This window comes from Bos indicus, chromosome 3 (assembly GCF_029378745.1).
Source record: "Bos indicus isolate NIAB-ARS_2022 breed Sahiwal x Tharparkar chromosome 3, NIAB-ARS_B.indTharparkar_mat_pri_1.0, whole genome shotgun sequence".
Taxonomy (NCBI): domain Eukaryota; kingdom Metazoa; phylum Chordata; class Mammalia; order Artiodactyla; family Bovidae; genus Bos; species Bos indicus.
This window is the reverse complement of record NC_091762.1, coordinates 22624779-22696867: the sequence shown is the minus strand read 5'-3', so window position 1 is coordinate 22696867 and position 72089 is coordinate 22624779. Positions and strand designations below refer to the sequence as shown.

Sequence of the window (72089 nt, the reverse complement as noted above, 5' to 3'; positions counted from 1 at the left end):
TTAACGCATATATATGGAATTTAGAAAGATGGTAACAACGACCCTATATGCAAGACAGCAAAAGAGACACAGATGTAAAGAACAGACTTGTGGACTCTGTGGGAGAAGGTGAGAGTGGGATGATTTGAGAGAATAACATTGAAACATGAATATTACCATATGTGAATTAGATGACCAGTCCAACTTCAGTGCATGAAGCAGGGCACTCAAAGCCGGTACACTGGGACAACCCAGAGGGATGGGATGAGGAGGCAGATGGGAGGGGGGTTCAGGGTGGGGGACACATGTACACCCGTGGCTGATTCATGTCAATGGCAAAAACCACCACAATATTGTATTAGCCTCCAATTAAAATAAATTTTAAAAAATTTCCTCCAAAAGAGACTATGATTTAAAATATCACCTAGGAATAAAGGAGGAGGGCAAAATACAGCTCAAATATTTTCTCTCTTATGAAGCTTTTGCCAGCCCTTCCTCTCTCAAGTCCCCAGGACAACATAAATTGCCCTGTCTGTGTTTTCACTGTACTTTGTTCTTACGTGGGTACAGTGTGACTCTGTTTTATTGTAGTGCTTTGTTGTGTAGCCTAATTGCTATTGCTAAGTCGCTTTAGTCGTGTCCAACTCTGTGCGACCCCATAGACGGCAGCCCACCAGGCTCCCCTGTCCCTGGGATTCTCCAGGCAAGAACACTGGAGTGGGTTGCCATTTCCTTCCCCAATGCAGGAAAGTGAAAAGTGAAAGTGAAGTTGCTCAGTCGTGTCCGACTCTCAGCGACCCCATGGACTACAGCCCACCAGGCTCCTCCATCCATGGGATTTTCCAGGCAAGAGTACCGGAGTGGGGTGCCATTGCCTTCTCTGGTGTAGCCTAAACTTGTCCTCAAAATTTGACCAAGAGAGCACTTCTTTCTCAGCTGCTGTAGAAGTAAGGTTAAGGGTGATGAAGGAAAGGGAAAACTCAAAACCCCAAGAACTGTGACTGATAAGTCCCCTATAAGGAAGCTACTGTCTCATGGTGAACTAAATCAAAAGAGAATGAACTGCCTTGGTAATTTGGATGTGCTGTAAAGGCTAAATGCTTTCTTTATTGGACAGCATTCCCCAAATTCATGGAGATTCCATGTAGGCTTGTGCTTTGTGACAGAAATGCCTCTGTAAGAACTGACTTAAGTCTAATTGGAAACCTTTTGTTTTCCCCTAGCTGTATATATCTCCCATTAGTACAGATTCTATATTATATTCATTCTTTTTCATTATCTAAAGAGGACCATAACAAATGTTTGTTAAATAGGCTTAAACTATCACTCCATCTTTTTTTTTTTTTTCATTAAGAATTATTTTTATTCTCTTTCCACAAGGAAGTTATAAAAATACCTGTAAAAACATTGAAAAGGCTCTTTAAAATCCTGGAATGAAAAATTCTGAAGTATAAATTATGATACATTGTCTATGATTTGCAAATAAAGAATAAAATAAATTCTACAAGTTGGAATTTCTGAATGATTTTGGCAGGAATTTACCAGAAGGAGCCAGAACATCAAACCTTAACAATTTTCTGTTTTCATCCCAATTGAGTTTTTGAAAAGCTGTATAATCTGTTGACAGGTACAGTCCACATACAAACTTGCTTCTGCCGTTAATGATGAAGTCAATCTGAAGACAGAGATTTGTACGCTGGATGCACCAGGCTCTTCCATGCAACTGACTGGTTTTCTCTTATTTTTTTCCATCATGTTTTAAATAAAAGTAAATATATATATATGGTAAAAAAATTTAAATGGTACAAGAAGATTTAAAATAATCAGTAAATATCCTTTTTGCCTATAACCTAGAAAATCTGATGTCTTCCAAATCATCAGTCACATGAATAATTTGCAAAGTGAAGTCAACCTTAGAGTCTCTTCATCTGAAAATTATTCTCAGGATTTCTGGAATGTGTTGATTCTCTCATATATTGCCTCTGTTACAGAGGAAAGCCATGCAGTCTTCTTCTAAAAAACAACTAACTACAAAAGCAACTCGCACGCTCTGCTTTGAGAGAGCAAGTCCAGGCAACACCTTGTACTCCGTGGATCTGGTCCTGGCTACAGGCAGAAGCTCTGGTATCAACCAGAGATTTGGGCGGGTGGCCAGAGCTCAGCCAAGCCCTTCCTGAATGCCTCGGATCCTCTGGGCCAGCTGCACATCCTTCGGGAAGAGCGTGACGCGGCCGGCGTGTAAGGAGAGGAGATAGGCATCCTCAAAGAGATGAACTAGAAATGCTTCTGCCGCCTCTTGTAGGGCCAACAGGGCCTGGGCTTGCCAATTGAAGTCCACACCACGAGTGAATTGAACACATATTTCTCTTGCCTGTGAAAGAGCGGGGATGGGGAGCAAGGGGAAGAGTAGAGAGGAAAAGGAGACTCAAAGAAGACAGACTCTGTCTGTGAGCCTCCATGAATCTTCACTTCTGTTCTTCCTTCCTGGTGCTTAACCTTGGGACCTAACTAGTAGCTAACACCTAACTAGGTGTCAACTCCAAGGAGGTCAGAGATGGGCACATCTATCCTGGTCATGGTGTGGGGAGAGGAGGAGAGAATCTGTTAGGGCAGGAGAAGGGATGAGAGGGTGGTTGGATGAGAGAGTTCCTTTTACAAAATCAAAGAGCACAGTTTCAAAGGTGGTGGGGGTTAGAAACGAACTCTATAAAGAATGAGAAGTTGCCCTCGGCAGGCTCAAGTTTTCAGGAGCTGAAGTGTCCCTGATCAGATTATAGAAGAGGTCCCTTGCCGTTTGGGCAAGAGATGACAGGGCCCCAACACCCGGGAAATTTAAACAAAGGAGGCTGCACAGGGGTTGGCGGGAGGCTCCCTGGAGCTCACCAGGCGGCATAAGGGGTTCTTTCTTAACAGCAGGTGTGTGGTCTTCTGAAGAGTTCGGATCTCCTTCAGGACTCCATGTCTCCGGCGAGCAAGTGGACGGGAGGACGTGCCTAAGGACGGGGCCGGCCGGCGGGCAGCGGGAGCCGGGCTCACGGGGCGCCTCCTTGGTGTTTGAGGCTTGCGTTTCTGGCGGCGGGGCCACTTGGCGGGCGTGCAGGTCTGGAGCCCTGCGGATCCTTCTATATCACTCCATCTTTTAACTCTGTAAGTCTGAAGGGATAAACAGTGTCAGATATTCATTTTCTTTCTTTAAAGTTCACATTTTTAATGCATTCAAAGTAATGCAAGAAACAAGGCATGATGTCTTTTGATATTAGGCTTTCAAATTTCAGCTCTACCTCTATTTTTTCACAGAACCTATGACTTCCCTCAAGAAGCTGGCAGGACAAGAGATGGCTATTTCTAGACTCCCTTTTGCTTTCCCTTTGTCCTTCTGGATCTGTTTCTTTCTGGTTAGTTGAATTTACAGCTGCCCTTGAGATTTCAGGCCCCAGAACCAAGGGTTCCCAGCATTTCCTTGCAAAAGTTCCATGATTCAGCTATCTCTGCCAGTATGGGCTTCTGAGGAAATGAACCAAAGCTAGCAGTGGTTGCTATGGTGATCAAGTCTCTATGAAGAAAAGTCAGTGAGCATCCATTTGAAGTGGGGGGCATATTATAGTAGAATGGCCATCTGCTAAGAATGAAGTTGTGGAGAAGGAGTCGGGTCAAAGGTGGAAGGTTTAGGGAGTATGGAAAAATATAGAATCGATACTAAGAGGGATGTGTCAGGGAGTTAACAGTGATGTGTAAAGTGATTACATGAAGAGCAATGAGACTCCTGCCCAGGAGAGCATGCATATATCAGAGTGAACCCTGGGAGTGTGGCTTCATGAAAGTGATAGTCGCTCAATCGTGTCCGGCTCTTTGTGACCCCATAGACTGTACTGGAATTCTCCAGGCCAGAATACAGAGTGGGTAGCCTTTCCCTTCTCCAGGCAATCTTCCCAACCCAGGGATCAAACTCAGGTCTCCCACATTATGGGTGGATTCTTTACCAGTTGAGCCACAAGGGAAGCCCAAGAATACTAGAGTGGGTAGCCTATCCCTTCTCCAGCAGATCTTCCCAACCCAGGAATTGAACCAGGGTCTCCTGCACAGCAGGTGGATTCTTTACCAACTGAGCTATTTGTTACTCACAGAAATTCTTTGTGCTGCCTAGGGGTGGCAGCAGACAGAACAGACATGAAGAATTACATGAGGAATAACCCAAGGCTGGGTACTGGCAAAGAAGATCCAAGATTGAAGGAACCTGTGAAACACAAACACACCTCAGATTACTAAGAACTACACTCTCAGAAGTTTTTCAGTTTGCCGCAGAATGAACAGAAGTATGTTTGTGTGAAACTTCAGTGTGATGGAAAACAAAATCTTTTGTTAATAATAATCCTTGAATCACAGGGTTATTATAATAAATTTTGTAACTTATTAATTTATGCAGAATGCCTATTGCATAGTTCATAATCATTAAATTCTTGTCTAGGTATTTCAAAAAATTATCTGAGATTCCAACTAATGTTCAAGTCTTAAGCCATACAACTAGTTAACATTTATTCAAAGAGCTCATAGCCCTTAAAAAGATGTAATGTAGAAACAAAACATATGGATGCCAAGTGGGGTAAGGAAGGTGGGATGAATTGGGAGATTGGGGTTCGTGTACATACACTATTGATACTGTGTATAAAATAGAGAACTAATGAAAACCTACTGTATAGCACAGGGCTGCTGCTACTGCTAAGTCGCTTCAGTTGTGTCCAACTCTGTGCAACCCCATAGACAGAAGCCCACCAGGTTCCCCCGTCCCTGGGATTCTCCAGGCAAGAACACTGGAGTGGGTTGCCATTTCCTTCTCCAGTGCATGAAAGTGAAAAGTGAAAGGGAAGTCGCTCAGTCGTGTCCGACTCTTAGCGACCCCATGGACTATAGCCTACCAGGCTCCTCCATCCATGGGATTTTCCAGGCAAGAGTACTGGAGTGGGGTGCCATTGCCTTCTCCGATAGCACAGGGAACCCTACTCAATGCTCTGTGGTGACCTAAGTGGGAAGGAAATCCAAAAAAAGGAGATATATGTATACGTACGGCTGATTCACTTTGCTGCACAGCAGAAACACAACATTGTATAGCAATTATACTCCAATAAAAATTAATTTTAAAAAGGTGTGATGAACACACCAAAGGTAACTTAGAAACAGGAATCATTAACTTTATGATATAAAACAGCAATGTTGACCTCTGGGAGAATAAAGTCCAAGACTCTCTTGGGCTCTCTCACCTAATACTCCTGTCTCCTGCCCTCTCACAGGGTGACTTGGGATACAGTGGGAGACTCTCCCCTAGAGGAGGAGTCCAAGTTTGGATTGGCCAGTTACCAGCGGGTAAAGCTCTTAAAGAAAACAGTCTCAGTGTGTTTTGTTTCTCTTCTCTTCTCTCCTTTTGTTTCCTTCCAGGGGCAGCCTTGGCAATCTTTCCTCCTTGTCTCCCACGTGATGGCAGGATCTGAGTGAGAAGATCCATGGCAGGTAGCAGAGGTCAAGTCCACATGCAAACTGCAACTGGTACTTGTCTTTTCCTTGTTGCCTGTTATAGTTGTAGGATCAGGGAGGAGGGTTTGGTTTTGTGGAAGGTATTTACAAAGAGTGGGCCCAACAGCCTGCTTTGTTTCCGTGCAATTCAATCCAACCCACTTAGAGAAACAATTTCTCCAAACAGTACAGCCTAGACCACCGGAACATAGAGACTAGTCTACAGACATTGCACAATATTACTTTACTTTCTCTGGTTTACTTCACCTTTTGTCTATAACCATCAGAATCATTTAAACGGAAGGGTTATACAGAATCCCAAAAACCCCTGAATAAAATATCACTTTAATATAGTATTAACGTCACCCTATAATAGAATCTCCATTCTATTATGTACAACACCTGATCCAATATCCACTCTATCCCTCAATCTCAATTCTTTTCATCAATAAATGAAGCTACGAAGATGTTGACTTTAACCTCAGCTGTAAAAGGGGGTTGAACTACACATTTTATTAATTTGATTTTTAATTGGAGGAAAATTGTTTTACAGTGTTGTATTGGTTTCTGCCATACAACAATGCAAATCAGCCATAATTATATATAGATCCCCTCCCTCTTATGCCTTCCTCCCCTCCCCCTATCCCACTCATCTAGGTCATCACAGAGCACCAGGCTGGGCTCCCTGTGTTATAAAGTAACTTCCCAGGAGTTATCTATTTCACACATGATAGTATATATATATATACGTGTGTGTCGGTCCTACTTTCTCAGTTTGCCTAGCCCTTTCTTTCTCCCACTGTGTCCACAAGTCCATTCTCTTCATCTCCATTCCTTTCCTGCAAATAGGAACTATGCATTTTTATATTTACTTTTTAACCTGTCTTTTTATCCATTAGGTGGTAAGTAATTTGAATGCAAGAATCATGCCTTATTTTCTGTGCTTCAAAGCACTGATTTAGTGTCTTTTATATGGTAGCTTTCTAAAACCTATCTGTGGTACCAGAATAATAAGTTCTCAGAATTGGAAGGGATCTGAGAAGTCATAGGACCCAATCCCACATCCTGGAATGAATCTCCTCCCAAACTTCCCGGGTAAGTGATTCATCTTCATGGATGCTCCAGGGAGGGGAGCCTGCTGCCTCACACAGGGCTCCATATTGTAGTTGTACAGCCCTTGTTGTTGGAAAGTGCTTCCTTACCTTGTGCTGAAATTTGTCTCCCTATGAGGGCCATCCATCATACCTCTTACTGTTCTCAGAACCACACATTGTCTTCCTGAGTGCATCTCATAGCTCTTCAAGGATTCAAAGTAGCTTTCATGTTGAGGGGGTTTTAAATAACCTCCATTCCTTTATATGTTCTTCAGAGGAAATGTCTTTGAGGACCCTGTATCTCTCCTTTGGAGATTGGTTGGTCAAAATTTCTCATAAACTATGGAGTCTAGAATCAACCACACAGAACAATGAGCAGAGAAAAGAGTGAACAAAACTTCTGTCCGTGTATTGATGCTTAGGAAAACAGCTTTGCTGGCAGTGGTTCTATTGCCTATTTATTAGTAGCTTTACAGACACAGTGAAAACACACATGTCATTTCATGCAAAAATTCTGTGGAGTCCAATCTTACCCATCCCAAACTCGTGCAGCCAGGTTTGGAGGCCAGGTAAACGGCTTTATATTCAGTTCAGTTCAGTCGCTCAGTTGTGTCCGACTCTTTGCGGCCCCATGAATCGCAGCACGCCAGGCCTCCCTGTCCATGCGGCTGTGACTGGCTTTATATTAATCCCTATTAATTGACTGTCCTCACTGATCAAGCCTATTGAGATGTTCTTAAAACCCTGGCTCGATTAGGAATAATGATCCCTTTCTCAAGTGTTACTGTGAAGATTAGATGAAATAATACATACAAAGCACATAGAATTCCCCACACATAGAAGTTACTTAACAAACAGTTCATATTATTACAGCCAACCTAATGATGGATTGACTCTAAATCTCTACCACTTCTGGCATTCTGGGATTTTATTATTTTCAGGATAAACAGATAATTTGGAACTCCTGGTTCTCAGTTTCATACTTACCCTAACATTTTTGTTTGTTGCATGTTATTATACCTGCTCCTGACCCAAATAGTAAAGAACCTGCCTGCCAATGCAGGAGACATAAGAGGCACAGGTTTGATCCCTGGGTCAGGAAGATCCTCTGAAGGAGGGCATGGCAACCCACTCCAGTATTCTTGCCTGGAGAATCCCATGAACAGGGGATCCTGGGGGGCTGTGGTCCATGGGGTCGCAAAGAGTCAGACATGACTGAAGTGACTTAGCACACACACGTGCATGCAGGCCTGACCTAAAAAGTACAGAAGTAACAGGTTAAAAAGCAAAACATTGTTTCCTACCTCTACAACTAAGTTAGCCAAGGGATACAAGCAAAGATCACCAGACTGTCACCGGTAGTAAATTATTTACTAAAGAAAAAGAGTTTGCTCAGAGGACAGAGTCAGAAACATTAGTGAAGTAAGCCAGAAAGAAAAACACCAATACAGTATACTAACTCATATATATGGAATTTAGAAAAATGGTAATGACAACCCTGTATGTGGGACAGCAGAGGAGACACAGATGTGTAGAGCAGTCTTTTGGACTCTGTGGGAGAGGGACGGGGGGGATGATTTGGGAGAATGTCATTGGGACATGTATAATATCGTATGGGAGGTGAATCGCCAGTCCAGGTTCGATGTGGAATGCAGGAGGCTTGGGGCTGGTGCACTGGGATGACCCGGAAGGATGGTATGGGGAGGGAGGTGGTGGTGGGGGGGTTCAGAATGAGAGCACGTGTACATCTGTGGCGGATGCATGTTGATGTATGGCAGAACCAATACAATATTGTAAAGTAAAAAAAAAAGAAATAAATAAAATTAAAAAAAGAAAAAGAAAAAATGCCTGCCCCTTGGGAAGAAAGTTATGACAAGCCTAGACAGTGTAATAAAAAGCAGAGACAAAAAAAAAAAAAAAAGAATTATTAAGCAGGAGCAATTTCAATGTTGGGTGTGAAATCAGAAAACAAATAAACATGATGCAAAAAAAGACATTTTTGTATTTAATACAAATTTGAGTCACAAATGAAATAATCTGATGTATGTAGATATATAAAATGAGTTAAATATAGCTTTAAGGAGTGATTTTTAGCTGGTTGCATGATTAAGATCCTGAAAGTTGCCATCAAACTGGCATTGCCAAATTTCTCAGTGTGATTCAAGGATTTCATGCACTGGACTCACCTGAGGTACTTGTTTAAAATGAAGATTCCTACCCACTACTATATATAAAACAGCCAACAAAGACCTACTGTGTAGTAGAGGGAACTCAACTCAACAATTTGTAATAACCTATGTGGGAAAAGAAACTGAGAAAGAATGGAAATATGAGTATGGATATGGATATATTCATATGTATAACTAAATCACTTTGTTGTACACCTGAAACTAACATAACACTATAAATCAACTATCCTCCAATATAAAATTTAAAAAAAAAATTTTAATGAAGATTCCTAGATACTGAATCAAACCAGTGAATTGGAATTGTTAAGATTGGACCCAGGAATTTGAATTTTAACCATGGCATGTGTAGATTCTGGTGTCCACAAAAAAATGAGACCCTCTGCAGTGTAATGAGCACCTGGAGGGCAAAGAGCAGCCGCTGCATGGAGGAAAGAGAGGGAACTTCTCCACCTGTACCTTTACACAATATACTGTAGGCCTCAAGTCACCTCCTTGGGAGCTGTGTAGTTTGGAAGTCTCATTCATTTTGGGCCACAGGAGACACCATGCGGAGCAACTGGGGTCTTCACAGTCATCAGACCTCCAATACGCCTCAGTAAGAACTTACCCAGGAGTTTGCTAATCCCTGAAAGGCCAGAGGGACCCCTCCACCACTGACAACCCCATATAGCCAGAAAAGCATTTGAAAGTTATTTTGAGGGTATTAGAGTCAACTTCCTGAATCACAATTTGGAGCCCTGCTCCTGAGTTCAGGGCTAACTGTCACATTTGTCCCATGTGGAAAAGGAACGGACATGTACCCAGGTTGTGACAATCAAATCACTGAAGGAATTTTGGAACTGGGTCTGAAGTTGGTTATGGTTTGCTAGCGCATTTTATTAGAAACAGAATGTGTAAATTTGAGATCTGCATCCACTCTGTGGACAAAAAAGCAGATAAAATTAATTAGCTATATATAAGAAAATAGGCAGAGAGAAGCAAAGACGTAATAGTTCTTGTTTCTAGCTTCTTCTTCAGGGTTCATTCTTCCTGCATTCTCTCCCTCGGATCCATGAAAGATCTCTGTATCTTTATGCCAAATGCCCCTTCACTTGTTTTTTATATCATACCAATTCAAGGGACTTTCTATTACTTTTAACTAAAAGAATCCTAATTAGCTAAGTCCGTTTTGCCATGTAACCATTTATTTTTTTTTCACCTCCTAGTATGCAATCTCTTCTGGTTATCTACCCCTCCACTCACATCTCTGTGTTCTGTGCTTTAAAAAAAAAAATCTTTTGGCCATGGCATGTGGGATCTTAGCTTCCCAAACACGGATCAAACCTGCAACCCTGAAGTCGAAGCACAGTGTCTTAATCACTGGACCACAGGGGAAGTCCCTGTGTTCTGTGCTTTTGATTCAATTTCCTGCTGTTGTCCTCCCACCCAAAGTTTCCACGGAATGTTTCCTATAACTGACAAGCTTTTCTCCATCTTTAACTCTCTTCTGGCTTCAACTGGAGTCCAGTTCTGCCCAGAGGCTAACCGTTTCCTGTGTCCCTCTCAAGGGGAGGCTTCTCTTTTCATGTGTCTTCTTCCCTGTGATTAAGGAATGTCCACTGGGGTTTGTTTAGAAAGAAGCGGCAGATTGGCTACTTGGTAGGCATCTTATGTTTGAGATGCCTTCTGTTACCCTGTTGTCTCCCCACCTCATGTGGGGAGACATGCACTCACGCACTTCATTCTCTAGCAAAACTGAGATTCTTTTCACCCTTGGTCTTCTCCATGTGCTGTTCCCACTGCCTGATAATCTTTTTAACCTTCTTCACCTGACTAACTTCTACTCCCCCTTTTGAGCTCTGTTGCTAAATCACGTCTAACTCTTTGCGACCCCGTGGACTGTAGCCCTCCAGGATCCTCTGTCCATGGAATTCTCCAGGCAAGAATACTGGAGTGGGTTGCCATGTCCTTCTCCAGGGGATCTTCCCAACCCGGGATCAAACCCACATCTCCTGCATTTGGAAGTTCTTTACCCCTGAGCCATCAGGGGTGCCCACTCACCCTTTAGGTCTCACTAACATGTCCCTCACTCTGGGAAGTTTTCCCTGACACCTCTTCTGGGAGTCAGGCTCCCTTGCTCCATTCTCCCATTATAGTGTGCTTCCCCTATCTTCACATTTAACTACCTTCCAACACTACTGGGCCAATCATCAGTCTTTCCTATAGATTTTAAGTCCCACAAAACCAAGGGCTTTGTAGTTCTTGTTTTTACTTTCCCAACACACATGAGAGAAAGAGGTGATTTGGCCTAACTTTGTACTCCCAGTTGCTGGAACAGTGTTAGGTCTTTCTTGGCAGGAATTCCATAAAACATTTCTTAAGGAAATGAACAGTCTTCCTCTGAGCTAAGAATATATCGACCTGCAGATTTCCATAATACGATGACACATTTGGGATCCTGAGAGATAAAGCAGCCTTAGCTAGGGGCCAAAAGATATATGAGGGAGTTTTGCAACTACAAGAGAGCAAGACGTTGTTTTGCAATGAGTTGATTATAGTACTTGGCACATTCCCTGGGTGAGAATCTGCTTCTGGGCCTGGATGTATGGGACAGACCCAGCAAATGACAGTATGACAGGAGCTAACACGGCTCTGCTTATACTGAACCACCCATGGATGAGCCCCCTCCTTCTTACCCCCTCTCTTTCCTCCTGTGTGGATCTTCATTTCTGATACAAGGGAATGCAGAAAGCATGGTGGTGGTCTTTTGAATTTGTCTCCTAACCTTGAAAATCCTTCCTGCTCTCCTTGTTTCTCACCACTTATCCCAGGACAAACACCGGTGGCTTTTTTCTGTGTATATTAGATAAGAAACTGAATTTAGTCAAGGTACAAGCACTTGTCCCTTATTTGCCCCTTATTATAGTATTCCATATTTCATAACATTCCCAGGTAGAAATCTAGTCTAAACCTTCCAGCCTTGACTGAAAAATTCAGTTTATCTAATGTACACAGAAGAAAAGCCACTAGTGTTTGTCCTGGGATAAGTACAAGTAAGATGAGCAAGAGTCATGGGTTCGATCCCCAGGTTGGGAAGATCCCCTGGAGAAGGAAACAGCAACCTGCTCCAGTATTCTTGCTGGGAAATCCCATAGACAGAGGAGCCTAGTGGGCTACAGTCCATGGGGTTGCAAAGAGCAGACGTGACTGAGCACACACACACACGCTCAAGATGATTATAAAAGACAAATATCTGAAAGTATCTAGAGAGTGTTATTAATCAAGATTGGCCCTTTTCATAGAGAAAGCAATTTCTTTCTGAAATTTCCCTTCATGTCCATGAATGACTTAATCATTATCTATCTCATGGTCCAAATAGACAGGTAACCCTGAGCACAGGTAACAGAAAGATAGTGCTTGGTAAGATTTCTGTTATATTATTCTTCATTTTTTTGAAAGCACATTTTCTTACTTAAATAGCCAACGTTAAACACAACCATTTAAAATATTATAAGTATATGAAAAATATAATATCCAAATAAACAATTAGAAAAGAATGTCTATATGTGAATAACTGAGTCACTTTGCTATACAGCAGAGATTGGCACAACATTATAATCAATTATATGTCAACAAAAATTAAAATAGAATTAAAAAATAAGCAGGTAAAATCAGACGTCTTTCTCAGGCTTCCCTGATGGTCCAGTGGTTGAGAATCTACCTTACAATGCATGGGACACAGGTTCAGTGTCTGGTCTGGTGAGATACCAACCACATGCTGTAGGGGTAACTAAGTCCGTGCACCACAACTCCTGCGCCCATGCTTTAGAGCCTGAAAGCCGCAAGAGAAGCCACTGCAGTGCGAAGCCCACACACCACAACTGGAGAAGAGCCCCTGCTCACTACAACTAAAGAAAGCCTAGGCGCAACAACAAAAACCCAGCACAGCCAAAAATAATTAAAAATAAATACATTAAAAAAATCTTTCTCACATTATATATCACTGCTCAGTCTAATCCTGATTCATATTCTCAGGCTTTGGTAAAGGTTTCCTTCTAATTCATCTGAGTTCTTATATTACTTTCATTCTTGCTGCTGCTGCTGCTGTTGCTAAGTCACGTCACTCGTGTCCGACTCTGTGCGACCCCATAGACAGCAGCCCATCAGGCTCCGCCATCCCTGGGATTCTCCAGGCAAGAACACTGGAGTGGTTTGCCATTTCCTTCTCCAGTGCATGAAAGTGAAAAGTGAAAGTGAAGTTGCTCAGTTGTGTCTGACTCCTCACGACCCCATGGACTGTAGCCCACCAGGCTCCTCCATCCATGGGATTTCCCAGGCAAGAGTACTGGAGTGGGGTGCCATTGCCTTCTCCTACTTTCCTTCCTAGAACATCTTACTAGGATAAATCGTGGATTTCAGGTGATATTGGTACCACAACTTCCCTCAGTCAGAACCACAGGTGATTTCTTTACCCAGTTTGCCTATTAGGACTAAATATAGAACTCCACTGCCTTCCCCCCGGCTCATCTTCTGTTTCTTTTACAACTTCTCTTATAAGCAGCGTAAGTGGAAAGAGAACAATTAGTCATGTTAGTTGGTTGTATAAGTAGCAGGAACCTCTGTGACTATCTTTTTCATGATAAGGGAATAATACTTTATTGTCCTCAGAACAATAATAGGAGCTATTCCTCTTTGAAGCAATTTTTCCTCACTAGGAAGTCCTTAAGTTTGCATAAAATGATTTCTCACAGCAGTTGCTCTAGAAAGTTGTTGCACACAGAAAGTGCTTCCAGTTAAAGGAAGCAGGTGCCTTTTCATAAAAGACAAGTTTTAAGAAAAAACACACACAGAAAATTTCACAACACTTTACAACAAATACTCTCAGGAATTCTATCTTACCACAATCCTCCATGAAGTTCAGAAGAACACATGTGCTATGGTCATACAGAGACATTTCTTTTGGTTCCTAAGATTATTTGTCTTCCTCACTGTAAAAGTGCAGAAATACCAAAGGCTGCCAGCAAAATGTCCATTGGAGTCACTGAGTCAATGAATCCTGGGTCTACTGCTGGGAAACCATGATTTATCCTCCTCGGCAACCAGGATCATTAACAGGAGCAGAGTGGCCATGTGAGGAGCCTCCTTCTCCCACTTTCCTCCATTCAATGTTCTCCCCTTGGAGTCCTCACCTTCTGTGTGCACCATGGGATGAGTCAGGTGACCCAAGTCACCTGAACCTGCCTTGAGGGTTACCACACTGAGCCAGATGATGCCAGAGGAAGTGCATCCCAGAAAGGAAACCTTTTCATCAAACTGAGTTCCAAATTTTCAGACAACAAGTCAGAAGTTACTGATAGAGACTCATTCTTTTTCTAGTGATTAATATTTATCCGTTGAGATTCTAAGCTAGAAACTCAGTCTCTCTCATCTTTCATTTATGTAGGAGGGATACTTAAGTAAGGAGAGAAAGTAATATTAACAACCATAGCATGACTTCATTTAATCCCCTAGTAACCCTGTGGATGGCAACCCACTCCGGTGTTCTTGCCTGGAGAATCCCAGGGACGGGGGCGCCTGGTGGGCTTCCATCAATGGGGTCGCACAGAGTCGGACACGACTGAAATGACTTAGCAGCAGCGGCGGCAACCCTGTGGATTAAATACTCTTATTATCTCTAATATACAGATGAGGAAGCTGAGGTTTAAATAGTGAGTAACCTGCCCAAAGTTATTAGAACTGAGATATAGACCTGGGATAAGACCCTTACTCTATCCTTGCTCAGCTCTTTTATAGTTCTTGGCTGGCATACCCCAAGGGGATATGAACAGAGGTAGGGTGGGGCTCTGGTTCTGCTCCAGGCTCTACTGAAAAGGGAAGAGGCTTCTTGGGCCACTAGGTGAAGCTAAGAGTTCTGTCCTTTTATCTAAGGGTCAGTAAGCAAATGAAAGAAACCTGGAAGATAAAAGGAGCTTCTTACAAACTTAGCCAAAGTGGCAGTTTCAGTCAAACCTCTCTACTTCACTCACTCCTGGGTGAGGAATGGATGTTTAAAGATTGTTAATTTTGTGACTTGGGGGTGGGTTGTCTGATTTTTTTTGACTTGCTCAAATTCCCCTTTTCAACTGAGAGTTTCAAAGGCATTTGATATACTTTACATTTATAAACTATATTAGTGATGGGAAGCATATGAAAATGACCCAATCCTAAATTTCTATAGGAACAGTCTTCTCTCTCATTTTGTAGGTCGGGTTAGCTAGTGTAACATGGAAGCTAAGAGAGAAGAGTGTGTTTCAACCACATACTGCCACAGAAAAGCAAATGGCCTGCCAGTGATGCTGATTCATTGCCAAGTTGCACAATTCTGAAAGAATCAATTGAGTTATCCTGAGTGCAATCTTTAACCAGGCCCCTCCCTGTTCATATATACATATTCATCACTTTTATCAAAAGATAATCCATTCTGGAAAGGCAGCTGCTTTCTAAATAAATTGCTGCTTCCTTAGCAGCTGAATCCAACAGGCTGTTTTTCTCACTTGACTGAATTTGTTCTGACAACAGTGCATGCCCGTCATTTGCTCTTTTCCTTTCATAATTTGGTTTTATTATTAATCTATTCATTATGTTTATTGGCTCTGTCCATTATTTGGGAGCCTTAGTGCATATTTACAAGTACAATAAAAAGAGACAGCTTCAGCTATTACAGCTTAGAGTCTAACAGGCAAAGACATAAAATGAACCCTCTATCTTCTACCTCTGACTGAAACCATGGGGGGCTACTGGGTTGACTTATCAAACTGACTAGCTAAAACAATATGATCCAGATAATGCAAACAAGTAAATGGTTTGCTTGACTTTTTCCCCAACTGATTCAAATTCAAATTTAAATAATCCTTTTAAAAAGAATTATTAATACACAAGGGGTTCCCAGGTGGCACTAGTGTTAAGAACCCACCTGCCAATGCAGGAGACGTAGATTTGACCCCTGAGTCAGGAAGATCCTCTCAAAGAGGGCATGGCAACCCACCTCAGTTTTCTTTTCTGGAGAATCCCACAGACAGAGGAGCCTGGTGGGCTGTAGTACATAGGGTTGCAAAGAATAAGAGACAACTGAAGTACCTTAGCACACCATGCACACATTAACATAAAACTCACATACCATAAAACTCACCCCTTTAAAGTATACAATTCAATGGTTTTTTGTTTTTGTTTTTTTTACTATATTCACAAAATTGTATAGCCATTACCACCTTCTAACTCCAGGACATTTTCATCCCCACCCCGCAAAAGGATCTCTTACCCAACAGCAGTCATTTCTCCTCCCCCAGCACTCTTGGCAACCACAAGTTTGCTTTCTTTGTCTATGGATTTGCTTATTCTGGGCACATTATATAATGGAATAACATGTGACCTTTTGTGTATGGCTTCTTTCAATAAACATAAAGTTTTCAAGTTCATCTGTGTTGTAGCATACATTCATACTTCAATCCTTTATTATTCTTAAAGACTTTTTTTTTTTTTAGAGCAGTTTTAGGTTCACAGCAAAATTGAGAGGAAGCATAGGGATTGCTTATACACTCCCTGCCCCCACACATGCATAGCCTCCTCCATTATCAACACCCGCCCCCCACCAGAATGGTACATCTGTTAAAGTGCAAAACCCTACATTGACACCTCATAATGACCCAAAGTTCATAGTTTGTATTGTAATTCACTCTTGGTATTGTACATTCTATTGGTTTGGACAAATGTATAATGACATATATACATCAATATCATATCATCAAATGATATTTCATGGGTAGATGTACCACTGTTTATCCACTCACCTACTGAAGGACATTTTGGTTACTTCTAACTTTTGTCAATTATGAATAATCCTGCTATAAATAATCCCTATGCAGATTTTTGTGTGAACATAAGCTTTCAATTCCTTTGAATAATTACCAAGAAGCATGAATGCTAGGTAACATGTGTATCTATTCTTCGGTGAAGTGTCTGTTGAAGTCTTTGGCCAATTTTAAAACTGGATCATCTTCTTATTGTTGAGTTTTAAGAGTTCTTTGTATATTTTGGATTAATCCTCTGTCAGATGTGTCTTTTGCAAATATTTTTTCTCAGTTTGTGGTTTCCTCATTCTCTTGACATTATCTTTTACAGAGCAGAAGTTATTAATTTTAATGAAGTTCAATATCAATTCTTTCAAGGTCTGTGCTTTGGTGTTGTATTTAAAGTCATTGCTCTATCCAAGGTAATCTAGTTTTTCTTCTATGTTATTCTTTATAATTTTACATTTAGGTCTTTGATTCATTTTCAGTTAATTTTTGTGACGGGTGTAAAAGGCTTGTATCTATATTCACTCCTTTGCATTTAGATGTCCAGTGGTTCCATCACGGATTGTTTGTTTATTATTTTTGTTTATTTATTTTTTGTGTGTTGGGTCTTCACTGCTGCTTGCAGACTGTCTCCAGCTGCAGTGAGCAGGGGCTACTCGCTAGTTGTGGGCTGCAGGCTTCTTACTGCAGTGGCTCCTCTTGCTGTGGAGCACAGCCTCTAGGGTATGTGGGCTTCAGTAGTTGTCGTGGGGCACAGGCTTCATTGCCTTGTGGAATATGGGATCCTCCTGGACCAGGGTATGAACCAGTATTCCATGCATTGCAAGGTGGATTCTTAACCACTGGACCACCAATGAAGCCCCTATTTATTTTTAGTAGAATTATAGTTGATTTACAGTATAATATTACTTTTAGGTATATAGCATAGTGATTCAATATTTTTATAGCTCATACTCCATTAAAAGTTTTAACAAGATAATGGCTATAATTCCCTGTGCTGTGCAATATATCCCATTGCTTATCCATTTTATACATGATAGTTTGTATCTATTAATCTCAGAACCCTAATTTGCCCCTTTCTCTTCCCTCTTTTCTTTGGTAGCTGCTAATTTGTTCTCTATATCTGTGAGTCTCTTTCTGTTTTGCATATACATTTGTTTGCATTATTTTTTTAGATTCCATTGTCTTAATTTGAAGATGATATCTAATATATAGAAAATCATAAAGATTCAACCAAAAAAACTGTTGTAGCTAATCAAATTTAGTAAAGTTGAAGGATATAAAATCAATATACAGAAATTAATTATATTTCTATACATTAAGAACAGGATATTTGGGGGGAAATATCTCATTCACAATAGCATCAAAAACAATGAAATAATCTGGAATAAATTTAACCAAGAAGGTAAAAGATATGTATACTTAAAACTACAAGACTGATGAAAGAATTAAAGAAGACACAAACAAATGGAAAAATATCCTGTGTTCATGGATTAGAAGAACTAATGTTGTTCATACTACCCAAAGCCGTTTATATATTCAATGCAATATCTATCAAAATTCCAATGCCTTTTTTTTTTTACAGCAATACAGCAAACAATCCTAAAATTCACATGAAATCACAAAGGACCCTGAATAAGTAATCCTGAGAAAGAAGAACAAAACTGGAGGCATCACACTTGCTGATTTCAAACTATACTGCAAAGTATAGTATTCCAAACAGTATGATACTGGCATAATAACAGATATATACATCAGTGGAACAGAATAGAGAGCTCAGAGATAAACCCATATATATTTGACCAAGAATACTCAATGGGGAAAGGATAGTCTCTTCAATGAATGGTGCTAGGATAACTGGATAACCACATGCAGAAAATAAAATTGGACACCTAGATTACACCACTGACAAAAATGAACTCAAAGTGGATTAAATGCTGAATGTAAGACCTGAAACTGTAAAACTCATAGAAGAAAACACAGGGGGAAAATCTCCTTGACAATGTCTTGGCAATGATTTTTTTGGTAATGACACCTTAAGCACAAATGACAAAGCAAAAATAAGTCAGCGGGACTATATCGAACTAAGAAAGTTCCTAGGCAGCAAAAGAAATAATCAACAAAATGAAAAGAAAATGTTCAGAATGGGATAAAATATTTGCAAACCATGTATCTGATAAGGGGGTAATATCCAAAATATAGAAAGAACTCACAGGACTCAGGGGGAAAATAACAAACAATCTAAAAAATGAGCAGACGATCTGAACAGACTTTTTTTTCCAAAGAAGACAAATAAAAGACCAACAGGGACACAAAAGGGTGCCCAACATCACTAATGATCAGGGGAATGCAAACCAAAACAATGAGATATCACCTCACACTTGTCAGAATAGCAAACACAGCAGAAGATAAAAGACAAAAAAAAATTAGAGATAATGAGTGTTGGAAAGGATGTGGGGCAGGGGGAAACTTTGGGCACTATGGGTACCCAAAGGGCAGCCACTATGGAAAACAGTGTGAAAGTGAAAGTGAAAGTGAAGTCGCTCAGTCAGGTCTGACTCTTTGCGACCCCATGGATGGTAGCCTACCAGGCTCCACCGTCCATGGGATTTTCCAGGCAAGAGTACTGGAGTGGGCTGCCATTTCCTTCTCCAGCAGGCCTTCCCAACCCAGGGATCGAACCCTGGTCTCCTGCATTGCAGACAGACGCTTTACCGTCTGAGCCACCAATTTGGGACACAAACAGTATGAAGGTGCCTCAAAAAACTAAATACAGAACTACCATATAGTTCAGCGATGGTAATTATCCAAAGGAAATAGAAATGTAACTCAAGGGCTTCCCTGGTGGCTCAGTGGTAAAGAATCCGCCTGCCAATATAGGAGACATGGGTTCAATCTCTGGTCCATGGATCCCACATGCTGCAGAGCAATTAAGACCGTGCACCACAACTACTGAGCCTGTGCTCTAGAACCCTGTCTGTCTGTGCTTAATCACTCGGTCATGTCCAACTCTTTGCAACCCCATGGACTGTAGCCTGCCAGGCTCCTCTGTCCATGGGGATTCTCCAGGCAAGAATACTGGAGTGGGTTGCCGTGCCCTTCTCCAGGGCATCTTCCCAACCCAGGGATCAAACCCAGGTCTCCCACATTGCATCTTTACCATCTAAGCCACCAGGGAAGCCCAAGAATACTGGAGTGGGTAGCCTATCCCTTCTCCAGTGGAACTTCCCAACCCAGGAATTGAACCAGGGTCTCCTGCATTGCAGGCAGATTCTTCGGCAGCTGAGCCATCAGGGAAGCAGCCCAGAAGCCGCTGAGCCCACATGCCGCAGCTACTGAAGCCCACATGCTCAAGAGCCTGTGCTCCTCAACAAGAGAAGCCACCACAACATGAAGCCTGCACACCACAAGCAGAAAGGAGCCCTTCCTTGCTGAAATTAGAGAAAATCCTGTGCAGCAACCAAAAACAATAAATACATAAATTTTAAAAACTAGTAACTCCAAAAGATGCATGCAGCCTCATGTTCACTGCAGCATTATTTATAATAGCCAAGACACAGAAACAACGAAGTGTCCACTAATAGATGATGGATAAAGAATGTGTGCAGTCTCTCTCTATAGATAATATTATTTGGCTATAAAAGAGAAGGAAGTTTTCCAGTTTGTGACAGCATGGACAGGCCTTGAGGCCATCATACTAAGTGAAATAAATCAGATAAAGAAAGACAAATACCACATGATCTCACTTATATATGAAATCTAAAAACGTCAAACTGGTAAAAACAGAGTAGAGTGGTGATTATCAAGATCTGGGGAGTGTGGGAACTTGGAGAGATTGGTCAGTGGGTACAAATTTTCCACTAGAAGATGAATAAGTTGTGGGAATCTAGTGCAAAGCATTGTGACTATAGTTAACAGTATTGCACTGTATACTTGAAAATTGCCAAGAAAGTAGATCTTCAATGTTTGTACCACAAAAAGATATGGTAATTATGCCATAGTGATAATCATATTGTAGTATATAGTGTATCAAATCACATTGTACACTTTAAACTTACACAAAGTTAAATGTAAGTTATATCTCAATAAAGCTAACAAAATAAAGTGAAGCTGACTATTCAGCCCCTATAACAAAACAGAACAGAACATTCCTTTAAAAAAAGATGATCAAGATACACAAACGTTCAAGAAAGGGGCAATAAATATTTTTTCTCATATAAGCCTTTGATTAATCTTGAAAAACTATATCATACCATCCACATTATTAAGTAATATAAAAGATTTTCAACATAACTTTTAAAAGATGCAAAGCATATAATTTTCAGGGTATCAAGCATATTGGCATATTTAATTAAGATAGGTACAGCACTCCTGTGGAGTCTGAATAACAATTTGATTGCTACCATGATCCATTTTTGAAAATACATAAACATGCTCTTTTTTAAGAGTTGGAAATATACATTATTTAATTTCCTTATTGAACTTCCATTTTATTAGAATTTTATCTAAATGTATTATAGTTTATGCTCTTAAGTACATAGATTGAAAGTAAGTTTTAAAATTTCTCATGACTTTAAAGCTCTAAGTATTAAAGTATACTTCTGAATTGAATTATAATAATAATAATGTCTACACATGGGCATCACCAAATGGTCAATACTGAAATCAGATTGATTATATTCTTTATAGCCAAAGATGGAGAAGCTCTATACAGTCAGCAAAAACAAAACCTGGAGCTGACTGTGGCTCAAATCATGAGCTCCTTACTGCAAAATTCAGGCTAAAATTGAAGAAAGTAGGAAAAAACATTATGTCATTCAGGTAAGACCTAACAACTCAAATCCCTTATTTGATATATACATACATTTGATATATAAATACAGTAGAGGTGATGAATAGATTCAAGGGATTAGGTCTGGTAGACAGAGTGCCTGAAGAATTGTGGACAGAGGTTTGTAACACTGTATAGAAGACAATGACCAAAATCATCCCAAAGAAAAAGAAATGCAAGAAGGCAAAGTGGTTGTCTGAGGAGGCTTTACAAGTAGCTGAGGAAAGAAGAGAAGTGAAAAGCAAGGGAGAAAGGGAAAGTTATACCCAACTGAACGCAGAATTCCAGAGAACAGCAAGGAGAAAGAAGAAGGCCTTATTCAGTGAACAGTGCAAAAAATAGAGGAAAACAACAGAATGGGAAAGACTAGGGATCTCCCAGAAAATTAGAGATACCAAGGAAACATTTCATGTAACAATGGGCATGCTAAAAGGGCAGAAACAATAAGGACCTAACAGAAGCAAAGGAGACAAAGAACAGGTGGCAAAAATACACAGAACTCTACAAGAAAGGTCATAATGACTAGATAACCATGATGGAATGGTCATTTACCTAGAGCTGGACATCCTGGACTATGAATTCAAGTGGACATTAGGAAGCATTCCATTCAGTCGCTCAGTCATGTCCAACCCTTTGCAACCCCGTGGACTGCAGCATGCCAGGCTTCCCTGTCCATCACCAACTCCCAGAGCCTACTCACTCATGTCCATCACATCAGTGATGCCATCCAACCATCTCATCCTCTGTCGTCCCCTTCTCTTCCCACCTTCAGTCTTTTCCAGCATCAGGGTCTTTTCCACTGAGTCAGCTCTTTGCATCAGGTGGCCAAAGTATTGGAGCTTCAGCTTCAGCATCAGTCCTTCCAATAAATATTCAGGACTGATTTCCTTTATGAGGACTGATTGAATCTCCTTGCAGTCCAGGGGACTCTCAAGAGTCTTCTCCAACACCACAGTTCAAAAGCACAAATTCTTTGGTGCTCAGCTTTCTTTATAGTCCAACTCTCACACCTATACATGACTACTGGGAAAACCATAGCTTTGACTAGATGGACCTTTGTTGGTAAAGTAATGTCTCTGCTTTTTAATATGCTGTCTAGGTAGGTCATAGCTTTTCTTCCAAGGAGCAAGCATCTTTTAATTTCATGGCTGCAGTCACCATCTGCAGTGATTTTGGAGCTTAAAAATAAAGTCTGTCACTGTTTCCATTGTTTCCCCATCTATTTGCCATGAAGTGATGGGACCAGTTGCCATGATCTTAGTTTTCTGAATGTTGAGTTTTAAGCCAACTTCTTCATTCTCTTCTTTCACTTTCATCAAGAGGTTCTTCAGTTCTTCTTCTCTTTTTGCCATAAGGGTGGTGTCATCTACATATCTGAGGTTATTGATATTTCTCCTGCCAATCTTGATTCCAGCCTGTGCTTCATCCAGCCTGGCATCTCTCATTATGTACTCTGCATATAAGTTAAATAAGCAGGGTGACAATATACAGCCTTGATGTACTCCTTTCCCATATTGGAACCAGTCTGTTGTTACATGTCCAGTTCTAACTGTTGCTTCTTGACCTGCGTAGAGAAGCATAGGAAGCATTACTATGAACAAACCTAGTGGAGGTGATGGAATTCCAACTGATCTATTTCAAATCCTAAAAGATGATGCTGTTAAAGTGTTGCACTCAATATGCCAGCAAATTTGAAAAGTTCAGCAGTGGCCACAGGACTGGAAAAGGTCAGTTTTCATTTCAATCTCAACAAAGGTCAATGCCAAAGAATATTCCAACTACCGTACAACTGTACACATTTCACATGCTAGTAAAGTTATGCTCAAAATCCTCCAATCTAGACTTCAGCAGTATATGAACTGAGAACTTCCAAATGTAGAAGCTGAGTTTAGAAAATGTAGAAGAACCAGAGATCAAATTTCCAACATTCATTGGATCATAGAAAAAGCAAGGGAATTCCAGAACAAAACATCTAATGCTATACTGATTATGCTAAAGCCTTTGACTATATGGACTGCAACAAACTGTAGAAAGTTCTTAAAGAGATGGGAATACCAGACCACCTTACCTGCTTCCAGAGAAACCTGTATGCAGGTCAAGAAGCAACAGTTAGAAAGGGACATGGAACAATGGACTGGTTCCAAATTGGGAAAGGAATATATTGTTAAGGCTGTATATTGTTACCCTGCTTATTTAACTTATATGCAGAGTACATCGTGCAAAATGCCATGCTGGATGAAGCACAAGTGGGAATCAAGATTGCTGGCAGAAATATTAACAACTTCAGATATGCAAATGATACCACTCTAATGGCAGAAAGTAAAGAGGAAGAGCATCTTGATAAAGGTGAAAGAAGGGAGTGAAAAAGCTGGCTTAAAACTCAACATTCAAAAGTCTAAGATCATGGCATCTGGTTCCATCACTTCACTGCAAATAAAGGGGAAAAAGTGGAAAATGACACACTTTATTTCTTGGGCTCCAAAAATAATTGTGGACAGTGACTACAGCCATGAAATTAAAAGGCACTTGCTCCTTGGAAGAAAAGCTATAACAAACCTAGACAGTGTGTTAAAAGCAAAGACACCACTTTGCCAACAAAGGTCCATATAGTCAAAGCTATGTTTTGGTAATCATGTACAGTTGTGAGAGTTGTACCATAAAGAAGGTTGAGCATCGAATAATTGATGCTTTCAAACTGTGGTGCTGGAGAAGACTCTTGAGAGTCCCTTGGACAGTAAGGAGATCAAACCAGTCAATCCTAAAGGAAAATCAACCCTGAATATTCACTGGAAGAACTGATGCTGAAGCTCCAAAATTTTGGCCACTATTGCAAAGAGCCATTTCATTGGAAAATACCCTGATGCTGGGAAAGATTGAAGGCAAAAGGAGAAGGGGGTGGCTGAAGGTGAGATGGTTAGATAGCGTCACCAACTCAATGGACATGAATTTGAGCAAACTTCAAAAGATAGTGAAGGACAGAGGAGCTTGGCATGCTGCAGTCCATGGGATTGCCAAGAGTTAGACATGACTTCGCTACTGAACAACAATAACACATAGTCAAAATAACATGAAATTTATTTGAAATCTTTTCAAATTGAAATATGTTGTTAAACATAAAGGAATAAAATTTCATTGGAAATGGAACTTTTAAAAAAGTTAATTCATATGTCCAACATTACTTATTGGAATAAAAAAGGGTTTACTGTCAATTCTACATTTTATTTTTATAGCTTTTCAGTTCAGTTCAGTCGCTCAGTCATGTCCAACTCTTTACGACCCCATGAATCGCAGCACGCCAGGCCTCCCTGTCCATCACCAACTCCCGGAGTTCACCCAAACTCGTGTGCATCGAGTCAGTGATGCCATCCAGCCATCTCATCCTCTGTTGTCCCCTTCTCCTCCTGCCCCCAATCCCTCCCAGCATCAGATATGCAGATGACACCACCCTTATGGCAGAAAGTGAAGAGGAGCTACAAAGCCTCTTGATGAAAGTGAAAAACGAGAGTGAAAAAGTTGGCTTAAAGCTCAACATTCAGAAAACGAAGATCATGGCATCTGATCCCATCACTTCATGGGAAATAGATGGGGAAACAGTGGAAACAGTGTCAGACTTTATTTTTCTGGGCTCCAAAATCACTGCAGATGGTGACTGCAGCCATGAAATTAAAAGACGCTTACTCCTTGGAAGGAAAGTTATGACCAACCTAGATAGCATATTCAAAAGCAGAGACATTACTTTGCCAACAATGGTCTGTCTAGTCAAAGCTATGGTATTTCCAGTGGTCATATATGGATGTGAGAGTTGGATTGTGAAGAAAGCTGAGTGCCGAAGAATTGATGCTTTTGAACTATGGTGTTGGAGAAGACTCTTGAGAGTCCCTTGGACTGCAAGGAGATCCAACCAGTCCACCCTAAAGGAGACCAGTCCTGGGTGTTCATTGGAAGGACTGATACTGAGGCTGAAACTCCAGTACTTCGGCCATCTCATGTGAAGAGTTGACTCATTGGAAAAGACCCTGATGCTTTTAGTGCTAAGCAATTAAGCTCAAGTAAATAAGTAGCTGGATATGGAAAGGGTTTTGCCATACCACTGTCACTTAATTCTTTTAATATCTTCTGAGCTATAGGCCAAAAATCACAGAGCATTGTATAATCAATTATATCAAAGTACATTATTATAGCTAATACCTAACTTTAGTTGAAAGCAAAGAACTGGAAATCATTTAACTTACAAAATGATTTATTACACATTCATTATAGTCATTCACTTTCTCATATTCTGGGAACGATCCCAAAAAGGCTTTACCAAGACTTATCAAATTCCTATTAATTATGCCTGTTCCTCTCCAGCTTAGAGATATTTGTTTTACTCTATAAATCCAGACAGAATTCAGGAATTAAATTACTGTTTGTTTTAATACATCTTTGCAAATTTTTTAAATGAAATGTTTTTACTTTACCATTGCTTTTGTCAAAGCCTTGGAGTTGCTATTTGATACCCACTTCATTCAATTCATTGTAAATATCCATTATCTAAGTGACAAAACCATCTCTCATTGTAAATCAATCAGCCAATCAGGAGAAAAATGTGAATTCATTTTTTTATTCAAATAAACACATTGTTATGCATTCCTATTGGAGACATCTACCTGTTGACTTTTTATAAGATAGTTAATATATAAGTACATAAAATATACAGACTTTGCAAGATTAAAATAAGGTTTTGCTGCCTTCACTATTTCTTACTGATGCTCTCCTTGTTTTATTCTCATAAGGCCACTCCTCAGGAAAGATGTATTCTGGGTCAGGGAATGGGATAGGTGAGATCATATTGAAGAAAAGTTGTCATTACTTCTGTTGCAATCTATAATATAGACTTTATATCACCCCCTAATCACATTTTTAGTGAGAGAGCAAGCCAAGATTTAAAATCACCTCTCCTGACTCAACTCAGTGATATACTAGAACATTCTCATTAGAATTACTTAAAATTTTACTTAAAACTAATTTTGTCTCAGCTGGAGATGATCAGGACAGGTACAGATCTGAATTTGTAACATCTACCATGGGTCAAAATGACACGGTTCCTAATGTGAAAGTTTTCCCTTAACAGAAATTGTGAAAGATAGATGGTCACACTAAGATGCCTTGAATTAGAATTTGCCTAAGTCAATATCATAAATTATACCCTTCTAAGGTACCCTGGGGTGGTGAACTCATTTTGGATGGATGAGAAGTGTATCCATTCTTGTAAAGTAGGAGGAAGGCAAATGGAAAAGTGGAGATGAGAAAGCAGGTTCAGGGAACCTCCAGCCCAGAAAAACTGAGCTACCATGGTGAAAGTCATCTTGTGAACCAGATGGGTTTTGGTCTTTAAAAAAAGTACATATGCTATATGACAGGCTAGAGGCAAACTGATTTGTAAAGGATACAATTATTAATCACAAAAAATTGACAGGCCAAGGTCTGAAATACTGAAAAAGATTTGTTCTAAATAGTACCCCTAAATGCTACGATTAAAGTAGATGGTTTCCATGTTCAGCAAATGTGTAACCAGTGATTTCCTAAACACCCATTGAAATTAACTAATCAAGCAAGTAAAAGACAAGTGAAAAATGGCAGTTGAATTTCTGATTCATAGTTTCAGATGAACATACTGGATTTCCCCAAAATGTTTTAATTAAATCACTTCCAGCTCTTTTAAAGGAAAAATGAGAAAGAATGCAAAACAATATTAATTATTTAGAAAAACATGATAAAAACTACATCATCCTAAAAGTTGAAAGAATCCCCAAAATGATCAGTGCAGTGGTCATATCTATAATCAGTCAAGCTGTCTATAAATGAGTAAGAACTTAACTCTTTTTACCACTTCCTTGTATCCACAAATCCTGCCTAAATTTATTTTTGACAAGCTTCATCTTTCTAGTTTCTTCAGTCTTCTTTCCTTGATGCTAAGAAATGTGCTGAATGTGAAGCTTCATCAGGGTAAGGAAAACACGAGCCTCTACCCTTTTCCTCATTTATTTCCTGCTCCATCAATAGTGACTGCGATTTTCCTAAAAGGAGACTAAAATTATTAGTCTCCTTACCCACAGTTACTCCAGGTCAAATATAGATTACATAAGAGATTTGGATGTGGGGGGTGGGTGATGCAGTGACTTTCACATTCTGATATAAGCTACAGAATCCATTTAAAGTCTGACTCTGAAACAGATGAGAGGTAAATCAGGACTAATGAGACGGGCAGAAATAATAAGTAGAGTGCTTTTAAACTATAAATAGAGTATCATAGTTTAGGTTGAAATTATTATTTTCTGTGCTTTTCTGATCTAGTTCGTGGATTTCTAACAGGCCCCTGAGATGAGAATAAATAGAAAGCCTAAAATAAATAAGGCAGATCTTCAAATATAGTTACTGAGTCCTTCATGACAAATAAGGTAGCGGGGAGACAGGGATGAGGGAGCTATTTGTTCTTCATATGATCTTCATCTAAGACCTCTGCAGTCAATTCTTTGCATAGCCTGGCTGTATCCCCTAACAGCCTGCCTCTGGAAGCCTAAACGCTAATCAGTGGCAATTAAAAGTTTCACTGGGCACTATTAAAACTTTCAAAGTCAATGAGTTGGAGGAACAGTGGCAAATGAGTGGCAATGGGGATTGTTAAATAGTCACTGTTTGCAAGATGCATCAGTGGGAGGAGTGTGCAAATTAAAAGATTTCTCCTGCGACATCAAGTCACTGGGAAACTCATTTAATCACATCCCTAAATAATTAGAAGCTCCGTGCCTTCATTAAGAACCAAAAATAAGTGCTTGCACCATGTGCAGGTAAATGACAGCAGGGACGTGCAGAAGTTGTTTTCTGGTTCAGACTCAGAAAAAATGTGTCATTTTTATTGGTTGAAGAAAAAAATTCACTATAATAATTTTGTGATTATGCTCTCATTAGGAGCCATGAGAGAGCTCAAGAAGCCCAGAGCTCACATAAAGTATTCTGTTATTTCCATCTCCTGCTCAATAACAGTTTTATGGTAAAACTAACATAATGAGACAGACTACTCTATAGTCTTTTTACCTGGGGATTGTCAGTGACATTAAACACATTAAGGTTAAGATGTGCCTCATACAAAAAATATCAGGTGGCCAGAGAGCTACACAGCTTTCACTGGATAGATTTTCTTCAACGAAATTGTGCCTAAATGTCTTTGGAGGCTGTTTGAAAAGAGGAGTGCAGAATAAATTTTAAAAATATGTCATCTTTTAGCCATTATTTAATGGGAAGTAATATGTCCACTCAATCACTGGTGATGGGTTCTTGTACCAAGGTGTCATCTCTGCTGGGATGAGCCTCTTATATAGATGCTAAGTTCTGTATAAACTTGTTAAGAGCTTAATAGTTTGAATAGAAGCAGAAAGAGATGACTCATTCCCTTGACAAATATTCTATTAGGCCTAAAGCTCTGGGATAATTACTGAGGGGATACAATGTTGAATCACTTGCAAATCTTGACTTCAAGAGCATTGATGGAGAAGATAAAGAAGCTCTCCAACATTGATAATGTCAAATACAGAGCGAAAGGTACTTAAAAGTGCCTAAAATATTTCTGGAAGACTATGCAAGATGTTAAGTTGTTTGGGAAAGGTGGTTGGGGTCCGGAAGAGAGAGAGAAAATTATCCAACAGAGACAGAATACACATTCTTGGTGAAAACATTCATTGAGATAGATTACATTCTGGGCCATAAAACACCTTAAAATTTCAGAACTAGAAATCATACTGTGTCCACTGTAAGACCACAGTGGAATTAACCCATAACTGGAAAATCACAAAATATATGGAGATTAAACAAAATACTTTTAGATAACACATGGCCCCAAGAATAAATCTCAAGAGAAATTTTAAAATATTTTGAATTGTATGAAAATGAAAAGCTACTTATTAGAATTTGTGGAATGCACTGAAAAGAGTGCTTTGAGGGAATTTTATAGCACTGAATGTGAATGTTAGAAGAAATAAAATCTAAAATCAGTAATCTAAGTTTTTACCTTAGGAAACTTGAAAAAGAAGAGAAAATTGAATCAAAAGTAGGCAAAAGGAAAGAAATAATAGGAATCAGAGCAGAAAGCAATGAAATTGAAAGCAGGAAATCAATAGAGAAAATCAACAAAAACCAAAAGCTGGTTCTTTGAAAAGATCAGTAAAATCAATAACCCTCTAGCTGGACTAACTAAGAAAAAGAGAAGAGGGACATAAATTACTAATAACAGAAATGAAAGAAGGCAGATCATTACAGATTCCAAGGAAGAACATTAAAAGGACAATAAAGGCATACTCTGAACAATTCTATGCTCACATACTTGATAACCTAGATGAAACAGATCAATTCCTTGAAAAGACAGAAGCTGTCAAAACTCACACAAAAGAGATAAACAATCTGAATAGATCTATGTCTATTAAAGAAATATAATTAATAATTTTCAAAAACAGAAAGCAACAGGCCGAGATGGGTTCACTGGTCATTTCTACCAAACATTTAAGAAAAAAATTATACAAATTCTTAACAACCTCTTCGAGAGGATAGGAGCAAAGGGTTTTCTTCCTAGCTCATTCTACGAGGCCAACATTACCCTAATACCAAAACCAAAAACATTGTAAGAAAGGAAAGCCACAGACCAGTTATCTCGCATGAACATATTGAACATATTAATAGATGCAAGAATCCTCAATAAAATATTAACAAATCAAATCCAGCAAAGTATAAAAAGAAATAATTGTATAGCATGACCAAATGGGATTTGTTCAAGGTATACAAGACTTAATCAACGTTTGAAAATCAATTTATTTAATCCATCACATCAACAGACTCTAAGAGAAAAACTACATGATCATATCAATGGATACAGAAAAGGTATTTGGCAAAATTCAACACTCATTCATGATTTAACAAAAAACTCTTGGGAGGAAACATATGTATACCTATGGCTGATTCATGTTGATGTATGGCAGAAACCAACACACAATTGTAAAGCAATTATCCTGCAGCTAAAATAAATTTTAAAAACTCTCAGTAAACTAGCAATAGAAGGGAATGTCTTCAACTTAATACTTACAAGAAAAATACAGCTAACATCATACTTAATGGTGAGAAACTTGAAGCTTTTCAACTAAGATCAAGAACAAGCCAAGTATGTCCCTTCTCATCACATCTTTTTATTGTTATACTGGAAGGACTAGCTAATGCAATGAGACCAAAAGGCAATAAAATGTCTATATATTGGGAAGAAAGAGTTAAAACGGTCTTGGTTTGCAGATGACATGATCGTCCATATAGGCATACCTCATCTTATTTTACTTCATAGATATTGTATGTGTTTTCTTTTTTTACAAATGGAACATGATGCCACCAAATAGCCAAAGCAATTTTGAAAATAAGCATAAAGTTAGAGCACTCATACTTCCTTATTTCAGAAATTACTACAAAGCTACAGTTATCAAGATAGTATTGTCTTAGAATAAGGACAGATCAGTAGACCAATGGAATAGAATTGAGAGCCCAGAAATAAATTCTCACATGTATAGTCAAATATTTTTAATAAGGGTGCCAAGATCATTCAATGGGGAAAAGATGTCTTTTCAATAAATGGTTCTGGGAGAATTGGCTACCATCTGCATGCAAAAGAATAATGATGACCCCTTATCTTATACTATACACAAAAATTAACTCAAAATGGATCAAAGACCTAATATAAGAGCTAAAACTACAAAACTCTTAGGAGAAAACATAGGGGAATATCTTCATGACATTCAGCTTGCCAGTGAGTTCTCAGATATGATGAGCACAAGCAACAAAAGAAAAAAACACAAAAATTGAAATTCATCAAGTTGGGAAGTTTTGTGCAACTAAGGACACTATCAACAAAGTAAAATTACTACCCACAAAATGAAAGAAAATATTTGCAAATCATACCCCTGGTAATGGATTAATATCCATAATATATACAGAATTCCTACAACTCAAACCAAGAAAACAACCTAATTCAAAAAAGAGCAAAAGATCTGAACAGGCATTTTTCAAAGAAGATGTACAGATGACAATAAGCACATGAAAAGGCACTCAACATTGTCATTAGCGAAATTCAAATCGAAACCATTATGAGACACTACTTCATAACCATTCGGATAGCTTTTTATTAAAAAGCAAACAAAGCCCCAGAAAATTGCAAGTTTTGGCAAGGATGTTAAAAAAATTTGAACCTTGTACGTTCCTGGTGTGGGTATAAAATGGCCACAATGGGAAACAGCTTGGTGGTTCCTCAAATAGTTAAACAAAGCATTACCAAATGATCCACTAATTTCTCTTGAGTATATACTCAAAAGAATGGAAAGCATGGGCTCAAACAGATACATGTACATCAGGGTTCTTTGTAACATTATTTACAGTGCCAAAATGTGGAAACAATTCAAGTATTCATCTACAGACACATAGATAAATAAAATGGAGTGTATACAAACAATATTATTCAGGCATAACAATAAATGAAATTCTGATACATGCTAAGTATACATAAGTGAACCTTCAAAATATGCTAAGTGAAATAAGCTAGACACAGAAGGAAAATAGTGTATGGTTTCATTTACATGACCTAGAATAGGACAGAAAATAGGATAAAGGTTACCAGGGTCTGGGGGAAGAGAGGAATATGGAGTTATCATCTAATGGGTAGAATTTCTATTTGGGATGACAAAAATATTTTGTAATTGGATAGTGGGGATAGTTGTACAATATTGTAAATGAACTTAATGCCACTACATTGTACAATTAAAATGATAAATTTTATATTATGTTTTAACATAATAAAAATATTTTAAAGTAATCTCTATATAAATCTTCAGAGAGTACTGACTTTGATAAATGCAAAGTCTAGTGGATACTATAAAAGCAACTTGTGGGGTCTGGATTGGTAATTGATATTCATGGCTTTTGTCAGTTCAGTTCAGTTCAGTTCAGTTGCTCAGTTGTGTCCGACTTTTTGAGACCCCATGAATCGCAGCACGCCAGGCCTCCCTGTCCATCACCAACTCCCAGAGTTCACTCAGACTCACGTCCATTGAGTCAGCGATGCCATCCAGCCATCTCATCCTCTGTCGTTCCCTTCTCCTCCTGCTCCCAATTCCTCCCAGCATCAGAGTCTTTTCCAATGAGTCAACTCTTTGCATGAGGTGGCCAAAGTACTGGAGTTTCAGCTTTAGCATCATTCCTTCCAAAGAAATCCCAGGGCTGATCTCCTTCACAATGGACTGGTTGGATCTCCTTGCAGCCCAAGGGACTCTCAAGAGTCTTCTCCAACACCATAGTTCAAAAGCATCAATTCTTCGGCGCTCAGCCTTCTTCACAGTCCAACTCTCACATCCATACATGACCACAGGAAAAACCATAGCCTTGACTAGACAGACCTTTGTTGGCAAAGTAATGTCTCTGCTTTTGAACATGCTATCTAGGTTGGTCATAACTTTCCTTCAAAGGAGTAAGCGTCTTTTAATTTCATGGCTGCAGTCACCATCTGCAGTGATTTTGGAGCCCAGAAAAATAGTCTGACACTGTTTCCACTGTTTCCCCATCTATTTCCCATGAAGTGATGGGACCAGATGCCATGATCTTCGTTTTCTGAATGTTGAGCTTTAAGCCAACTTTTTCACTCTCCTCTTTCACTTTCATCAAGAGGCTTTTTAGTTCCTCTTCACTTTCCGCCATAAGGGTGATGTCATCTGCATATCTGAGGTTATTGATATTTCTCCCAGCAATCTTGATTCCAGCTTGTGCTTCTTCCAGCCCAGCATTTCTCATGATGTACTCTGCATATAAGTTAAATAAGCAGGGTGACAATATACAGCCTTGACGTACTCCTTTTCCTATTTGGAACCAGTCTATTTTTCCATGTCCAGTACTAACTGTTGCTTCCTGACCTGCATACAGGTTTCTCAAGAGGCAGGTCAGGTGGTCTGGTATTCCCATCTCTTGAAGAATTGTCCACAGTTTATAGTGATCCACACAGTCAAAGGCTTTGGCATAGTCAATAAAGCAGAAATAGATGTTTTTCTGGAACTCTCTTGCTTTTTCCATGATCCAGTGGATGTTGGCAATTTGATCTCTGGTTCCTCTGCCTTTTCTAAAACCAGCTTGAACATCAGGAAGTTCATGGTTCACATATTGCTGAAGCCTGGCTTGGAGAATTTTGAGCATTACTTTACTAGCGTGTGAGATGAGTGCAATTGTGCAGTAGTTTGAGCCTTCTTTGGCATTGCCTTTCTTTGGGATTGTCATACTACATAGTTATTTATAGATTCAATGCAACATCTGTTAAAATTCCAATGGTATTTTTCACAGAAATATAAAAAAGCAATCCTAAACATTATACAAAACCACAAAAGGCCCCAAACAGCCAAAGCACTCGTGAGAAAAAAAAAAACAAAACAAAACAGAGGCAATAATGTTCCTGATTTCAAACCATACCTCAAAGTTATAGTAGTTAAAACAGCATGATATTGGCATAAAAATTGATATATAGGCCAATAAAACAGAACAGAGAACCCATAAATAAGTCCCCATCTACATGGACAACTAATATTTGACAGGGATGTCAGGAGCACTCGGTGGGGAAAGGACAATTCCTTTAACAAATAGTGCTGATACAACTGGATAAAACATGCAGAAAAATTAAACTGGATCCCTGTCTTACACAACTCATAAAAACTAACTTAAAATGGATTAAAGACTTGAACATAGGCCTAATGTCATAAAACTCCTAGAAGAAAATATAGGAAAAAATATTTTATATTAGACTGGGAAATATCACAAGCAACAAAAACAAAAATCTACAAGTTGGACGACATCAACCTAAAAAGCTTTTGCACAGCAAAAGAAACAATTGGCAAAGTGAAAAGGAAACTATGGAATAGGAGAAAATAATTATAAACCATATATTGAATAAAGGCTTAATATACAAGATATATAAAGAGCTTGTGTAACTCAATAACAAAAAAGCAAACAGTTCAATTAAAAAAAATGGTCAGAGGAACTAAGTAGACATTTTTCAAAGAAGACATCCAAATGACCAACAGATTCATGAAAAGATGTGCAACATCACTAGTCATGGAAATGCAAATCAAAACAACGAGATACAGCCATAAAAAGGAATGAATTTGAGTCAGTTGTTGTGAGGTGAATGAACTTAGGGGCTGTTATACAAAGTGAAGTAAGTCAGGAAGAGAAAAACAAATATCATATATTAATACATATATATGCAATCTGGAAAAATGGTACTGATAAACCTATTTACAGGGAAGAAATGGAGATGCTGATGTAGAGAACAGATTGTGGACACATCAGTGGAAGGAGAGGGTGGGACAAACTGAGAAACTAGCATTGACACATATACACTATTATGTGTACAATAGATAACTAGTTGGATCAGATCAGATCAGTAGACCCCATGAATTGCAGCACGCCAGGCCTCCCTGTCCATCACCAACTCCCGGAGTTCACTCAGACTCACGTCCATCGAGTCAGTGATGCCATCCAGCCATCTCATCCTCTGTCATACCCTTCTCCTCCTGCCCCCAATCCCTCCCAGCATCAGAGTCTTTTCCAATGAGTCAACTCTTTGCATGAGGTGGCCAAAGTACTGGAGTTTCAGCTTTAGCATCATTCCTTCCAAAGAAATCCCAGGGCTGATCTCCTTCACAATGGACTGGTTGGATCTCCTTGCAGTCCAAGGGACTCTCAAGAGTCTTCTCCAACACCACAGTCCAAAAGCATCAATTCTTCGGCGCTCAGCCTTCTTCACAGTCCAACTCTCACATCCATACATGACCACAGGAAAAACCGTAGCCTTGACTAGACGAACCTTTGTTGGCAAAGTAATGTCTCTGCTTTTGAATATGCTATCTAGGTTGGTCATAATTTTCCTTCAAAGGAGTAAGCGTCTTTTAATTTCATGGCTGCAGTCATCATCTGCAGTGATTTTGGAGCCCAGAAAAATAGTCTGACACTGTTTCCACTGTTTCCCCATCTATTTCCCATGAAGTGATGGGACTGGATGCCATGATCTTTGTTTTCTGAATGTTGAGCTTTAAGCCAACTTTTTCACTCTCCACTTTCACTTTCATCAAGAGGCTTTTTAGTTCCTCTTCACTTTCCGCCATAAGGATGATGTCATCTGCATATCTGAGGTTATTGATATTTCTCCCGGCAATCTTGATTCCAGCCTGTGTTTCTTCCAGTCCAGCGTTTCTCATGATGTACTCTGCATATAAGTTAAATAGACAGAGTGACAATATACAGCCTTGATGTACTCCTTTTCCTATTTGGAACCAGTCTATTTTTCCATGTCCAGTTCTAACTGTTGCTTCCTGACCTGCATACAGGTTTCTCAAGAGGCAGGTCAGGTGGTCTGGTATTCCCATCTCTTTCAGAATTGTCCACAGTTTATAGTGATCCACACAGTCAAAGGCTTTGGCATAGTCAATAAAGCAGAAATAGATGTTTTTCTGGAACTCTCTTGCTTTTTCCATGATCCAGTGGATGTTGGTAATTTGATCTCTGGTTCCTCTGCCTTTTCTAAAACCAGCTTGAACATCAGGAAGTTCACGGTTCACATATGCTGCTGTATAACACAGGGAGCCCAGCCTGGTGATCTCTGAAGACCTAGAGGAGTGGTATGGGGGAATGGGAGGGAGGGGATATGAGAAAAAAGAAGATCCAAAAACACTAGAGATAGAGACAACTATTATTATAAATCCTAGTTATAATAATATATTATAATTATATATACTATATATATAATTATGACTGATTCACATGTTGTATGGCAGAAACCAGTACAATGTTGTAAAGCAAATTTCATCCAATTAAAAAAATTTAAAAATGAGACATTATATCACACCTGTTAGAATGGCTATCATCAAGAAGATAAGAGATAACAAATGTTGGTGAGGATGTAGGGATAAAGGAATTGTATAACTGTTGGTGGGAATGTGATTTGGTTCAACCACTATGGAAAACAGTATGGAGGTTTCTCAAAAAGTTAAAAATAGAACTACCATATGATCCAGCCATTTCCCTTCTAGGTATATAGCCCAAGGATGTGAAACAGAAGTTCAAAGACATATCTGCACTCTTATGTTTGGTGGTTGGTTTGGTGGTTTAGTCACTAAGTCATGTCCAACTCTTGCAACCCCATGGACTGTAGCCTGCCAGGCTCCTCTGTCCATGGGATTCTCCAGGCAAGAATATTGGAGTGGGTTGCCCTTTCCTTCTCCAAGGGGTCTTCCTGACCCAGGGGTCAAACCTGGGTCCCCTGCATTGCAGGCAGATTCTTTACCGACTGAGCTACAAGGGAAGTCCATCAACAGATGAAAAGATGAGGAAGATGCTATATGTATGTGTGTGTGTATATATATACATATAGCATCTTCCTCATTTTATATATGTATATATACATATATATGTATACACACACACACACACACACACACACACACCATGGAATATTATTCAGCCATGAGAAAGAAGGAAATCCTGCCATTTTCAATAACATGAATGGACCATGAGATCATTATGCTAAGTGAGATAAGTCAGACAAATAATGTATGGTATCACTTACATGTGGATTTTTAAAAAGCTGAAATGGTAAAAACCTAGAGTAGAATGGAGTGGGGGCAGTGAGGGATTGGGGATATGTTATTTAAGTGTATAAACTAGGAACTGGTAGATAAATAAGTCCTGGAGAGCTAATGCACAGCTTAGTAATCGTAGTCAACAATGCTGTATTATAAACTTCAGAGTTGCTAAGAGACTAGATCTTAATTGTTCCCACCGCAAAAAAGAAATGATAATTATAGAACTTGATAGAGGTGTTAGTTCTGTCTCTTGATAGTGCATGCTTGTGCTCAGTTACTGACTGACTCAGTCAGTCACGAGTTGTATCTGACTCTTTGCAACCCCTTGGACTGAAGCCTGCCAGCCTCCTCTGTCCGTGGGATTCTCCAGGCAAGAATACTGGAGTGGGTTGCCATTTCCTTCTCCAGGGATCTTCCCAACCCAGGGATTGAACCCACATCTCTTGCATCTCTTGGCAGGCGGATTCTTTACCAACTGCACCACCTGGGAATCATACTGAAATGTATAAACATATCAAACCAACACACAACACGCTGCGTACTTTAAACTCATACAATGTTACATGTCAATTATATTTCAGTTTTTACGAAAACAAAATAGTTGTCTCTATCTCTAGTGTTTTTGGCTCTTTGTTCTCATGCTGTCAGCTGTAGCATGTGTCTGCTGACCCGCTTGCAACCAGCAGAGCTCTATATGCCTTGTGAGCTTTTAGCATCTTTTTTTTTCTGGCAGGGAGGAATGGTTGCAGTAGTAGGAAATTTTAATAGTCTTTTCTTTTTATTAAAAATTCTTTCTGTTTCTCAATTGTGCTATGATGTATGAGGTTGTTGAGAAGTTAATCTTTAGAGAAATAATATGAAATTAAGTGTCTTAGCTTGAACTATTGTCACAAAATTTTATAAACTGAGTAACTTAAACAACAGATGGCTGTCTCTTAGTTCTGAAAACTGGAAAGTCCAAGATCAAGGCTTTGGCAGATTTAGTTCCTGCTGAGAGGTCTCTTCCTGGCTTGCAGATTACTGTTTTCTCTTTGTATCCTCATATAGAAGAAAGAGAGCTCTGGTCTCTCTTCCTCTTCTTACAAGGATACTGATCCAAACATGGGGATCCCACCCCATGACCTCATTTAAACCCAATTATCTCTCAAAGGCCCCACCTCCAAATACCATAAAATTGGGGTTAGGGCTTCAACATATGAACATTCAGTCCAGAACACTGAGACTCCGTGTTATTTCTATCTTTTTTATCCCAAGAAAAATGATGAAAGTACCCTAACTGTGAGTGAGGCATCAATAGGATATACCACATTCTATATTCTGACTCAATATCAGTGAGGGGTAAACAACTTGAGGTACCTCTTCATTAGAAAAGCTAAGGAAAAAAAACAATGTTTTAAGAGTGGGATGATTTTTCTATTGATTTCTAGTTTCTTGAAGCCTCTACGTTTAAGGGCAACTTTCAATCTTCAACCATGGAGTGATTAGGGAAAACGCTCCCTCTGATTTTTGTATGAATGATACAGTTATAGGAGAGAGAAGCTGATATTCAAACAGTACATGGTGCTGTTCGACTCCTAAGTTTGAGTGCTTTATACATAAACACAAGATCTTCACAGATAACATCCCCATCCTCTAAGTGTCATGGGCTTGTTTCCTGGGTCCAGTTCTGGGGATGAGTGTGTGCACATGCACACGCACACACACACTTTCTCTAAGAGATATGGCCAAGTCTCTTTTGCAATAATTCTACAGTTAAGCATCAATATAGGGCAAAATCAGTATGGGTAACCTATATACTCAGCTACAAAAATGAGCAACTTACCTTATAGCTTAGACAAAAATACAAAACAAACAACCCTGTTTCTATGGCTTACAATAATGAGCTTAAAAAGAATTGCATCAACAAGTTGCTTTGTATGACTGTATATTCTCCTCATTAAATTGTTTACATAAAACTTGGATTAACTAAGTTGTAATAAACTCAAGACAAGTGAATATTGAGAAATTGCTTCTAGATAATTTACCACCCAATCAATATGGAGCAGCTAAGTATTTTTAGGGTTTTCCAGGTAAGGCGAGTGGTAAAGAACCCACCTGCCAATACAGGAGACACATAGGAGACTCAGGTTTGATCCCTGGGTCAGGAAGATCCTCTGGAGAATAGAATGGCTACCCACTCCAGTTTCTTGCCGGGAGAACCCCATGGACAGAGGAGCCAGGTAGGCTATGGTCCATAGGGTTGCAAAGAGTCGGACATGACTGAAGCAACTTAACACACAACCATTTTTAATGTCTCTTTTTAAATATCTATTTTCATCAAAAATTTCTTCCTGTTTAACTATTCTGACAAAAATCTTTAAAATGAATATTACTGCCATCACAGATTGATGGCATAGATACTTTCCTCTAGGAAGGAAGTATCATGGAAGTAAAACCCCCACATCAAAAACAGGATGGAGGACTTCCTTTGTGGTTCAGTGCTTAAGCATCTGCCTGCCAATGCAGGGTCATGGGTTTGATCCCTGGTTCAGGAAGATTTCACATGCTGTGGGGCAACTAAGCCCGTGCACCACAGCTACTAAAGTCTGCATGCCCTTGAGTCCATGCTCTGTAATAAGAGAAGCCACTGCAATGAGAAGCCCACACGTGGCAACTAGAGTAGCTCTCACTCGCTGCAACTAGAGAAAGCCAATGTGTAGCAATAAGAGCCAGCACTGTCTACCCCACCAAAAAAAACCAGCATTGAGATATAAAAGAAGTACATATAATTAAATGTCATATGATAGATTCTATTTCATTTGGGAAAATCACTCAAGTGACTTGTATACATGTTATCAGGGCTCTAAAAGATAGTATTTTCTGTAACTCTGGGTCAAAACAGTTGACACCGCTTGTTTACATGATAGTATGATTAGAACAACTCATACTCTATACTTTTACTGATTACACACTGTTGTAAACATACTATGTTGATCAGAAACTTAAATATGGAAGATTTCTTAGAAGAAGCATCTCAAGACAGCTTTAAATCTATCGATGCCTTAGAAAAGTCTAGGAATAGTTAGACAAGAAATGATTGCTTTCTACCTAAGTACCAACTTTTGACATTTTTCATAACTCAATTCAAATTTTCTCATCCAATCATACTCTTTTCTGAACCTAACCAGTTTGTTATTTTTTTCAACTTGACACAGTTGAACAAAGACTTTTGTCTAGAAGACTGGTATAGTTGGGTTGGAATCACAGCTCCAATCTCTCACTAGTTGTGTGATTTTAGAAAGTTCTTTAAATTTTTTGATCCTTAGTTTCTGCATCCATATATTGGGGGTAATAATAGTATAGTCCTCATAATATTGTTATTAGGATTAAATGATACAATGATATTAAAGTACTTAGAATAAAGTCTGGTACATGGTGGGGACACCATAAATATTAGTGTTATTATTTACATTATTAACAATTAATTTCCAATTAATCTATGGTACTTATAAGTCCCATGTCAATTACTTTTTAAAATTAATTACAGAATTCTAATGATAAAGATTTAGGTCATACCTGAATGGTGTAGTGGTTTTCCCTACTTTCTTCAATTTATGTCTGAATTTGGCAATAAGGAGTTCATGGTCTGAGCCACAGTCAGCTCCTGGTCTTGTTTTTGCTGACTGTATAGAGTTTCTCCATCTTTGGCTGCAAAGAATATAATCAATCTGATTTTGGTGTTGACCATCTGGTGATGTCCATGTTGTTGTTGGAAGAGAGTGTTTGCTATGACCAGCGCGTTCTCTTGGCAAAACTCTATTAGTCTTTGCCCTGCTTCATTCCGTATTCCAAGGCCAAATTTACCTGTTACTCCAGGTGTTTCTTGACTTCCTACTTTCGCATTCCAGTCCCCTATAATGAAAAGGACATCTTTTTTGGGTGTTAGTTCTAAAAGGTCTTGTAAGTCTTCATCAGTTCAGTTCAGTCCAGTCGTTCAGTTGTGTCCAACTCCTTGTGACCCCATGAATCGCAGCAGGCCAGGCCTCCCTGTCCATCACCAACTCCCGGAGTTCACTCAGATGCATGTCTATTGAGTCAGTGATGCCATCCAGCCATCTCATCCTCTGTCGTCCCCTTCTCCTCCTGCCCCCAATCCCTCCCAGCATCAGAGTCTTTTCCAATGAGTCAACTCTTCGCATGAGGTGGCCAAAGTACTGGAGTTTCAGCTTTAGCATCATTCCTTCCAAAGAAATCCCAGGGCTGATCTCCTTCACAATGGACTGGTTGGATCTCCTTGCAGTCCAAGGGACTCTCAAGAGTCTTCTCCAACACCACAGTTCAAAAGCATCAATTCTTCGGCGCTCAGCCTTCTTCACAGTCCAACTCACACATCCATACATGACCACATAGGACCGTTCAACTTCAGCTTCTTCAGCATTACTGGTTCAGGCATAGACTTGGATTACTGTGATATTGAATGGTTTACCTTGGAAATGAACAGATATCATTCTGTCATTTTTGAGATTGCATCCAAGTACTGCATTTCAGACTCTTTTGTTGACCATGATGGCTACTCCATTTCTTCTAAGGGATTCCTGCCCGCAGTAGTAGATAAAATGGTCATCTGAGTTAAATTCACGCATTCTAGTCCATTTTAGTTCCCTACTTCCTAGAATGTCGACGTTCACTCTTGCCATCTCCTGTTTGACCACCTCCAATTTGCCTTGATTCATGGACCTAACATTCCAGGTTCCTATGCAATATTGCTCTTTATAGCCTCGGACATTGCTTCTATCACCAGTCACATCCACAACTGGGTATTGTTTTTGCTTTGGCTCCATCCCTTCATTCTTTCTGGAGTTATTTCTCCACTGATCTCCAGTAGCATATTGGGCACCTACTGACCTGGGGAGTTCCTCTTTCAGTATCCTATCATTTTGCCTTTTCATACTGTTCATGGGGTTCTCAAGGCAAGAATACTGAAGTGGTTTACCATTCCCTTCTCCAGTGGACCACATTCTGTCAGACCTCTCCACCATGACCTGCCCATCTTGGGTGACCCCACAGGGCATGGCTTGGTTTCATTGAGTTAGACCAGGCTGTGGTCCGTGTGATTAGATTGATTATGGTTTCAGTGTGTTGCCCTCTGATGCCCTCTTGCAACACTTACCATCTTACTTGGGTTTCTCTTACCTTGGACGTGCGGTATCTCTTCATGGCTGCTCCAGCAAAGCGCAGAGAAATAGAGGAAAACAACAGAATGGGAAAGACTAGAGATCTCTTCAAGAAAATTAGAGATACCAAGGTAATATTTCATGTAAAGATGGGCTCGATAAAGGACAGAAATGGTATGGACCTAACAGAAGCAGAAGATATTAAGAAGAGGTGACAAGAATACACAGAAGAACTGTACAAAAAAGATCTTCACAACCAAAATAATCATGATGGTGTGATCACTCACCTAGAGCCAGACATTCTGGAATGTGAAGTCAAGCGGGCCTTAGTAAGCATCACTATGAACAAAGCTAGGGGAGGTGATAGAATTCCAGTAGAGCTATTTCAAATCCTGAAAGATGATGCTGTGAAAATGCTGCACTCAATATGCCAGCAAATTTAGAAAACTCAGCAGTGGCCACAGGACTGGAAAAGGTCAGTTTTCATTACAATTCCAAAGAAAGGCAATGCCAAAGAATGTTCAAACTACCACACAATTGCACTCATCTCACACACTAGTAAAGTAATGCTCAAAATTCTCCAAGCCAGGCTTCAGCAATACGTGAACCATGAACTTCCAGATGTTCAACCTGGTTTTAGAAAGGGCAGAGGAACCAGAGATCAAATTGCCAACATCCACTGGATCATGGAAAAAGCAAGAGAGTTCCAGGAAAACATCTATTTCTGCTTTATTGACTATGCCAAAGCCTTTGACTGTGTGGATCACAATAAACTGTGGGAAATTCTTCAAGAGATGGGAATACCAGACCACCGGACCTGCCTCTTGAGAAACCTGTATGCAGGTCAGGAAACAACAGTTAGAACTGAACATGGAACAACAGACTGGTTCCAAATAGGAAAAGGAGTACGTCAAGGCTGTATATTGTCACCCTGCTTATTTAACTTCTATGCAGAGTACATCATGAGAAATGCTGGGCTGGAAGAAGCACAAGCTGGAATCAAGATTGCTGGGAGAAACCTCAGATATGCAGATGACACCACCCTTATGGCAGAAAGTGAAGAGGAACTAAAAAGCCTCTTGGTGAAAGTGAAAGAGGAGAGTGAAAAAGTTATCTTAAAGCTCAACATTCAGAAAACGAAGATCATGGCATCTGGTCCCATCACTTCATGGGAAATAGATGGGGCAACAGTGGAAACAGTGTCAGACTTTATTTTTTGGGGCTCCAAAATCACTGCAGATGGTGATTGCAGCCATGAAATTAAAAGATGTTTAGTCCTTGGAAGGAAAGTTATGACCAACCTAGATAGCATATTCAAAAGCAGAGACATTGCTTTGCCAACAAAGGTCTGTCTAGTCAAGGCTATGGTTTTTCCAGTGGTCATGTGTGGATGTGAGAGTTGGTCTGTGAAGAAGGCTGAGCGCCAAAGAATTGATGCTTTTGAACTGTGGTGTTGGAGAAGACTCTTGAGAGTCCCTTGAACTGCCAGGAGATCCAACCAGTCAATTCTAAAGGAGATCAGTCCTGGGATTTCTTTGGAAGGAATGATGCTAAAGCTGAAACTCCAGTACTTTGGCCACCTCATGGGAAGAGTTGACTCATTGGAAAAAACTCTGATGCTGGGAGGGATTGGGGGCAGGAGAAGGGGACGACAGAGGATGAGATGGCTGGATGGCATCAGCAACTCGACGGACATGAGTTTGAGTGAATTCCAGGAGTTGGTGTTGGACAGGGAGGCCTGGCGTGCGGCAATTCATGGGTCACAAAGAGTCGGACACGACTGAGCGACTGAACTGAACTGAATGATAAAGAAGATCTTTTGTGTGCATATACACACGCATATACAAATTCAGACATATTTATATGGGAAATAAAACCAAAAAATAAAAAACAATTAGAGAGATCAAAAGCAGAGATAAGTGTGATGATCACTTGAAGATGGCAGTTGATTCATCAAATTTACATGCAGTTGTTCCCAACTTCAGCTTCAGAAAACAGTACAGTAATTAAAGGGCTAAACAAGGCTGGTATTCAAGAAAGTCCATTGAATTTGCTAGTTTCTTCTATATCACAGAAGTTGACAAAAATATAAAGTGGGAAACAGTATTATATCTGGTTTTAGTAGAGAAGGTTGTCAGATATGAGCAGTTGTTAATAACTTTTAAAACTTGATATAATCAAAACCTATGGCTTGAGAACTCAGAGTAACAGGAGGGCCCTAAATGGAATGTGACCCTTTCCTACACAGTCTAGATTGCCTCCCTCCCAAGTCACTGTCACCTCCATTGACCACTTCTCTCAGTTCTGTGTGAGCCCCTTTCTCCACTGATAATTCTATCAATGCACTTCCTCCTCAGGAAGGAATGTGATTATTTGTGTTCCCAATAAGGTAGATGATGAATAAATGACATTAATATTAATAAAAGTAGACAAACAGTCCTTTTAGCCTTCTACAGCAACTGAAGTCTAAAAAGCTCTGTTTTTTGAAGAGTAAAGGGTAATGCTGAAAAGAGTGGGTTAAGCTATATGGAGAAACCCATATTCAAGATGCTCTAAGTATATTCAACTTAGTCCTATCCACAAACTGCCAAAACAGATCAAGATAGCTCTCCAGGACTGAAAGACATCTGACTGTGTATCTGAAAGTTCCAGAGGACTCCAAGAATGAAAATGAAAGATGATGGCCAGTTTCTGGACCATGAGGTCAGAAAACTACAGATGTGACTCTCACTTATGAAAAGGACTTCAACATGGATAACTGAGCAATCTCCCCTCGATACCAGGCAAGTTGGGCAAAATTAGATGATTCAAAATGAAAACAAAAATAACCTATTTAACCATGGCAACATAGTTCCTAAATTCTTCAAGTAAACAGAAGAATAAATGAAATAAAATCCTCTGGATTTATCTTTATTTCTTCTTTTGGGTTTTCCACCTAGATACAGTGTAGGCAGTTGTCACATTCCATTGGAAATCTTCTGTTACCCTTTTAGAGTTTCTCAAGCCATAGATTTGGTATATTAGATTTAGAGATTATTTAGAGATTATCCATATCCACCATCCTTGCTTTCCTGAAACTGGTGTCTTTGGAAACTCATTTAAATATCCAAAGATGATTCAAAGTGGAATCACTGTAGGCTAGTGATGGGAATTGTTTTTTCATCATTAGGTAATAAAGAGTAAAGATAGGCACATAACTAGATGTAGAAGAGTAGGATTGTTCAATTGATTCAATTGTTCAATTGTGTAGTAGGGCAGAGATTGTTAAATAGATTGATAAATGACAATAAAGAAGATGTACAAATCTCTTCAGACATCCCAGAGCGGGGAGAGAGAGAGAGACCATAGAATAATCTTATGAGTCTGTGTCAGTGGGCAAATCCTTATGAGATGCTATAATAATGCATGTGAGGAAAAAGTAATGAATTTGGAAATAACTAATCTAGAATACTCAAAATGAAAGACTCTCCTTTATCAGATTTTACTCAAGAAAAAGAATCAGAATCACTACCCTGACCTGGAATACCCTGTATTCCACTGACCCTGGAATACAAACCCAAAATTCTGCAGCAGCCAAAAAGGCTTAGAAAAAAAGAAAAACATTAAAAAGTACATTGGAAATAAAACTTTATTCTAGTATATCTGTGCTTGAAAGGATTTATGTAGTTCCTGCTGCCATCCCTCAAAAAGAAATTTGCCATAAAACTTGAAAAGGTCCAGAGAAGAATAATCTAAAATTTCGGAGATAATGAGAGTAAAATGGGCATCTTTGGTTCAAAGTTAGATCTAGACTTTCAGTCTATAAATGAGAAATCTAATTACGTAGAAGTAATTAAATCTACATGATCAGAAGTAATATTGAATAGGTGAGCAGAGATTTGCTTACACACTAACCTCAAAATCCTGGGACAGGAAGATGGCAACTTTTGAAACACATAAAATAAATTCATTAGCCCAAGGAAATAGAAATGCATTTCGAAAGCATTTGGATAAATTATGACTAATACAGCTATTAATGGCTTTGAGATGTATTCAGCTCCAAGAATTAATGTGACTTCAGAAGGGGCAATAGAAGTATTTTGTAGACATCTTTGTGGGCAAGAGAATCCAGGTATGGATAGATCAAATGTTGCCAGAGAGCTCATGAGCTGGAAAAGTCTGAAAACTATTGATGCAATAACAAAATAACCTCCAATTCATTCAGCATACTCCTTTTTTTCCCTCTTCCTCTCTATTGAAGATTTCACATCCAAGTACAGTGAAGACAAACTTTCAGCAGTGAATTCTCCACTTTGATTGATAGCCAGAGGTCAGGGCTCCCCAACAATTCTGATGAATATATGTAACTTCTTGGTTCATCTCTATTGTTTCATCTTAAACTCTGCAAATGAGATGATGCAGATGAGCAGTGCTGCAGTTCCTCCTCATTTGCATTTTATTAGCTTTATGACACTTTCCTTCTTGCATGATATTACCTAATTACATCCTTCAAAGAAGCACTAACATATTACTCTCCATTTTCAATTATTCACTCCAATGAAGGGAATCATGAAACACCCACTCTCTCCCAGAAAATCCACCCAGCAATTGGGTCACTGTGAAAGAGTGGGACCACAATCCAATCAGAAAGTCTTATAGAGAAGCCTGGTTTTGGCCCTATTTCTTTTCAAGCCAATTTTCTAACCACACAAGAATACAAGTCTCAGAACCATATAGGCTCAGATAGCATTACTCAACTTTATTAATCACATGATTCACTAGATTTATTCTAAAAATGATTTGTTTGGAATAATTTTGAGATATTTCCAAAAATCATCTCCATTTACAAAGAATCATATTTTTCCATATTTCAAAGAAAAGATTGCAGTCTCTGAAAATTTTTGGAAAGAGAAAATCCAGACTGGTTTTAAGTGCTGTTACAATTGGTGTATAGTTTTCCAAAGGGTCTGTTATACCTTTTGAATACAGATGATAAGCTTTATGTAAATTTTCCTTCTTTGACCCCCCCTTTTTTTAAATCTCAATGGTATTTCCCCTTTAGTTCTTGGTACTCAGCTGAGAGGTCCTCAGACTTCCCTTTTGCTCTACCTTATTCAGTTATTATATCCTGGTTATTAAAAGAAAGAATTTAAGGTTCAATTTTTTATAAGAAATCACCTTTATTAGCATGTATAAGAATATGATGCTTCCCAGGTGATGCAGTGATAAGAATCTGCCTGCCAATGCAAGAGACAAAAGAGACATGAGTTTGATCTCTGGATTGGGATGATCCCCTGGAGTAGGAAATGGCAACCCACTCCACTATTCTTGCCTGGAGAATCTCATGGACGGAGGAGTCTGGCCGGTTACAGTCCATGGGATTGCAAAGAGTCAGACGTGACTGAGCACACACACACAAAAAAACATATGATAATTGTCAGAAAAAGGATATCATCTTTAACTACAGTCACTTTTTTTTAACTTTTCAAAAATTATTTTTATTTTTTAAACTTTTAATTTTGTTTTGGGGAATGGCCGATTAACAAACAATGTTATGATAGTTTCAGGTGAGCAGCAAAGAGACTCAGCCATACATACACATGTATCCATTGTCTCCCAAACTCCCTTCCCATCCAAACTGCCACATAACATTGAGCTATGTGTTATACAGTAGGGTAAGGTTGAATTTTTAAAATAAATTTTCTAACCAATTTTCAGTTTGTCTACCTACACTTCCTTTAAGTGTTACACTGTTGGGTAATGAGACTATTTGAGTTGCACTAAGTAACAGAGGTTGAGTAGTAGAATAGAAAGCACGCTGTAGAAAACATGGCTATATTACTTAATGGTTGTTATGACCCTGTTCAGTTATCTAAGCCCTAGTTTCCTTATTTGTAAACTGGGGTTAATAATACTTTGTCTTCCTTACAAGATTTCTATAAGTCACAAGTGTTAAATAAGTCTATGTATATCTTATCCCCGCCCTTCATTATTTGATAGCTTTCAGTGTCCCTCTTCTTCCTTAATCTTTCCAATCTTTTTTGTCTACTCATTCCCTTGCTTATTTTTCTTATCTTTCACCTACTCCATTTTTTCACTATTGAGGGTCAGCAATCAGAACTTCATACACTATTCCAGGGATTTATCTCTGACAGCACTGTAGTATTTCATTTCTAGTTCCCTTTTTGTTGATGATCAATATTTTATCATTTTGATATTTGGCAAAACTAATACAATTATGTAAAGTTTAAAAATAAAATTAAAAAAATCAAAGCAGTACATGGTTCTACTGAATCATCTACACATTACCATGTGAAATGTTTCTGAAGTTTATCTCAATACCTGATAAAGAGTTTGATTCTTAGCTTCCTGATAGAGTTTCATACCATTCTTGGGCTTAGAGACAAAGTTGTGCACCATCTACTGTGCTGTAGAATAAACCTGAAGATGTTAAATTAGATCAGTGCAAACACAGGTCCTCAGGACTTCCCAGGTACCACTAGTGGTAAAGAACCTGCCTACCATGCAGGAGAGATAAGAGAGGCAAGTTTGATCCCTGGGTCGGGAAGATGCCCTAAAGAGGGGCATGGCAACCCACTCCAGTATTCTTGCCTGGAGAATCCTATGGACAGAGGAACCTGGCAGGCTACAATCCATAGGGCCTCAAAGAGTGGGACATGATTGAAGCAACTTACACACACAAGCACAGGTGGTCAACAAATCCTCAATCAAAACTCCTCCACTCTGAGAAGCATTCCTTTACTTATTCTGTGCCAATGTCAAAGTGACAATAGCTCCAAGGCAGTTCAATTTTTAACACTCTTTGATACAAACTTTTCAAAGACATTTTTAGAACCAGAATAGTTTTCATTTTCTAATTACCAAGGATATATTGGATGATTGATAAATTTCTGTTAGCTGAATCATGGGTTTCTCTCACTTGTTTGCCTCATTCCTTACTTGGAAAATAATAAATTAGCAAGGTATGGTTTTGTTTTGCAGAAAGCACATTGCTCTTGTCCCAATAGGCTACTTCTGTTAAAGTACTGGACAACTGAGTACACTTACCATCTTGCTTTAGAATGAAAGGAAATATGGCAATTTTCAATACATTGAATTCCCACAGGAGTTTTCATAAATGAAAATTATAGATGCAGTTCTCCAGACTCCTAGCATACTGTTTAATGCAACAAAGTACAAAAGTGGACTAGAGATCCCCTGATTTTCACTCTTAACATTCTATCAAACATCTAGGCAAGAAATTTGCTGCCAATTTTTCACATAGAACACTTAATTAATGATTGCTTTTTTTTTCTGATTGCTTTTTGAACTCACTGAGGTAACGTCAGGCTCACTTCGGTGAAATAAAGATCACAGGGAAAGGCTAAAGATATCCAAGTCCGCAGGCAACACCAAGTGCACTGTAAAAAAAAAGAAAATGTACTTATTTTTAATTAGAGGATAATTGCTTCATATATTGTGTTGGTTTCTGCCATACATCAACATGAATCAACCATAGGTATACATATGTCCCCCGGCTTTCCTTGGTGGTGGTGGTGCTTCAGTCGCTCTGTTGTGTCCGACTCTTGCAACCCCATGGACTGTAGCTCGCCAGACTGCCCTGTCCATGGAATTTCCCAAGCAAGAATACTGGAGTGGATTGCCATTTCCATCTCCAGGGGATCTTCCCAATCCAGGAATTGAACCTGGGTCTCCTGGACTGTAGATGGATTCTTTACCGACTGAGCTACATAAACAAATGAAGCCATCACTACACCAAGATAATGAATATTTTCATCATGTCCAAAAGATTTCCTGTGCCAGTGTCACTTTTCCAAACCCGAGCAACTGTTGATCTGAGTTTTAAAACTATAATAAGTTTTCATCTTTTTAACAAATTTTTATCAATGGAATAATACAGTAGTCTTTTTTGTAAAAAACAAACAAACAAACAAATAAAAAACTGCCTTCTTACACTCAACATAATTATTTGGAGTTTCATCCCTGTTGTTGCATGTATCCATGGTTTGTAATTTTTGTTCTTTTTCTTTTAGAATGGATATTCTATTGTGGGGATATACCACAATATATTTAACCATCTACTTGTTAATAAATATTTAAGTTGTATTTAAGTTTTTTTCAGTTTGGGGTCTTTACAAATAAAGATGCTATAAATAATTCATGTACTAGTCTTTGAGGAGACATACATTTTCTTTCTCTTGGGTAAATACCTACAAGTGATTTACTGGGTATTATGGATGAATCTTCAAATAATTATGTTGAGTATAAGAAGCCAGATTTTTTTTTAAAGACTACTGTATTATTCCATTTATAAAAATTTGTTAAAAAGAGAAAAACTCATAGTTTTAAAAATCAGATCAACTTAAAAATAACTTTTTAAGAAGCTACCAAACTGTTTGCTAAAGTGGCTGTTATTTTACATTTCTATTAGCAGTGTATTAGAGTTCCAGTTGTTACACATGCTTGCCCAAACTTGGCTTGTTCATTCTTTAATATTAGTCATTCTAGAGGAGGTATATTATTGTCTCATTTGGGTTTTAATTTGCATTTCTTTAATGACTAATGATGTTGAATATATTTCATGTACTTATCTGCTATCATACATCCTCTTTGATGAAATGTTCAAATGTTTGCCCATTTTTTGATTGGGTTGTTTGTTTTCTTGTTGTTGAATTGAAAAAGGTTTTTGTATTCTAGATGCAATTCCTTTCTTGGATATATGTTTGCAAATGTTTTCTCCCAGTGTGTGGCTTTGCTTTGAGTTTCCTTTAGTGCCTTTTTGAAAAGAAAAATTGTAAAATTTGGATGAAGGCAAATACATGAACATTTTCTTTATAGCTTTTGCTTTTTGTATCCTATTTGTGAAATATTTGCCTAGCCAATGTCATTAAGATTTCTCTTATGCTTTATTTTCTGTGTATGTGTTCAGTTGCTCAGTCATGTCTGATTCTTTGCTTCTTTGGACTGTAGCCCAACAGGCTCCTCATCCAAGGGACTTTGCAGGCAAGAACACTAGAGTGGGTTGCTACTTCCTTCTCCAGGAGATTTTCCCAACCCAGAGATGGAACTTGCATCTCCTGCATTGCTGGCAGATTCTTTACCCACTGAGCTATAATTTTAATAATTTTGAATCTTATAATTAGGACTATGATCCATTATAAGATCATGTTTTACATAGTACACATAAATTGTTTTCACTAATTCTAGGTTTTTAGAATTTCCATATAAATTTTAAAATTGTCAATGTCTTTTTTCTTTTTTACTTTCTATTATTTTGATCGAGATTAAGTAGAATCTATAGAGAAATTTGGGTGGCTAATTAACATCTAAACAATATTGACTCATACATAAATTAATCCTCAACTTTGTTCTTTTCAAAAGAGTTTTGGCTGTTCGGAATCTTCTGCATTTTCATATAACATTTAGTATTTACTTACAGTTTCTGCAAAAACTTGCTGGAGCTGCATAAATTCTATAGATCAATTTGGAAAGAAATGCTTTCTTAACAATAGTGAGCCTTCCAATGCAAGAATGTTGACTGTATCTCCATTAATTTAGATGTTGAAAAAAAATCTTTCTGCAATGTTTATAACTTTCTGTGTATAAGATTTGCATTTCTATTAAATTTATTTCTAAACATGGTATTCTTTTTAATGTTTTTATGAATAAAATATACCTAATTTTATTTTCATATTATTAATTACAGGCACATAAAAATATTTTTGTGTATTGATCATGTATCCTGTGATCTTGCTGAACTCATTTGTTAGTTCTAGGAGTTATTTTGTTGTTGTTATAGTTTTTTAGATTCTCTAGGATGGTCTATGTGGACCATCATGTCATCCACACATAGGCACAGTTTTGCTTTTTTGTTTCTGATCTGCATGCCTTTTCTTTTCCCTTTCATTTTGTGCCAGCTAGAACCTCCAGTATAATTTGAATAGAAGTGGTGAGAGTGGACATCTTTGTCTTTTTCCTGGTCTTGGAAGTAAAACCTTCAGCCTTTCTCCATTAAAACCAATGTTTCCTGTAGGTTATTTTGTAGATGGCTTTCATCAGGTTGAGGAAACCTATCTTGCTCCACACTTGCTGAATTTTTATCATGAATAGGTATTAGATTTTGTCAAATGTTTTTTCTATATATATTGCAATAATCATGTGGGTTTTGTCCTATACTGTTTCAACATGGTGTATTACATTAATCAATACTTGGATGTTAAACCAACCTTGCATTCCTGGGATAAATACCACTTGATCATGGTGTATAATCATTTTTATACGTTCTTAGATTTTGTCTTCTAATATTTGCATCTATATTCATGACAGACACTGGTTTGAAGTATTCTTTTCTTGTGATGTTTCGGCCTAACTTTGACATGAGAATGATACTGGCCTTGTAGAGTAAGTTGAAAAGTGTTCCTTCTGCCTCTATTTTCTGGAGGAGCTTGTGGAGTAGTGGTATTATTTCTTTTTGAGTATTTGATACAGTTTGCTAGTGAGTGTATGTAGGCCTGAACTTATCTTTGTGAAAAGACTGTTAAATAGGTATACTAGGATATTTTATTTCTTCTTGATTTAGTTTTGATAGTTTGTGTTTTTCTACGAATTTGGCTACTTCATCTAAGTTTTCTAATTTGTTGGCATAAAGTTTTTTCATAATATTCCTTTATCATGATTTTGGCTTCCCTGGTGGCTCAGATGGTAAAGCGTCTGCCTACAATATGGGAGACCTGGGTTCAATCCCTGGGTCGGGAAGATCTCCTGGAGAAGGAAATGGCAACCCACTCTAGTACTCTTGCCTGGAAAATCCCATGGATGGAGGAGCCTGGTAGGCTACAGTCCATGGGGTCGCAAAGAGTCGGACATGACTGAGAGATTTCACTTTATCACTTATCATGATTTCGAGTTGACATATTTTCTTTTCTAATATAGGTATTTAAAATCATAAAATCTCCTCTAAGTATTATTTTAGCTGCATCTCACAAATATTGAGGTGTTGTGTTTTCATACTTATTTTAAAATACTTTCTAGTTTATTTCATAATTTCTTCTTTGATTCACACATCATTTAGAAATGTGTTTCTTAATTTCCATATATTAGTGGAAAATTTCCAAATATTTTATTCTGTGGTTAATCTCTAATTTAATTCCATTTTGGTTAGGGAACATACTTTGTATGATTTCAATCCTTGAAAATTATCATTATTTTATGGGGAGATCAGCCCTGGGATTTCTTTGGAAGGAATGATACTAGAGCTGAAACTGCAGTACTTTGGCCACCTCATCCAAAGAGTTGACTCATTGGAAAAGACTCTGATGCTGGGAGGGATTGGGGGCAGGAGGAGAAGGGGATGACAGAGGATGAGATGGGTGGATGGCATCACTGACTCGATGGACGTGAGTCTGAGTGAACTCTGGGAGTTGGTGATGGACAGGGAGGCCTGGCGTGCTGCAATTCATGGGGTCACAAAGAGTTGGACACGACTGAGCGACTGATCTGATCTGATCTGAACTCTACTTTGTTAACCTGAGGATGTCTCAATTTCTTCTTCATTAAAATTTTTTAAACTTTTAAATTTTAAAATAATTGCATTTTTTTAAAAAAAGTTGTAATGATAGTACATAGAGGTCCTATGTACCCTTTGACAAGTTTTCCTAATTGGTTACATCTTATATGGTTATAGTACAATATCAAAGGAGAAGGCAATGGCACCCCACTCCAGTACTTTTGCCTGGAAAATCCCATGGACAGAGGAGCCTGGTAGGCTGCAGTCCATGGGGTCACTAAGAGTCAGACATGACTGAGCGACTTCACTTTCACTTTTCACTTTCATGCATTGGAGAAGGAAATGGCAACCCACTCCAGTGTTCTTGCCTGGAGAATCCCAGGGACGGGGGAGCCTGGTGGGCTGCCATCTATGGGGTCACACAGAGTTGGACACGACTGAAGCGACTTAGCAGCAACAATATCAAAACCAAGAAACTGACATTATACACTATTATATATGTGTCAAGTTCTGTGTTATCACATGTAGAGATTCGTGTAACTACCACTACAGTTAAGTTATAGAACTATCCTATCACCACAAGTATCACCCTTATGCTACTCTTCAATAGATGTGTCCTTTTTCCTAGACATTCCTAACTTGGGCAACCACTAATCTGTTCTCCATCTCTATAATTTTTCCTTTCTGAGAATGTTATATAAATGAAATCATACCATATACAGCCTTTTGAGATTGCCCTTTGGGGCTCAGAATAATGTCATTAAGGAGCTTCCCAGGTGTCTCAGTGGTACAGAATCTGCCTGCCAACACAGGAGACACAAGAGATGCAGGTTTGATCCCTGGGTTGGAACGATCCACTGGAGTAGAAAATGGCAACTCACTCTAGTATTCTTGCCTGGAGAATCCCATGGAGAAAGGAGCCTGGCAGGCTACAGTCTATGGGATCACAAAGAGTCAGACAGGATGAGCATGTATGCAGTACAATGCTATTAAGAATCAATCCAAGTTGCCATGTGTATCAATAATTCATTTTTTGTTGCTGAGCAGTATTCCACAATTTGTTTAAGTTAACATGAAAGAGTTAGTCGGCTCTTTGTGACCCCATGGACTGGAGCCTGACAGACTCTGTCCATGGAATTCTCCAGGCAAGAGGAGTGGAGTGGGTAGCCATTCCTTTCTCCAGGGTATCTTCCCTACTCAGGGACTGAACCCAAATCTCCTGCATTACAGGCAGATTCTTTACTGTCTGAGCCACCAGGGAAGCCAATTGTAGGATATTTTGGTTATTTCCAGTTTTTGGCTACTGCAAATAAAACTGCCTTAAATGATCATGTACAAACTTTAATGTGGATATTAGTATTCATTTCCCTGGGCTAACTGTCCCAGGAGAGCAATTTCTAGCTTGTGTAGAAAATGCATGTTTAGTTTCTGAAGAAAAATTTAAACTATTTTTCAGAATGGTTGTGTCATTTTATATTTCTACCAGAAATATGAGAGAGATCTATTTTCTCCACACTTTTGCTAGTTTTTGGTACCATCACTATTTTTTATGTGAGCTATTCTAACAGGTATGATATGATATCTCATCCTAGTCTTTATTTGTTCTTCCCTGGTGGTTGATGGTATTAAATAGGATCTCTGATCAGTATAACCTCTTGTGAAATGTCTCTTCATGTATTTTTCCCATTTTCTAATTAGAATGTGTTTTCTTTATTGTTAAGTTTAAGACTCTTAAAAACATATTCTGAGTCTTCTATCAGCTAATATGTTTGAAAATATTTTTTCCATATTCATAACTTGTACTTTAATCCTTTAATCATTCTCAGAATAAAAGTTTTTAGTTTTGATGATCAATTTATCATTTTTTTCTTTTATGGATCAGACTTTTTATACCATGTCTGAAAAGTCTTCAACAATCATAGGTCCCCCAATTTTTCTCTACATGTTCAAAGTTTGGTGGTTTAAATTTAAATATATGATCCATTTTGAGTTAAATAATTTTTAAATAAGGTGTGATTTAGGCTGAGGTTCAGTTTAGAGGCTTTTTTTCTTGTTTGCCTGTGGATATCTAATTGCTCCAACACAGTATTTAAAATTTTTATTTTATATTGGAATATAGTTGATTAACAAAGTTGTGTTCACTTCAGATGTACAGCAAAATGATTCAATTAAACATATATCTATTCTTTTTTCAAGGGACTTCCCTGGTGGCTGAATGGTAAAAGAATCCTCCTGCCAAGCAGGTGATGTGGGTTTGATCCCTGGGTCAAAAAGATCTCCTGGAAGAGGACATGGCTACCCACTGCAGTATTCTTGCCTGGGAAATCCCATGGACAGAGCAGCCTGGTGGGCTACAGTCCATGGGGTCACAGAGTTAGACATGACTGAGCAACTAACACATTTATAAACAAGATTGTTTTAAGTTGCTGATCATTCAGTTTAAAATACATTTCCAGTATCCTTAATTTGTCCTCTCCTTTTCTCACAATTCCTGGTTTAGATATCATATTTGTGTGTAGATGATTTCCTACCTTTACTATATGTTTGCCTTTACCAATAAGCTTTTCCATTCATAATTTTCTTGTTTCTAGTACTGGCATTTTCTTTTTCACCTAGAGAAGTTCCTTTAGCATGTTATAAAGCTGATCTGATGTCGCTCAGTTCTCTTAGCTTTTGCTTGCCAGTAAATGTTTTGATTTTTCCATTGAATATGAATGAGAGCCTAGAGTTTTCTTAGTTGTGGGTTCTTCCCTTTTATTACTTTAAGTATATTGTGCCATTCCGTTCTAGCCTACAAAATCTCTGCTGAGAAATCAGCTGATAAACTATGGGAGTTCCTTTATGTGTTACTTGTTGCTTTTCTCTTGTTTTTTTTAGTATTTTTGCTTTGTCTTTAATTTTTATCAATTTGATTACCATGTGTCTTGGTGTGTTCCTCTTTGGGTTTATCTTTCCTGGGATTCTCAGCACTTTGGGGAGTTGAGTAACTGTCTCCTTTCCCATATTAGGAAAGATTTTGGGACTTCCCAGGTGGCACTAGTGGTAAAGAATCAGCATGCCAGTGCAGAAGATGCAAGAGATGTGGGTTTGATCCCTGGGTCAAGAAGATCCCATGGAGTAAGAAATGGCAACCCACTCCAGTATTCTTGCCTGGAAAATTCCACGGACAGAGGAGCCTGGCAGGCTCTAGTCCATGGGGCTGCAAAGAGTTGGATATGACTGAGAGACTGAGCATACACATTAGGAAAGTTTTCAGCTATTATCTCTTCAAATACTTTCTTAGGTCTTTTCTCTTTCTCTTCTCCTTCTATGACCTATATAATGCAAATGTTGGTGCATCAAATGTTGACCCAGAGGTCTCTCAGACTGTCTTCATTTCTTTACTTTTTTTTTCTTTATTCTGTTCTGCAGAAGTGATTTCCACCATTCTGTCTTCCAGCTTACTTATCTATTCTGTTTAACTTATTGTGCTATTGATTCCTTCTACTATATTTTTCATTTCAATTACTGTATAACTCATCTGTTTTTTCTTTAGATTCTATAGCTTTTTATGTTAAAGATTTCTTGAAACTTCTCAATCTATACCTCTATTCTTTTTTCAAGATCTTGGATCATCTTTACAATCATTACTCTGAATTCTTTTTCAGTAAGATTGCCTATCTCTACTTTACTTAGTTATTCTTCTGGGGTTTTATCCTGTTCTCCATCTGAGATATTTTCCTCTGCTACGTCATTTTGTCTAGTTTCTGTGGTTGTGGTTTCTGTTTCACAGGCTGCACGATTGTAGTTCTTGCTTCTGCTGTCTGCCTTCTGATGGATGAGGCTGTATAAGAAGTTTGTGCAGACTTCCTGGTGGGAAGGACTGGTTCCTGCCCACTGGTGAGTGGAGCCTGGTCTTGTTTCTCTGGTGGTCTGGGCCATTCAACACAATTTATTTGAAAGACTACTTCCTCCATGAAATTTCCCTTGTACTTTTGTCAATAATCAGTTGTGTTTAGTAGTGTGAGACTGGCTTCTCTATTATGTTCCATTAATCTATCCCTATACCAACACAACATAGTTGGGTTATAGGGTAGAGTTGTTCCCATTTTATTCTTCTTTTCAAAATGTTTTAGCTATTCCAGTTCATTTACTTTTCCATTTAAAATTTGGAATAATCTTGTCTATAACTACAAAATTTCTGCTGGGATTTTGACAAAGTGAAGTGAAGTGAAAGTTGCTCAGTCATGTCCAACTCTTTGTGACCCCATGGACTATACAGGCCATGGCATTCTCAGGCCAGAATACTGGAGTGTGTAGCTGTTCCCTTCTCCAGGGGATCTTCCCAACCTAGGGATCGAACTGGGGTCTCCTGCATTGCAGGCGGATTCTTTACCAGCTGAGCTACTAGTGATTTTGATGGGAAACACATTAAACCTGTATATCAGTTTGGGGAGAATTGACATCTTTACTATGTTGAGTCTTCCAATCATGAAAACAATATATCCCTCTACTTTTTTAGATCTTTATTTCTTTCATACTCATTTTTTAGTTTTCTTTATAAAAGTCTTTGTACATGTTTGGTTAAATTTTACAGCTAAGCTTTTTTAAAAAATAAATTGCAAATGATAATTATTATAGCTTTAATTTTGGTTTCCACTTGCTCATTGATAGTAGTAGCTGTAGTTCAGTCACTCAGTCGTGCAAATGGAGACCAAAAGAAAGCAGGAGTAGTAATACTTATAGAAGATAAAATAGACTTTGAATTAAAGGCTGTGAAATGAGACAAAGAAGGACACTACATAACGATCAAAGGATCAATCCAAGAAGAAGATATAACAATTATAAATATATATGCACCCAACATAGGAGCATCACAATATGTAAGGCAAATGCTAACAAGTATGAAAGTGGAAATTAACAGTAACACAATAATAGTGGGAGACTTTAATACCCCACCACACCTGTGGAAAGATCAACTAAACAGAAAATTAGCAAGGAAACACAAACTTCAAATGATACAATGGGCCAGTTAGACCTAAATGATATCTATAGGACATTTCACCCGAAAACAATGAATTTCACCTTTTTCTCAAGCGCACACAGAATCTTCTCCAGGATAGATCACAACCTGGGCCATAAATTTAGCCTTGGTAAATTCAGAAAAACTGAAGTCATTCCAAGCATCTTTTCAGATCACAATCTGGTAAGATTAGATATCAACTACAGGAAAAAAATTTATTAAAAATACAAATATATGGAGGCTAAACAACACACTTCTGAATAACCAACAAATCACAGAAGAAATCAAAAGAGAAATCAAAATATGCATAGAAACGAATGAAAATGAAAACACAACACTCAAAACCTATGGGATTCAGTAAAAGCAGTGCTAAGGGGAAGGTTCATAGCAATACAAGCTTACCTCAAGAAACAAGAGAAAAATCAAATAAATAAGGTAACTCTACACCTAAAGCAACTAGAAAAGGAAGAAATGAAGAACCCCAGGGTTAGTAGGAGGAAAGAAATCAAAAAAATTAAGGCAGAAATAAATACAAAAGAAACAAAGGAGACCATAGCCAAAATCAACAAAGCTAAAAACTGGTTCTTTGAGAAGATAAATAAAATAGACAAACCACTAGCCAGACTTATCAAGAAAAAATGGAGAAGAATCAAATCAACAAAATTAGAAATGGAGAAATCACAACAGACAGCACAGAAATACAAAGGATCATAAGAGACTACTATCACCAACTATATGGCAATAAAATGGACAACTTGGAAGAAATGGACAAATTCTTAGAAAAGTATAACTTCCCAAAACTGAACCAGGAAGAAATAGCAAATCTTAAGAGACCCATCACAAGCACAGAAACCGAAACTGTAATCAGAAACCTTCCAACAAACAAAAGCCCAGGACCAGACGGCTTCACAGCTGAATTCTACCAAAAATTCAGAGAAGAGCTACCACCTGTCCTATTCAAACTCTTCCAGAAAATTGCAGAGGAAGGTAAACATCCAAACTCATTCTATGAGGCCATCATTATCCTAATACCAAAACCAGACAAAGATGCCACAAAAAAAGAAAACTACAGGCCAATATCACTGACCATAGATGCCAAAATCTTAACAAAATTCTAGCAAACAGAATCCAACAACATATTAAAAAGATCATACATCTTGACCATACATCAAGATCATACATCTTGATAAAAGTGGGCTTTATCCCAGGGATGCAAGGGTTCTTCAATATTCGTAAATCAATGTGACACATCACATTAACAAATGAAAGATAAAAAACAATATGATTATCTCAATAGATGCAGAGAAAGACTTTGACAAAATCCAACATCCATTTATCATAAAAACCCTCCAGAAAGCAGGAATAGAAGGAACATACCTCAACATAATAAAAGCCATTTATGATAAACCCACAGCAAACATTATCCTCAATGGGGAAAAATTGAAAGCATTTCCCCTAAAGTCAGGAACAAGACAATGGTGCCTACTGTCACCACTACTATTCAACATGGTTTTGGAAGTTTTGGCCACAGCAATCAGAGCAGAAAAAGAAATAAAAGGAATACAGCTTGAAAAAGAAGAAGTAAAACTCTCACTGTTTGCAGATGACATGATCCTCTACATAGAAAACCCTAAAGACTCCACCAGAAAAGTACTAGAGCTAATCAATGAATATAGTAAAGTTGAAGGATATAAAATTAACACACAGAAATCCCTTGCATTCCTATACACTAACAATGAGAGAACAGAAAGAGAAATTACAGAAACAATTCCATTCACCATTGCAACAAAAAGAATAAAATACTTAGGAATAAATCTACCTAAAGAAACAAAAGACCTATATGTAGAAAACTATAAAACACCGATGAAAGAAATAAAAGATGACACAAATAGATGGAGAAATATACCATGTTCATGGATTGGAAGAATCAGTATAGTGAAAATGAGAATACTATCCAAAGCAATCTATAGATTCAATGCAATCCCTATCAAGCTACCAATGGTATTTTTCAGAGAACTAGAACAAATAATTTCACAATTTGTATGGAAATACAAAAAACCTCAAATAGCCAAAGCAATCTTGAGAAAGAAGAATGGAACAGGAGGAATCAACCTGCCTGACTTCAGACTATACTACAAAGCTACGGTCATCAAGACAGTACGGTACTGGCACAAAGACAGAAACATAGATCAATGGAACAAAATAGAAAGCCCAGAGATAAATCCACGCACCTATGGACACCTTATCTTTGACAAAGGTGGCAAGAATATACAAAGGAGAAAAGACAATTGCTTCAACAAGTGGTGCTGGGAAAACTGGTCAACCACTTGTAAAAGAATGAAACTAGAACACTTTCTAACACCATACACAAAAGTAAACTCAAAATGGATCAAAGACTTAAATGTAAGACCAGAAACTATAAAACTCCTAGAAGAAAACATAGGCAAAACACTCTCTGACATAAATCACAGCAGGATCCTCTATGACCCACCTCCCAGAGTAATGGATATAAAAACAAAAATAAACAAATGGGATCTAATTAAACTTAAAAGTTTTATTTAAAAAATTAATTAATTAATTAGTTATTTTTAAAAACTTAAAAGCTTTTGCACAACGAAGGAAACTATAAGAAAGGTGAAAAGATAGCCTTCAGAATGGGAGAAAATAATAGCAAATGAACCAACTGACAAATAATTAATCTCAAAAATATACAAGCATCTCCTGCAGCTCAGTTCCAGAAATATTAATGACCCAATCAAAAAATGGGCCAAAGAACTAAACAGACATTTCTCCAAAGAAGACATACAGATGGCTAACAAAACACATGAAAAGATATTCAACATCACTCATTATCAGAGGAATGAAAATAAAAACCAAAATGAGGTACCATCTCACACTGGTCAGGATGGCTGCTATCAAAAAGTCTACAAATAATAAATGCTGGAGGGGGGTGCAGAGAAAAGAGAACCCTCTTACACTGTTGGTGGGAATGCAAACTAGTACAGCCACTATGGAGAACAGTGTGGAGATTCCTTAAAATAACTGGAAATAGAACTACCATACAACCCACTGCTACCCAGCAATCCCACTGCTGGGCATACACACCGAGGAAACCAGAATTAAAAGAGACACATGTACCCCAGTGTTCATTGCAGCACTGTTTACAATAGCCAGGACATGGAAGCAACCTAGATGTCCATCAGCAGAGGAATGGATAAGAAAGCTGTGGTACATATACACAATGGAATATTACTCAGCTATTAAAGAGAATGCATTTGAATCAGTTCTAATAAGATGGATGAAACTGGAGCCTATTATACAGAGTGAAGTAAGCCAGAAAGGAAAACACCAATACGGTATACTAATGCATATATATGGAATTTAGAAAGATGGTAACAATAACCCTGTACAAGAGATAGCAAAAGAGACACAGATATATTGAACAGTCTTTTGGATTCTGTGGGAGAGGGTGAGGGCTTGATGATATGGGAGAATGGCATTGAAACATGTAAAATATCATACGTGAAATGAATCGTCAGTCCAGGTTTGAAGCATGATACAGGGTACTCAGGGCTGGTGCACTGGGATGACCCGGGGGGGATGGGATGGGGAGGGAGGTGGGAGGGGGGTTCAGGATGGGGAACACATGTACATTCATGGCAGATTCAAGTCAATGTATGGCAAAACCAATACAATGTTGTAAAGTAAAATTAATTAATTAAATTTTTTAAAAAAGAATGCATTTGAGTCAGTTCTAATGATGTGGATAAAACTGAGCCTATTATACAAAGTGAAGTAAGTCAGAAAGAAAAACACCAATACAGTATATTAACACATATATATGGAATTTAGAAAGATGGTAACAATGACTCTTTATACGAGACAGCAAAAGAGACATAAATGTAAAGAACAGACATTTGGACTCTGTGGGAGTCCAAACCTCCTCTGTGGGAGGTGAGGGTGGGATGATTTGAGAGAATAGCATTGAATCATGTATATTATCATATGTGAAATAGATTGCTCGTCTAGGTTCAAAGCATGAGACAGGGTGCTCAGGGCTGGTGCACTGGGATGACCCTGAGGGATGGGATGGGGAGGGAGGAGGTAGGGGAGTTCAGGATGGGGAACACATGTATACACATGGCTGATTCATGTCAATGTATGGCAAAAAACCAGTATGATATTGTAAAGTAATTAGCCTTCAATTAAAATAAATAATTTTTTTAAAAACTGAGAAGAAAAAAATCATCTGATCATCTCAATCACTACAAAAAATTTTTTTTATAAAATTCAATATAGATTTATGATTTAAAAAAGCCTCTTAACAAAATGCATATAGAGGGAACACATCTCAACATAATAAAGACCTTATATTAAAGGCCCATAGCTAATATCATACTCAGTGGTGAAAACCTGAAAGCATTTCCCCTAACATCAGAAATAGGAAAATGATGCCTACTCTCACCTCTTTTATTCACTATAGTACTGGAAAACATAGTCACACCAATCAGGTAAGAAAAAGAGAAAAGTAATACAGCTTGGAAAAGAAGAAGAAAAACTGTCACTTTTTGAAGATTACATGATACTATACATAGATGATCTTAAAGACACCATGAAAAACCATTATAGCTTATCAATAAATTTGGTAAATTTTCAAGGTACAAAATTAATATACAAAAATCTGTTGCATTTCTATATACTAACAATAAATAATCAGAAAGAGAAATTAAGGAAACAATCCCATTTACAATCACATTTAAAAGAATAAAGTATATAGAAATAAACATATCTAAGGAGGTAAAATACCTACACTCAAAAAACTATAAGACACTGATGAAAGAATCTGATAACACAGATAGAAAGATACATCATGTTGTTGATTTGAAGAATTAATATTAAAAGGATGATACTATCCAAGGCAATCTACAGATTCAATGCAATCTTTATCAATTACATTTTTCAGAGGACTAGAATACTTTAAAATTTATATGGAAACACAAAAGACCCCAAATAGCTAAAGCAATTTTGAGAAAGGAAAATGGAGCTGGGGGAATCAGGCTCCCTGGCTTTAGACTATACTGCAAAGCTTCAGTCATCAAAACAGTATGGTATTGTTACAAAAGCAGAAATATAGATCGATGGGAAAAGATAGAAAATCCAGAGATAAGCTTATGTACCTATGGTCAATTAATCTATGACAAAAGAGGCAAGACTATACAATGGAGGAAAGACAGTCTTTTCAATAAGTGGTGCTGAGAAAACTGGACAACTGTATGTAAAAGAATGAAATTAGAACACTCCCTGGTACTTCCCTAGTGTTTCAGTGTTAAGACCCTCTACTCCTAATACAGGATGCATGGGTTCCATCCCTGGTTGGGGAATTAAGAACCTGAACATTGCACTGGGCAGCCAAAACAAAAAAGAACACTATCTAACACCATACACAAAAATAAATTCAAAATGAATTAAAGACCTAAATGTAAGATCAGATACTATAAAACTGTTAGAGGAAAGCACAAGCAGAACACTTGCTGACATAAATCACAGCAATATCTTTTCTGATCCACCTCCTAGAATGATGAAAATAAAAACACAAGTAAACAAATGGGACTTAATTAAATTGAAAAGTTCTTGCACAGCAAAGAAAAACATAAACAAAACAAAAAGACAACCCACATAATGGGAGAAAATATTTGCAAATGATGTGACTGACAAGGGATTAATCTCCAAAATATACAAAGAGCACATGCAGCTCAATATTAAAAAACAACCCAAGCAAAAAATGGGCAGAAGATCTAAATAGTCATTTCTCCAAAGAAGGCATTTGTTGTTGTTAAGTTGCTAAGTTGTGACCAACTCTTTTGCAACTCCATGTGCTGTAGCCCACCAGGCTCCTCTGACCATGGGATTTCCCAGGCAAAAATACTGGGCTATGTTGCCATTTCCTTCTCCAAGGGATCTTTCTGTGGGATTGAACATGTGTCTCCTGCTTTGGCAGGCAGGTTCTTTACCACTGACCACCAGGGAAGCCCATACAGATGGCCCAACATCACTAATTATAGAGAAATGCAAATCAAAACAATCAGGTATCATTTCACAGCAGTGAGAAAGTGAAGTGAGTGAAATGAAGTCGCTCAGTCGTGTCCGACTCTTTGCAACCCCATGGACTGTAGCATACCAGGCTCCTCCATCCATGGGATTCTCCAGGCAAGAATACTAGAGTGGGTTGCGATTTTCTTCTCCAGGGGATCTTCCTGACCCAGGGATCGAACTCAGGTCTCCTGCATTGCGGGCAGATGCTTTACCCTCTGAGCCACCAAGGAAGCAGTGAGAAAGGCCATCATCAAAAAATCTATAAACAATAAATACTAGAGAGGGTATGGAGAAAATGGAATACTCCTACACTGTTGGTGGGAATGTAAATTGGAAGAACCATTATGAAGAACAGATGGAGTTTCCTTAAAAAACTAAAAGTGAAGCTAATGTATGATCTAGTAATCCCACTCCTGAGCATATATCTGGAGAAACTGTAATTTGAAAAGATACACACACTACAATAGTCATTGCAGCACTGTATAATACAATAGCCAAGATGTGGAAACAACCTCAATGTCCATTAACAGATGAGTGGATAAAGAAGGTGTGGTGTGTATATGCAATTTAGAAGTATTCCACTTCTCAGAGGAATACGTGATATCACTTATATTAATATGTGGAATCTAATAAAAATGATACAAATGAACTTATTTACAAAACAGAAACTGACTCCACAGCTCTTGAAATAAAACTTATTACCAAAGGGGAAACATAGGGGGAAGTGGCAAATTAGGAGATTGAGATTAATATATACAGACTTCTATATATAAAATAGATGGCTAATGAGCATCTACTATAAAGCACAGGGACTCTACTTAATATTCTGTAATAACCTATATAGATAAAGGATCTGAAAAAAAAGATATTTATACATGTATAACTGATTCACTTTATTGTACACCTGAAACTAACACAACACTGTAAATCAGCTATCAGATCAGATCTGATCAGATCAGTCGCTCAGTCGTGTCTGACTCTTTGTGACCCCATGAATCGCAGCACGCCGGGCCTCCCTGTCCATCACCAACTCCCAGAGTTCACTCAGACTCACGTCCATCGAGTCGGTGATGCCATCCAGCCATCTCATCCTCTGTCGTCCCCTTCTCTTCCTGCCCCCAATTCCTCCCAGCATCAGAGTCTTTTCCAATGAGTCAACTCTTCGCATGAGGTGGCCAAAGTACTGGAGTTTCAGCTTTAGCATCCTTCCTTCCAAAGAAATCCCAGGGCTAATCTCCTTCAGAAATCAGCTATACTCCAATAAAAAAATTTTAATTCTTTTTTTAAATTTTTAATTGAAATACAGTTGATTTATAATATGTTAGTTTCAGGTGTACAGCAAAGTGATTCATATGTATAAAAATATTCTTTTTCAGATTCTTTTCCCTTTACAGGTAATTACAAAATATTGATATAGTTCCCTGTGCTATATAGTAGGTCTTTGTTGGTCATCTATTTTATATATAATATTGTGTATATGTTAATCTGTAATTCCTAATTTATCTGTCCCCAACAATCACCCCTGCTATCCACTTTGGTAACCACAAGTATGTTTTCTATGTCTGTGATACTGTTTCTCTTTTGTAAATAGATTCATTTGTATCATATTTTTAGATTCCACATATAAGCAATATTAAATGATATTTGATTTAAAATGGGCAGAGGCTCTAAATAAACATTTTTTCAAAGACATCAAATGGCCAACAGGTACATGAAAAGGTGCTCAAGACTACTGATAATCAGGAAAATGCAAATCAAAACCACAATGAGATGCTACCTCACAACTGTTGCAATGATTATTATAAAAAGACAAGAGATAACTAGTGTTGTCAAGGATATAAAGGAACTCTTGTGCACATACTACTGCATGTCAATTGTATCTCAATGAAACTAAAAGAATAAAAAACAGCTATGGAAAAAAAAGATCAATATATTTGTAAAGTGTATTTTGCCACATAAGACATTCACAGGCTCCAGGGATGAGGGCATGAGCATCTTTGGGGTGCCATTATTTGGTTTACCACATAAGTGTACAGGTGAAAAATGCTCATCCTATCCTTGACTCTTATACTCCATGGTACTATTTTAATAATAAATTTAATATACATTTAATGGTTTAAACAGTTGCTTATTGTCTCATAGTTTTGTGGGACAGAAGGTTGATACAGTACAGTTCAGCTGGGTCCTCTGCTACAATGAAGTACAGGCACAGTGTGAGGCTGGCTCAACTTAAAATCACTGTGTGTCATCTGGGCTGGGTTCCTATCTAGAGACTCTGGGGAAGATTCCACCTTCACATATATTCAAGTTGTTAGCAAAAGTTAGTTTCTTATGATCTTAGGACCAATTGTTACCTTTCCTTAACACATGGCCCCATTTATATTCAAGCTAACGATGACATGGAATCCTACTTGTCATCTGAATCTCTGAATTCACCTTCTACTCTGGTTTTTCAAGCACACATGTGATTAGATTCAGGCTTCCCTGGTGGTTCAGGGTAATCCACCTGCAATTCAGGAGACATGGGTTTGATCCCTTGGTCGGGAAGGTCCCCTGGAGGAGGGCATGGCAACCCACTACAGTATTCTTGCCTGGAGAATCCCATGGACAGAGGAGCCTGGCGGGCTACAGCCCATAGGGTCACAAAGAGTTGGACATGACTGAAGCAACTTAGCACGTATGCATGTGGTTAGATTAGGCACACTTGAATATACAGAATAATCTTTATATCTTAAAGTCAGGTGATTAATAACCTTAACGACATCTGCAAATCCCCTTCTGGCATAGACTAGCATATTCTCTCAAATAACAGGTTGCAAAAGATCATGAAAGCTATTTCATACCCAGTAAACTTAAAATTTGGTTCTGTGACTTCTTCCCAGGGAATAAGGAGGTTGAGAAGAAAAGTATTTCGGTTCTAGTTTAATTCATCAACTACTGTTTCTCAATGCCAGTGCTTAAAACTGAATTTCTTTCTTTCCTTCCTTAATTCTAACAAAAGTGTTATAGAGTACATATGGATTAAAGAGAGATAAATCCCTTGCCTAATAGAAATTACAGACTGGTAGGGGGATCAAACTAATAGGTAATAGTGAAGGCATGGCAAGTAAACACAGAAGCAAAAGAGGATGGGGAGTGAGGGGGAATGCATATATCCTAGTCTTAAAGTGTCAAACTACACTACCTAGAAGAGATATCATCTACCCCATGTAATAAAGGATGAGTAAGTGTTAGTTCTCCCAGTGTTTTTCCTAGTATCTTGTTGTCTTTTTATTTCTTAATTTTCATTTCAGTTGAGAAAGAACTCAAAGAAATGAAAAATCATTGTGTGGTCACTGGATTTATCTTCCTAGGATGTTCCAACCATCCTGAATTGTAAGTGTTGTTCCTCCCAGCCTTCTTGATCATTTATCTCTTAACTCTTCTGGGAAATACATTCACATTAACAATGGTCAGAGCCAGTCCTGCCCTCTGCATTCCAATGTATTATTTTCTCAGCACCTTGTGTTTCTTGGACATCTGCTACTCATCTGCCACCATTTTGGTCATGCTGGGGAACTTCTAGAGGAAGACCACCTTGTATGAGGGCTGTCTTTCCCAGACCCTATTCCTTGTGACCTGTGCTGGTGCTTAGGGTGTCTTGTTGGCTACTGTGACTTACAACCACTATGTAACCATTTTCCACCTTCTTCAATATCTGCTCCTCATGACTCTGAAGGTCTGTGTGTATTTTGTTGATTGGAACTTGACTGTGTGGGCTAGAGGATTCTGTGAAAGACACAGTGCTGACCCTCAGTGTGGACTCAACAAGATCATCCACTTTCTCTGTGACGTACCTTTGCTCCTGAAGCTCTCCTGCTCTGACACCTCTCTCAGTGAGTCTGTGCTCCACGTGGCCAGTGCCACCACTGGCCTGAGCCCCTGCCTATTCATTGCAGTGTCCTACTGCTTATCATCTCTGCCCTCCTTAAGATTCCCGCTGCTCAGGGCAGGAACCAGACCTTCACTATCTGTGCATCCTACCTCCCTGTGGTGGTCTTTTATGGAATAGCCATCTTTAACTATGATAGACCCAATATAGGCTATATCCTGGACATCCTGGTCTCTGTGCTCTTCTCTGTTCTGATCCCCACGATTAACCCTGTCACCTACAGCCTGAGAAACAAAGAAATCAAGGGTGCCCTGAGGAAGTGGATGGAGAAGGTGGATTCTCTAGTTGTATCAGTGAATAGATCAATATTTTTCATTCTGGAAAATCTTTTTTCTCTTTTTTATAGTTTTTCACATTTATTTTATGATAATTCTTTATTAAAATATCATTTTAAATAATTCTTTTTAAATAATTTTAAAATTGTATTTAAGGCATACAACATGTTGATTTGATTCAGATATACATAGTGAGGTGGTTACTGTTATTGTTGCTGTTCAGTCACTAAGTTGATCTCTTTTGCAACCCCATGGACTGTAACCTGCCAGGCTCCTCTGTCCGTAAGATTTCCCAGGCAAGAATACTGAAATGAGTTGTCATTTCCTTCTCCAGGGTATCTTCCCACCCCAGGGATCTAACCTGTGTTCTTTACCACTGAGCCAGCAGGGAGGCCCAAAGTGATTACTACAATTAACATATCATCTTCTCAAAAAGGGAACATTGTTGTTGGGAATGTAAATTGGTGCAGCCACTATGGAAACACTATAGAAGTTCCTCAAGAGACTAAAAATAGAGTTGGTACATGATCCAGCCATCCCACTCCTGGGCATACATCTGGATAAAACTGTAATTTAAAAAGATACATGCATGAGACTTCCCTGGTGGTCCAGTAGCTAAGACTCCATCCTCCCAATGCAGGGGGCCTGGGTTTGATCCCTGGTCAGGGAACTAGATCCCACATGCCACAACTAAGAGTTAGCATGCTGTAACTAAGACCAAGCACAGCCAAATAAATATTTAAGAAAAAAAAAAGAGACACATGCGCCCTTCTGTTCATAGCAGCACGATTCACAACAACAAAGATATGAAAACAATCTAAATGTTCATCAACAGATGAATGCATAAAAATGTGGTAATATATACAATGGAATACTACTCAGCCATAAAAAAGAATGGAATAATGCCATTTGCAACAACATGGATGAATCTACTGATTATTATACTAAGTGAAGTAAGTCAGAAAGAGAAAAGATAAATACCATGTGATATCACATGTGAAATCTTAAAAAAAATAAGACACAAATGAACTTATCTATGAAACAGACAGACTCACAGACATAGAGAACTAACTTGTAGTTGCCAAGGCAGAGAGGTGGAAAAGGGGTGGATTGGGAGTTTGGGATTAGTAGATGCAAACTTGAAGAAGGCAATGGCACCTCACTCCAGTACTCTTGCCTGGAAAATCCCATGGAAGGAGGAGCCTGGTGGGCTGCAGTCCATGGGGTCACTAAGAGTCAGACACAACTGAGCAACTTCACTTTCACTTTTCACTTTCATGCATTGGAGAAGGAAATAGCAACCCACTCCAGTGTTCTTGCCTGGAGAATCCCAGGGACGGGGGAGCCTGGTGGGCTGCTGTCTATGGTGTCGCACAGAGTCGGACACGACTGAAGCAACTCAGCAGCAGCAGCAGATGCAAACTAATATATGTAGGATGGATACACAACAAAGTCCTACTGTAGAGCACAGGGAACTATATTCAATATCCTGTGATTAATCATAATGGACAATAATATGAAAAAGAATGTACATGTATGAATAACTGAACCACTTTGCTGTCCAGCAGAAATTAATACAATCAACTATACTTCAGTAAAACAAATTAAAGAACATATCATCTCCTCATATAGTTACTATTTCTTTTACAATAAGAGCCCCTGAAATCTACTCTCTTAGCATATTTTCAGTGTTCAATACATCATTATTAAGTATAATCATAATGAAACACATTAGATCTCTAAACTTACTCATCCAAACTACACAACTACAACTTTGCACTCTTTGACCAATATCTCCCCATTTTCCCTACCACACTTCAACCCCAACTTCTGGTAACCATCATTTTACTCTCCACAAGTTCAACTTTTTTAGATTCTATATGTAAGTGAAATAATGCCAGTATTTGCCTTTCTGCACCTGGATTATTTAGCATAATGTCCTCTTGGTTCATCTGTAGTGTCAAAAATGACACAATTTTCTTCTTTGCTTTTTAAGGCTGAATATATCTATTGCATAGGAACCTGGAATGTTAGGTCCATAAATTGGAAGTGTTCAAATAGGAGATAGCAGAGTGAGCATTGACATTTTAGGAATCAGTGAACTAAAATGGATGGGAACAGATGAATTTAATTCAGATGACCATTATATCTACTACTGTGGGCAAGAATCCCTAAAAGAAATGGAATAGTCCTCATAGTCAACAAAAGAGGCTGAAATGCAGTACTTGGGTACAATCTCAAAAACGAGGGTTAAGTGGGGGCTACTCTTTGTTGCAGTGAGCAGGCTTCTCATATGCAATGGCTTCTTTCACTGTGGAGTGAGGGCTTTATGTGCGTAGGCTCTAGTAGTTGTGGTGCTGAGACTAATGGGCTCTAGAGTGCAGTCTCAGTAGTTGTGATACATAGGCTCAATAGCTCCATGGCATGTGGGATCCTCCCAGAGCAGGGATCAAACTCATGTCCCCCAAACCAGCAGGCAGACTCTCAACCACTAGACCACCAGGGAAACCCTCTTTGCCTATTTCTTAATTGGGTTTTTTTCTCACTACTGAGTTGGATGAGTTCCTTATATATTTTGGATATGAGCTTCCTAGTCATGTGTATGATTTGAAAAATGCTTTTTTTTATTCTGTAGATTTCTCTCTTCTGTTTGTTTTCTTTGTTGTGCAGAAGTGTATTTAGCTTAATGCAATTCCATTTGCCTCTTTTACTTTTGTTGCTTGTGCTTTTGGGGTCATATTGGAAAATCATTGTCCAGACCAATGTCAAAAACTTTTGCCCACTTTTCTTCTTGTAGTTTCACAATTTCAAGTTTGACATTTAAGCTTTTAATCCTTTTTAATTGACTTTTATATATGGAATGAGGTAAGCGTCCAATTTCATTGTTCTGCATGTGGATAATTAGTTTTCCAAAATCACAGCAGATGGTGATTGCAGCCATGAAATTAAAAGACGCTTACTCCTTGGAAGAAAAGTTATGACCAACCTAGACAGCATATTCAAAAGCAAAGACATTACTTTGCCAACAAAGGTCTGTCTA

General features: G+C 38.5%; 1 protein-coding gene and 1 pseudogene across 1 annotated transcript; one reads left to right on the top strand and one right to left on the bottom strand.

The window, feature by feature from the left end:
* Nucleotides 1–2137: 2137 nt before the first annotated feature.
* LOC139180159 (histone H3-like centromeric protein A) lies at nt 2138–6724 on the bottom strand. The gene is made up of 4 exons (XM_070781614.1): nt 6687–6724; nt 4159–4213; nt 2863–3132; nt 2138–2350 (listed from the first exon to the last, which is right to left on the bottom strand). The coding sequence occupies exons 1-4, from the start codon at nt 6722–6724 to the stop codon at nt 2138–2140; spliced, it is 576 nt and encodes a 191-aa protein (XP_070637715.1).
* Nucleotides 6725–28935: 22211 nt separating this feature from the next.
* On the top strand, nt 28936–71873 carry LOC109556758 (olfactory receptor 5J3-like; annotated as a pseudogene).
* The last annotated feature ends 216 nt before the right edge of the window (nt 71874–72089 follow it).

Bases quoted from the DNA above. Each gene is read 5' to 3' on its own strand.
- LOC139180159 (XM_070781614.1), bottom strand. From the start codon at position 6,724: ATGGATGGCCCTCATAGGGAGACAAATTTCAGCACAAG. The intron at 4,214-6,686 runs GTAAGGAAGCAC...TGTGTTTCACAG, and splicing joins GAGACAAATTTCAGCACAAG to GTTCCTTCAATCTTGGATCT. The intron at 3,133-4,158 runs GTAATTCTTCAT...TTATCCCTTCAG, and splicing joins AGCCTTGGGTTATTCCTCAT to ACTTACAGAGTTAAAAGATG.